Source organism: Arachis stenosperma, chromosome 3 (assembly GCF_014773155.1).
Source record: "Arachis stenosperma cultivar V10309 chromosome 3, arast.V10309.gnm1.PFL2, whole genome shotgun sequence".
NCBI classification, from domain to species: Eukaryota; Viridiplantae; Streptophyta; class Magnoliopsida; order Fabales; family Fabaceae; genus Arachis; species Arachis stenosperma.
Window position 1 is genome coordinate 147,458,968 of NC_080379.1, and position 72,089 is coordinate 147,531,056.

Consider the following 72,089-nt stretch of genomic DNA (forward strand, 5'->3'; position numbering starts at 1 on the left):
AGTTCCTTGCTTACCTTGACAAATTGGATGTATGCAATAACTTTGTGTGCTTTTTATTCTGAAATAACTATGAGTTAAAAAGACAATCTATGTATTAGAGGTTAAGCCTCTGTCAAGTGAGTTCTCTAATTGCTAGAGCAATGCTTCATCATTAAGGGCTGCAATGCACTCTTAGGCTGGGGTTTTGGTGGGACACCAAACTTAGAGCCCTATATTCACCCGTGTATTGTTTTTGGTGTGTAACACCAAACTTAGCTCTTCACACTATAGAGAACCCAACTTGACATTTTTATCAAAAGACCTATGAAAAGAAAATTACCTCAGGTTGGGTTGCCTCCCAACAAAGCGTTTTTTTAGCGTCGCTAGCTCGACGATTCCTTCCTCAGTTGAGGTTGTACTTCTGTTTGGGGGTCTCCCCCATGCTGCCCAGGTAGTGTTTGAGTCTTTGCCCATTCACCGTGAACCTTCTCCTTTCTACTCTATCTATAACTTATAATTTATATTTTATATTACTAATTTGATAAATTAAAATGTGTCACGAAATATTATTTCATTACAATTAAAATAAAATTTTTTCTCCAAACACAAACTCCCTTTCTCCTTTTTCTTTATCTTTCTCTTTTTTTCTCTTTCATTCTCTATATCTCTCTACTTTTTCGTTTTACAAAAAAATTAATAAAATAATATAATATAATATAATTTAAATAAATTCATAAAACTATAAAAAATATATTAAATTTATAATTGAATATAATTAAAAAATAATCTAATAATGTTATTCACATAAAAATATATTATTATAATATGTATACTTTTTAAATTTTTTTATTTAATTTCAAATTTTTATCACTTATCTTTTTAATCTATATTTTCAATTCTCTTCCTTCAAATATTTATTGCATAGAATTTTAAAAAAATACTAATGATGCGATTAATAATTAGAATCAATATTCAATTGTGTTCATACCCTGGGTCGAGCTGTCCGACCCGGGATGTTCGACAGACAAAGCGACCGACCTCTTCAGATTAGGACAACCCGACCTCTTTCTTAAGAGCTCGGCCAAGTCACCAGAAAAGATAAGATGACCTCACTTGAAGATAAGATAAGATAAGATAACTAACTTATCTTATCCACAGAAGGTCACATCTCACCATTATAAATACACTGGAGCACCCAGGTATAACTCATACTCTGATTCTACTCAATACCTGCTTAATACCCTTGCTAACTTAAGCATTGGAGACCCTTGCAGGTACCCCCCACCCTCCGGGGACGAAGGATCAGCACCATCACCGTGTCCAATGAGTCGGACACGGCGGCTCCAGCCACCATCATCAAGTCAGACACAACAACTCCGACCAGCGCAGAAGATCTCGTCCGAGATTGACCTACAGTTTCAGGTAACCCTCGGAACATTGGCGCCGTTGCCGGGGAACCTGGAAGTCATCCCATCACCATGGCGGACGACCATGACAACGACCATGATTCAGGTCTGGAAGATAGAACACCGCACAAGAACGCGGATGTCACGCTATAAGATACCTCGAAAACCAACAAAGACAAAGACTCACCAAATTCCAGGGCAATAGAAGCGCTCCTAGATCGCCTAAAACAACTTGAAAAAGAAACCCAACAACAACGAGAAATTGAAAAAGATCTTCAAAGAGAGGTACGGCGATGTCGAGATTTGGAAGAAAAACTACAGCAATTAGAAGCCGACTTTAAATTAAAAGCCCCCCGGGCCAATCCTGAAGAAAATTCACGCAAAGAGCAAGACCCGTTCACCAGGAAAATTATGAAAACCAAAATTTCAAAAGACTTCAAACTCCCAGATATGATCTTATACGATGGCACCACGGACCCCCAACCACCACCTCAGTAACTTCAGAAGCAGAATGTACCTTACCGACGCCCCAGATGCTGTTTCCTGTAAAGCCTTTCCAACAACTCTCACAAAGACAGCAATCCGATGGTTCGACAACCTACCCCCAAAGTCCATCTCAAACTTTGATGACCTAGCTAAAAAATTCCTAGCCAGATTCTCCATTCAAAAAGATAAGGCCAAGCACGCCCCCAGCTTACTAGGGATCAAACAAGGAGATCGGGAGAGCCTCTGAAACTACATGGAAAGATTCAACAAAACGTGCATGGACATACAAAGTTTACCAACAGAAGCCGCCATCATGGGACTCATCAACGGCCTACAAGAAGGACCTTTTAGCCAATCTATATCAAAAAAGTACCCGACCTCCTTGGACGAAGTACATGAACGAGCAGAAAAATATATCAACATGGAAGAAAACACTCGGTTAGGAGAGACCTCAAAATCAGGGACCTCCTATCGAGATAAAGACAAGGAATCCAAGAGGAAAGAAGATCGACAAAGGGAGAAAATCAAAAAATACCACAAGTACACTCTTCTTAGGGCACCCCTGGTCGAGATATACAAAGAAGTCTGCCATACAGAAAAAATCCCCCCAATACGACCACTCAAAGGCAAAAAGGGAGGAGGAAACCGGAAGGAATATTAGGAATATCATCGAGTCCGTGGACACTCCACAAACGAATGCTTCGACTTAAAAAATATCATAGAAAAGTTGGTGAGAGAGGGAAAATTAGATCGATTTCTGGCCACCCGAGATGATGATCAAAGAAAGTGACGAAGGGATGAAGATACCGAGCAAACTGAACGATCACCTCGGACACCAGAGAGACATGTCCACATGATACATGGTGGATTTGCAGGAGGTGGGATCTCCAAATCATCTCGCAAAAGATATCTCAAAGAAGTATATCATGTCGAAGGAAAGGAGGAAGCACTCAACATCCCGGCAATAACGTTCACTAAAGAGGACGCCTCCGGCATCATCTCAGGACACGACGACCCCATGGTCATCACCATCATATTGGCAAACGCCAATCTACACCGCACCTTAATAGACCAAGGGAGTTCCGCCGACATCTTATTCAAAACAGCCTTCGATAAACTCGGCTTAGAAGAAAAAGAACTTAAAGCATATCCAAACAGTCTGTTCGGACTAGGAGATACCCCGGTTCAACCACTGGGATACATACCACTACATACAACCTTCGGAAAAGGGAACCAATCCAGAACCCTCAGAATAGATTACATCGTGGTCGATGTAAGTTCAGCTTACAATGCTCTCATAGGTCGGACAACACTCAACCAACTTGGCACGATAGTCTCGACCCTACATCTATGTATGAAATTCCCCACTACGAAAGGAATAGCCACGATAAAAGCAGATCAAAAGATGGCACGTCGCTGTTATAACGAAAGCCTAAACCTCAGAGGCAGGGGAGAAGAGTTCCACACAATCGAGCTGGGTGGAGCCCAACGACGAGAAGAGCTTCGTCCACAACCAGAAGGTGCGATAGAAAAGATTCAGATCAGGAATACTTCGGAAAAAACAACTAGTATCGGCATAATCCTAAGAGAAGATTCAAAAGAGTTACTAATACAATTCTTACGAGATAAGGTTGATCTCTTCGCGTGGAAAGTCACAGACATGCCAGGAATAGACCCTAAGCTAATGAGCCACAAGTTGGCGGTTTATCCAGGATCTCGGCCGGTACAGCAGAGACGAAGAAAACTTGGGCCAGAGCGATCCCAGGCTATGGAAGAACAAGTACAAGCACTACTGGAAGCAGGATTCATTAAGAGAAGTCAAATACCCACTATGGCTAGCCAACGTCGTCTTGGTGAAAAAATCAAACGGGAAGTGGCGAATGTGCACCGATTACACCGATCTCAACAAAGTTTGTCCAAAAGATCCGTATCCACTCCCAAGTATTGACGCTCTGGTAGATGCTTCCTCCGGATATAGATCTCTCTCGTTTATGGACACTTACTCGGGGTACAACCAAATCCACATGTACCCAGGAGCTACTTATCAAAGACTAATGAATAAAGTCTAATCGGATCACATCGGAAAGGTCATGGAAGTCTACGTGGACGACATGCTAATAAAAACACAAAGCGATGAGACATTATTGTCCGATCTGGCCCAAGTGTTCGACACCATAAGAAAGCATGACATGCGACTCAATCCTGAGAAATGCACCTTTGCAGTAGAGGCGGGCAAATTCTTAGGTTTCATGCTCACACAAAGAGGAATTGAAGCAAATCCAGACAAGTGTCAGGCCATACTCAACATGAAGAGCCCAACCTGTGTCAAAGAAGTACAGCAACTCAATGGGAGATTGGCCGCCCTATCCCGATTCCTAGCAGGAGCTGCGATAAGATCTCTCCCCTTCTATGCTATTTTAAGAAAGGGAAAATAGTTCGAATAGACAACAGAATGTGAACAAGCCTTCCAAGACTTTAAAAAGTTCTTAGGACGGCCACCTATCCTATCTCGACCACGAGAAGGAGAACTACTCATATTATATCTCGCAGTAGGAAGCCGGGCAATAGCCTCAGCACTAGTCAGAGAAGACGAGAATAGACAACAACCCGTATACTTCATCAGCAAAGCACTACAGGGATCCGAGTTGAACTACCGGAAAATAGAAAAATTCGCCTATACTCTCATTCTAACATCCCGACGACTCTGCTCTTACTTCCAGGCTCACACCATTAAGGTTCGAACTAACCAGCCCCTAAAAGAAATATTGCAGAAAATAGATTTAGCAGGCAGAATTTTACAATGGGCAGTTGAGCTGTCAGAATTCGACCTCCAATATGAAGCTCGAACAGCCATCAAATCACAGTATCTGGCCGACTTTATCGCAAAATTCACAGATGTCCAGGTTACCCTCACAGAATGGAATCTCTATGTGGACGGTTCTTCAAATAAAACTGGAAGAGGCGCAGGCATAATAATAGAAAGCAACCAAGGAACCCAAGTCGAGCTCTCCCTCAGGTTCGGGTTCCCGGCCTCAAATAACCAGGCGGAATACGAAGCATTGTTAGCTGAGTTGAAGCTGGCTGAAGAGGTGGGAGCTCAAAAACTCAACATTTACAGCGATTCACAAGTGGTCACATCACAAATAACAGGGAGCTACCAAGATAAATATCCCATCATGAAAAAGTATTTGGATAAGACCAAGGAACAGCTCGGACAAATCGGGGAATATAAGATCTACCACATCCCCCGCGAACAAAATGCCCGAGCTAACGCACTCTCGAAACTTGCCAGCACCAAACCAGGCAGCAACAATAGATGCCTCATCGAGGAAATATTACAGAACCCGTCAATCTCAGAAGAAGAAAAAGTCCTGGCCATAGAAAACCAGGATCAAGGATGGATGACCCCCATAATCAACTACCTCAAAACAGGAACACTCCCCACAGAAGAAAAGGAGGCAAAGAGGTTGAAAAGGGAGGAACAGTACTACACCATCATAAACAACATCCTATACAAAAGAGGGATCTCAGCACCATTATTAAAATGCGTGCCGACCTCCCACACAAAGGAAGTGTTAGAAGAAGGTCACGACGGCATTTGTGGCAATCATCTCGGAGCGCGGGCCCTCGCCAAAAAAGTACTCCGGGCAGGGTTCTATTGGCCAACATTACAGAAAGAAGCCACAGAATTTGTAAAGACATGTCCACCATGTCAGAAACATGCCAACTTCCACATCGCCCCACCAGAAGAACTCATCAGCATAACTTCGCCCTGGCCGTTTTCAAAATGGAGACTCGATCTTCTCGGCCCATTTCCCCAGGGATCAGGACAAGTTAAATTTCTAATAGTAGGGGTAGATTACTTTACAAAGTGGATCGAGGCAGAACCCCTAGCCAACGCTATCGCCCAAAGAAGTCAGAAATTCCTATATAGGAACATCGTTACAAGGTTCGGGGTCCCATACTCTATCACCACAGACAATGGCACCCAATTCACAGATGCAGGCTTCAAAAAACTAGTGGCCGACTTGAATATAAAACACCAGTTCACCTTCGTCGAACATCCTCAAGCCAATGGACAAGCCGAAGCGGCCAACAAAGTCATACTGGCCAGGCTGAAACGGAGACTGCAAGAAGCAAAGGGGGCTTGGGCCGAGGAACTTTCACAAGTCCTATGGGCGTATCGAACAACCCCCCATTCTACTATGAACGAATCACCATTTTCGATTAGCATATGGAGTGGAGGCAATGATTCCAATAGAAGTCGAGGAAGGGTCTTCCCGAGTAGTCCACTACAATGAACAAACCAATTCTCAACTTCAAAGAGAAGAGCTCGACCTACTTCCAGAAATCCAAGAAAGAGCTCGGATCAGAGAAGAAGCTCTAAAGCGCCGAATGGCTTCCAATATAATCAAAGGGTAGTACCGAGAAGTTTTGCAGAGAACGATCTTGTCCTAATCCGAAATGATATTGGAACAACTCGACCAGGAGAAGAAAAGCTGGCAGCAAACTGGAAAGGACCCTACCGAGTTATAGAAGTACTTGGGAAAGGCTACTACAAACTGACCGAACTCGATGGACGAGAGCTTCCCAGATCATGGCACGCCTGCAACCTAAGAAGGTACTACAGTTAGAAAAGGTAAAGGAACTCATTATTGGATGCACTCTTTTTCCTGAAAAGGTTTTTTAATGAGGCACCAGGCTGAGACCTAGACACTATCCGACTTGAAAGGGATGAAAAAATTCCCACATATATATATTTCGCACTCTTCTTTCAATAAAACTTATTTAGATATTCTACAAGATTTCAAGACGCATTAATCTGAAGTATTCATCGTCCGATTATAAAGCAACAGATCGGCAGAAAGTGAAAAACAATTTCACTGCACGATCACGAAAGATAACCGTCCGATAAAGGTGAAAACACGATTCACCTCAAAGACGATCTAAAGATGCCAAACACTTTCTACAAATCGGCAAAGATGAACACAGAATAATGTAAGAAGTTATCGAAAGCAATCCAAAAAAGAACCTGACGAGGTCTTACGGATAGCTAAAATAATAACTTAAAGACTGGCCGACGTACAGAAGTCGAACCAAGTCAACCCAAGTTATAAGTAAACCCTGGAAAGAGGTCTGGCCAACCCTATTAAAGAGGATTACTTTAAATTAAGAAGAGATCGACCTAACGAAGTCGATTTCCTACAAAACAAAGTTATAAAAGTAATCCCTGAAAGAGACCTGACAAAGGTCCAAGAAAGAGGATTACAAAAATAACTTAAGAAGAGATCGACCTAACGAAGTCGATTTCCTACAAAATGAAGTTATAAAAGTAATCCCTGAAAGAGACCTGACAAAGGTCCAAGAAAGAGGATTACAAAAATAACTTAAGAAGAGATCAACCCAACGAAGTCGATTTCCTACAAAATGAAGTTATAAAAGTAATTCCTGAAAGAGACCTGACAAAGGTCCAAGAAAGAGGATTACAAAAATAACTTAAGAAGAGATCGACCTAACGAGTCGATTTCCTACAAAATGAAGTTATAAAAGTAATCCCTGAAAGAGACCTAACAAAGGTCCAAGAAAGAGGATCACAAAAATAACTTAGAAAGAGATCGACCTAACGAAGTCAATCTCCTACAAGTTATAAAAGTAATCCTAATAAAGTTCCTAGAAAAGGGATTACAAAAATAACTTAGAAGGGGACCAACGCAAAAGAATCGGTTACGGAGCGCCAAAAGTACGTATGAAAGCGAGAAAACCAAGAAATAGGTCGGACCCACATAGACACAAACTCAAAGGATCCAAGCCATAAACAAAGCAATCCCAAGAAGTCGAGCTACAAGGTTCCAGCATTCTCAGAAAGCAGAAGAGAAAACAAGTCAAAAACCTTCATATAATCCACAAAGTTATAAAAGCCTCGGCGGCCATCAACACCTGCTAAAGATAGCGAGCTACTTTTTGTTTTTCAAAATAAAGTTGCTAAAACAAGCAACTAGAAACCGTCAGCAAAACAAACAAAGTTTTAAAAAGCCCACAAGCTGGGCCAACTACATAAATATCTAGAAAGAGATCAGCAAGCATCAGGAGCCTTCTTGGCATCATCAGGACAAGGAGAAGGAGGACGAGTCTGAATAGGCACGGCATCTATAGTTCCATCTTCCCGGTTCAGAACCTGGCAATCCGAATCAGGTGCAACCGGAGGAACAGAAGAGGTCGACACTTTGGTAGAGGACACAGGAGGAGGATCAGCGTCATCATCACCATCGTCATCAGGGAAAATTTTGCCATCCCTGACAACATTGTCCAGGCTGAAAGGGGTGAGATCGGCCTCGGGAGCAATGACCCGAACTTGCTCCTTCAAGTTCTCGTAAGCAGCAGTCACGCTGCTAATGAGATGACCTTGGAGCGCAGAATAATCTTCCCGGGCATTGTTCAACTCCTCCCTCAGGCGCATCACCTCCCGATAAGTCGTAATGTAACTCTCCTTATGCATCAAGGCTGTGTCCTCCGCCAACCTCAAAGAAGCCGCCAGTGAAAGGGAACTCACCTTCTCGTTCTCTAGATCCTTCTCCAACTTGGTCACCTTTAATTCAAGCTCCTCTTTCAGCCCCTTCATCCGGTCAAACTCCTGCTTTGCCTCCTCTATAAATGCTTTGGTAGCATGGAGAGGAAGATTTTGAGCAGTCCGATATATAGCAGCCGCCATATTTCGGACCATAATTCCAAATGATGAAGGATGGACACATCATCCATTGAGAGGGTACCATAGGGACCGATTTGCTGATCCACAAATTCAATGGCATTAAAATCGGGAACGTTGAGGTCAAAAGGCTCAGCTGTTTTTTATTTTTTATTGGGAGGAGCAACAGAAGGAGCAGCAGAAGTAGGGTGAGGATCCACCAGATGAACTCGGGGAGTGGGGATCACCTTCTTCACCCCAGGGAACTCGGCACAGACGGCTTCGCGTGCACTTGGGAGGATCCTTCCCCAGCCGCCTTGGCCGAGATGTTTCTAGCAGCAGTCGCCCTCTGCGCCCTTTTAAAAGTTTTCATGGCTTCATTATTCTTCATTGCCTCTGCAAATAAAACGGAAATTAAGCCATAAGTCGGAAAGGACAGTCACGAGCAATATAAACAGATAAAAAAGGAAACACAAAATACCCAACTCAGTTTGAAGAAGAGAGGGATTGGTTAGAAATTTCTTTGTGTCGAGATGGGGAGGTTGCCCCCAGTGTTCTTCCAAGACACAGCTCGGACCTTGAAAAAGTAGTTTTTAAAATCACGGAATGACTCGTCAAACATGGAAAAAACCTTCTTTTCCTGGGTAGAGCGAAAGGAGACCCAAGCTGCCTTCTTTTTTACCACTTCGGGCTTAGTCAAGACAAACAGATAGAAAAAGAGAGATTGGGAAGTAGGGATACCAAAACCATTGCACAACAATTGAAAAATCTTTATGAAACCTCAGGAATTAGGGTGAAGTTGAGAGGGGGCGACATTGCAGGACCATAACAAGTCGGCCTCAAATTTAGTAAAAGGAAGAGTGATACCCAGCGGACCAAAGAAAAAGTCATAAACATAGAAGAAAGGGCGATCATCAACAACCCGAGTAGAGAAGCAGACTCTCTCTTCGGAGGAGGGAGGGACAAGTTCATAGTTCTTCTCATCACCTGGATTACTACAGACCCTATGAAACTGCCTAAGCTGCGCGCAAAACTCGGAATCAACCAAGGAGACACACATACGGACCATTGAGTCCACCCAATCAGCCATGCCCTCAGGAACCCGGGAAGGCATCTCTACAACGTTATTGCGAGAAGACATGAGGCCAACTAAATCCTACAATAAGAAAAGAATAGTGGATTACTAAAAAAGCATCTCGGACAAGGGGCAAAAAAAACGACGAACGAACAAAAAAGGAAAGCCCCAAGATTCAAACCAAAATCCTAGGGCATCCTTTGGAGGCAGTAACAAAGCAAGGATTCAAGAAATTTCTACAGCTTACGCCCCGGCACTCATCAGAAAGAAAATAAAGTCTTAAAAGAAACAAAGGAAATAAAAACAAAAACACAAAGTCACCACCTTCCTACAGTCTATCAGCAAAAAGCACTGTCAAACATCAAAAATGCCAAGCAGAAAATCACCAAAGACGCAAACTTTTTCAAGATCAAGCAAAAATCATCATCAAAGGCGCAACCAGAAGCGGCGACAGCATGCAAAAGCCCTAAGAAAAGATTCAAGCAACGAGAAAAGCAAAAGACTCACACCAAAAAATGAAGAAATTCCAGAACACGCAAACAATCAGGCATGGTAAAAACAGAAAGATCCCAACTTTCTCTGAGCAAAATTCAAACTTTTCTACCGACATATAAAAGGAGCAGAGGAAGAAAAATCGAACCTGGAGAAATAGAAGAAAAACCTCGAAGCGAAAAACCGCAAAGATAGAAGGAGAAAATCTGGAAATCACCCCTCTTCCATAGAGTGCAATGACAGAACAGACGTTGCAGGAAGAAGTTACGAAAGAAACAGAAAATGAGAGAGTAAAGGGAGAAGTTACGAAGAAGAGCGAAAGAAGAGAAACCGTTTTTGATTGAGAAAATTCAAAATAAAAGCCAGGAGAAAACGGGGAAATTAATACCAATTAATGAAGGTATTAAACCCTTTCACGTTCCCAAAAGCATAGCGTTGATATAAAAGCGCGCGCCTTTAGAGAAAAACGTTCTACATTCAAAAGATTCTACAAAAAGAAATCGACAAAATGCTTGAGTTCGGCTTCGTCATGAAAGGACCGAAGTCAAAAAACTCGATCTCAACAGAAAGACCGAGCTCAAGCAGGGGTACTGTTCATACCCTGGGTCGAGCTGTCTGACCCGGGACGTTCGACAGACAAAACGACCGACCTCTTCAGGTCAGGACAACCCAACCTCTTTCTTAAGAGCTCGGCCAAGTCACTAGGAAAGCCCAAAGAAGGGCCCAAATAGAGGAACACGCCCCAAATCCTAAGGCGGCCCAAGTCTACAGAGAGAAGGGTGGTTCCCTTGAAGATAAGATGACCTCACTTGAAGATAAGATAAGATAAGATAACTAACTTATCTTATCCACAGAAGGTCACATCTCACCATTATAAATACACTGGAGCACCCAGGTATAACTCATACTCTGATTCTACTCAATACCTGCTTAATACCCTTGCTAACTTAAGTATCGGAGTCCCTTGCAGGTACCCCCCACCCTCCGGGGACGAAGGATCAGCACCATCACCGTGTCCAACGAGTCGGACACGGCGGCTCCAGCCACCATCATCAAGTCGAACACAACAACTCCGACCAGCGCAGAAGATCTCGTCCGAGATCAACCTACAGTTTCAGGTAACCCTCGAAACAAATTGTTTCAAAAAAAATTCTTAAGTTAATTTTATAACTATCAATATAATTTTTTATAATAATATCTAATTATATTTTTATATATATAGAGAGAAAATATATTATTTTTAAATAACAAGTATAAAATTTAATTATTTTTATTTGTACAACAAATATAATACTTAATCATATGTAAAAGTATACACATTAAATTCTTTCAAGTTTTAGATGATGAATGTTAAAATTAATTATTAGTAAAAAAATAATTTTTTTCACATGAAAATATAGTAACTAAAAAGTTTATTATTTGATTTTTTTATCTATAGAGATAGTATCTTCTTAGCTGATAAGAACTTTTTTCCATATGATATTTTTATAAAAGTAGTTTGATATTATAATTTTTAATTTTTTGTCATAATCTATAATGTCAAGACAAAATCGACGTAATTTCAAAAAATTTATATTCCCGTAATACTATTACGGGTAAAAATACTAGTATATTATTAAAATTACAACCAAAATATATATACCACATATTACTTTCTCATTACAATTAAAATTCAATATTTCTCTCTAAAATTAATGAGTTCTTCCTGCGACCCCCCCTTTCTCTCTCTATATATATCATTTCTTGCTTCACCCATTTTAAATCTCCTATATATCATTATCAATAACTAATTATTTACAAATTATAAATTTAATAATTAAATTATGAAATATAACATTATCTAATTATAATTATAATTAAAATCGGGATATTGAAAATAAAATTGAAATACAATTATATTATTTTACTAATTTAACAACTAAAATATGTCATATGACGTTCTCGTTAAAATTGAGATAAAATATTTGTTTCCAAAACTAATACTTTCTTTCTCCATCCTTTTATCTACTTAATTCTGCTTCTCTATTTCTCTTTACCATTCACACTCTATATATAACTTATAATTTATATTTTATATTATTAATTTGACAAACCAAAATATGTCATGAGATATCCTTTCGTTACAATAAAAATAAAATTTTTCTCCCTAAAAGTAACAACTCTCTCTCTCTCTTTTCCCTTTTTCTTCTTTATCTTTCTCTCTCTTTTTGTTTCTTATTCTCTATCTCTCTCTACATTTTTATTCTACCAAAATAAAATTAATAAAATAATATAATTCAAATAAATTTATAAAATTATAAAAAATATATTAAATTTATAATTAAATATAATTAAAAAATATTCCATAATATTATTCACATAAAAAATATATTATTATTATTATATACACGATTTTTTAATTCTTTATTTAGTTTTAAATTTTTATTATTTTCTTTTTAATTTATATTTTTAGTTCTCTTTTTTCAAATATTTATTATATATAATTTGGAGAAAATAATAATGTATGTTGTGATTAATAATTAGAATCAAGATTTCAAAAAAATATTTTAAAATAATTTCATAACTATTAATATAAACTTTTCTAGACTAATATCTAACTATATTTTTATATATAGAGAGAAAATATTTTTTTAAATAATAAGAATGAAAATAAATTAGTTTTTATTGTGCAACAGAATTAACACCTAATTAAATATAAAAGTATAACTATTAAATTCTTTTAAGTTTTAGATAATGAATGTTAAAATTAATTTTTAATAAACAATTAAACTCTTTCATATGAAAATAATAACTAAAATACTTATTATTTGATTTCGGAGACCCTGATCTTCTTAACTAATATGAACTTTTGTCTTTTACGATTTTTTTTATAAAAGTAGTTTGATTCTATGAATTTTTTCTGTCATAATCTACAATATTAGGATAAAGCCAATATGATTTCAAAAGATTTATATTTTCGTAATTATTTATTATAGGCAAAAGCTCTAGTTAGATTACTAAATTAAAAAAATTGAATTGATAATAAAAAAATAATAACAAAAAATAATAAATTTTGATATTTTTTAGTTTGTTTTATTCATTTTTAAATTAATTTCTGTACGTCGGTATGTTGAATTTCTGACCAAAAAGAAAAAGAATTATGGAACCTCATATATTATTTTAAAAAAAATCATTAATAGTGTCATTTAACTTTATTGAAGAATTCATTTAATTAAATGTAACAAAAAAGAAGAATTCATTTAATTCGACGGGTGAGGATAAATAAAAGAGAGATCGGCACCGGTAGTGATATTTATTGCTGTAGTTGACTGCTCCTTCACTTTGATATTCTACCTTTTCTATTTCAATATTTACCTATTACTTTTGAGAAAGTCTTACATGGATTCGTTCGCACAGATCCCGTAAAAAGTTAGTAGTGTTATATATATGTTCATTTTTTTTTATTAGAAAACGAATCATAATCAATGGTAAAAAAAAATAATATTTGCATACAAAAAAATAATTATTAAATTAATTATATATTTATTTATAAAGATATGTGTTGTTAAATTTATTTTTAATATATATTTTATATTTTAATTTTAACTATTAAATTTTTATATACGCGTAATAGGATTTAATTGTAATACAAACTTTTATATTCGAATATTTGATATAGATATGTTAAATAATGATGTAAGAATTGTAATTGTGAAAAAACTTAAAAAAAATGGAGTAGCATGTAGCATGTGAGATAGGATGAATATGGATTATAAATAGTGGGCGGCATTGTGGCAAGAAAGCTTCGCATCAGAATCGAATGAAAGATGGGCTCATCAAATGCCTTTGGCTGGGCTGCAACAGATACCTCTGGTCATCTCTCTCCCTTCCATTTCTCAAGAAGGTATTTTCTTCTTCTTCTTCTTCTTCTTGTATATGTCTCACTACTTAATTATTACTACTATTATGTTTGCAGGGAAAACGAAGCTGATGACGTCACTCTCAAAATCCTCTTCTGCGGGGTTTGCCATTCCGATCTGCACACAATCAAGAATGACTGGGGTTTCACTACTTACCCCGTTGTCCCTGGGTTCGTTCTTTTCTTCCTCTTTTTCATTTTCCAATATATATATACTCTCAAACTTCCAACTCTTTCTCCACCTATCTACTCCTCCACTCTTTCTCTCTCTTTAATTTTTTCATGCTTAATTCCACCAATCACCAACCGTTCTTTTCTTTCCTGGCTTCAATCTTTTTTAAAGAATGCAGATTATCAATATTATATAAATTATAGATATAAATAAGAGTAAAAAAATGCTTACGAATGCTGCCCCCAAAAAGATCCTCTCTATTTGTCAACTAAAATTCAACAAAAATAAAAAAATTATCTTTTATAAATGATAACTAATTTTTGTATCTTACAAAGTATGTATGCATTTGATTTGTAATTTTATAAGAATATTTAGATAATTATTTAAAAATTATATGAAAAATTACTTTTTTTTTTAATTATCATATTTTAAAGATAAAATGTCTTACCTTTTTAATCCGATTTGTAAAGTATCGGATCAAAATCGATTATGCTTATTATTATTATTGTAGTTTGAAATGTTTTTATTTTAATAATTTAAAAGTACTTTTGAATAATTTGAAGGTGATTTTTTTGTTGGTTTAGGACAGCAACTTTATTAGTGTTGTTGGAGAGAGAGAGAGAGTGGGACACACATAACCGTTGAGTCGTTGCCATCATTAACAATCTCACTCTCCTGTCTCCTCCTTGGTCACCCTCGGGCCTCAGCCAGGGACTCCCTCAGTCGGTTCTTTTTTGGATTCATTTCTTCATCCACATAAATTGCCATAGTATTTATTATTTATTATTTATTATTTAGGGTTAACTGCAAATAATCTCTTCTTTTTTCTTTTTTTGGTATTCTAAACTTGGATTTTATTAAATATGCGAATTGACCCCAAAATTTCTCCTTACTAAAGCATTTTAGTGAAAATAAGTGTGTCGTACCCCTTTAATTTTGGATTATAAGAAAATTTCCTTTTAATTATTGTTATTTTTAAATATGAAATTTTGATGTCATAAGCTTGATACCGTTGTCATAAATCCTGTTTTTGCTCCCATCAAGGGGACCACTCTATCCACATTGCATTGATAGTGATGAAAAACAATTATTATTATAGATAATAGAATATGAGTTGATTTTGTGCAATGTAATTAGTATGATTCACAATGGATTTATATAGTAAGAAGAAGATTTTTTAGATGTGTCTTTATCGTAACTGTACAGGGCTAAAATAATAGCATTAACACAAACCTTTTTAAGCGGCAGAAATCCTTTCAGTAAACAGGAACCTAACTAAACTAAACAAAACAATAGAATCTAACTCCTCAGGGTACAGACAAATAAATAAGACTACAAGCCAAGCAAAACTAAAAGTAAATTGGTTTGTTTATTTATTTTAGGTATGTGATTAGTGCAAACAATTTCTTTATAAGGTGGATTTTATAAGAAATAGTAGTAAACTTGAATAACGAATAATAATAGTTGGAGGCAAACATTTCTATTTGTGAAGTATGGCAATAAGATTTCAGGATGTGAGTTTAAGTTGCATTGTGTTTTGCAGGCATGAAATTGTTGGTATTGTGACAAAAGTTGGAAGTAATGTGACAAAATTAAGGAGGGGGATAGAGTTGGAGTTGGTGTAATAGTGGACTCATGTAAGGAATGTGAGTGTTGCCAGCAGGATCTGGAGAATTACTGTCCTAGAACTGTGTATACCTATAACTCTCCTTATAAAGGGACACGAACCCAGGGTGGCTACTCCGATTTCGTGGTTGTTCACCAGCGCTTTGTGCTTCGATTTCCCGACAACTTACCCCTTGATGCCGGTGCCCCTCTTCTGTGTGCTGGGATTACTGTGTATAGCCCCATGAAGTATTATGGGATGACAGAGCCCGGCAAGCATTTGGGAGTGGCCGGCCTCGGCGGCTTAGGCCACGTTGCCATCAAATTTGGCAAAGCATTTGGTCTCAAAGTTACTGTCATTAGTGGCTCTCCCAACAAGGAAGCTGAGGCCATTCACACTCTAGGGGCTGATTCTTTCCTTCTTTCCTCTGATCCTGAAAAAATGAAGGTGAGATAGCGTGTATCACAAGGAATTAGCCAACCATGTTGTTTTGTTTATTTTTGCACATGATTCATGCAGGCTGCCATGGGAACAATGGATTATATCATCAGCACGATTTCCGCCGTCCATCCGCTGGCTCCCCTGCTTGGTCTGCTGAAGCTGAACGGAAAGCTGGTCAATGTAGGGCTGCCTAGCAAGCCTCTTCAGCTGCCTATCTTCCCCTTGGTTGGAGGTAAGTAATCAAGAAACCAAGAATTCACATTTCTAGTACTATAAACCTGTATGGATTTAGTCATTGGAATAAAGTGTAAGTCATGTGCAGGAAGGAAGCTTATAGGGGGAAGCAACTTTGGAGGGCTGAAGGAGACTCAGGAGATGCTTGATTTCTGTGCAAAGCATAACATAACTGCAAATATTGAGCTGATTAAGATGGATGAGATCAACACTGCTATCGAAAGGCTCAGCAAATCCGATGTTAAATATCGCTTTGTTATTGATGTTGCAAACTCCTTCTCTTCCAGTAACATGTAGAACAACCTTCCTTCAACTCTTTCATATCTCAACTTTAAGCGTCTCAGTATTTTGTGGTCATAGAATAAACCTTAAGTGTGCTGTTTTGTTGACTGTTTCTTATTTAGTTGTATCGTGCTATTGTTTCTTTAGTTGTTTGGACTATTGAAAAATAAACCACAATCTACTTTTGTTGACCACCGGAACCCGACTAGCTTCATGAAGAGTATATACAATGCCATTGTTGAGTTATTCTGGAAGCATTCCATAAGTATTAATTGAGTTCTATTCTTTTCTTTTTGGTTTTCCACTATATATTCTCCAACCCGGTTAACGATTAATTTGTCACGAATTTGATCTCTATTTAAAAGTCTGCCGTTGGATAATAAATTGCTACATACACAACTTGAAATCGAACCATCGACTAACCCAAATTAATTTAAGTGAGTTCTATTCTCAATTCCAATTTGTGAAAAAACTTTCTTATTAATGCAGCTTTGAATTTCCTATTTATCTTTGTTATGAGTTATCTGTATACGACGAAACATTCTCCTATTTGAATGAAACAATAGGGAGTTGATTAGTTGAATACCAAAAGAGGAAAAAGAAATATATGGAATTAAAGTGTACTATACCCTTACCAATAAGACAATGTAATAAAAGAGTTGTGCTATATTCTTTTGGGTAGGGGTAGGGCTGCACATGGATCGGATAATATCCGCATATCTGCGGTAATTATTCGCATCCGATCCGAATTTTGCGGATATTATCCAATCCGCAGAGTCATCGGATCGGATTGGATCCGATCCGTACTATGGTCGGATCGGATTGCAGATTCGGCAGTGATATCTGCAGATTCGATCCGCAAATCCGCATATCCGCACATCACATATAAATAACATAGTTTAAGACAGTAAACCCTAATGTGATATAAATTTTAGTATGTTATTTTATGAATTTTATGATATTTTGTTTTTAATTTTTTATGTTGTACTTCAACTTAGAATAATTAAATTTAAATCTTGTGTTATTATTTTATTTTTGTTATTCAAAAGAACTATTATTGATAATATTCTAGGAGTAAATAGGCTTAAACAGATAAAAAATGAATTTTCTGGATATTTTTTTGTAAAAAGGCCAAACAAAATCTTAAAATAAATTTTTTTAATTATGCGGATATACCCGATATCCGATCCGATCCGGCCTAAAAAATTGCAGATATCGTATCCGATCCGATCCGATAAATGCAGTGCGGATCGGATAGAATTTTAGGCCATATCCGATCCGATCCGATCCGTGTGCAGCCTTAGGTAGGGGCGTAGGGAAGAAGAAAAAGAAAGTCCACAAGCCTGTAATTTATGCCTTTTTCTTTTTGGGCACGGCGGCTGATCGTGGTAGTCATGGTCAATGAACCATCCACTATATCTACACAAATAGTCACATAATTGGAATCATAGCTGTTCACATTTTCAATTGGTTTTTAATTTAGTTTAATGCATCAAAATCAAGTATTTATATCCCTAAAATCACTCCAAAAAATGAAGAAAAATAGAACACCGGCAATAAACATTTTATGTTATCTTACAAGATGGACTTTGCTAAAAGAATAACAATAATTGCACACCCTAAATACAAAATTATAAATAAAAAAATAGAAGAAGCTTGTTTGATTTATTAACTATTGTTTTCATTCTAATACACCGCATACATATACCTATTTTAGAGTTGCCAATACTTTTCAACGAAGAAAGGAGTAAGAATGTCAAAGAAGAAATCATCATTAGCCGCAGCACGTTGGAGTATCTTGCCCTTCATCTGCATACATTATATATATATAGCCTCAGGCATCAACCATTGAATTCCAAACCTTGCAATAAACATTTTGGAAATACAACCTCCAACCTGCAGCAATGGTGCTGCTACCCATCTTGCATGTAACCCTCTTGCAATTAACACTGGCCTCATTTTCAGCAGCCATTGATCCAACACAAGGGTTCACCCAACTCCCAATAAGCAACTCAAATTTCCAGGTCCAAAAGCCTTACGATGTTCCACAAAACCAGCGTTACACCTTCATAGATGGGGTTCATAAATTCTGGGTGTACTCCACCGACAAGCCTTTCGAACCATCCAGCACCACCCTGCCACGAACCGAGATTCGCATTACGGTGAGTTAACACGAAGTCATTAACATTATAATAAGCAGGCTAATTAAGTTGATTAATTAATTTTCAGGGATATGATTATACATCCGGTGTGTGGCAATTTGAAGGGGACTTTTACGTGCCGAGTGGAACAAGCGGTGTGAGCATCATGCAAGTGTTCGGTGGAAGCTCCTCTGCCACAACGTTGCAGCTTAGGGTGTATGATGGTTCTCTTAAGGCTTATAGGGATCCTGTTGTGCAGAACAACATCTATGATAGATGGTTCAGGCTGAATGTGATTCATGATGTTGGTGCCAACAACGTCAAGGTTTACATTGATGGGAATCTCAATTTTGATGGTGATGGTCGTGGACCCGGTACTTTCTACTTCAAGTTTGGGGTTTATACTCAGAATGATCCTTCCAACTATATGGAATCTCGTTGGAGGGATATTAAACTCTTTAGAAAGCAGTAATAGTACTTGCTTTTAATTTGGTGTTTACATTGAATAAGAAACAAGAACTACTTGTTATATATATGTTACCCGCTTTGACTAATAAATAATATATTATATTATGTAAGTTCCGTTGCTCTTATACATAGAAACACGATGATTGATGATTGAGCATTGTTGGTAGCTAAGTCCTAAGTGAAATTTGAACATCAGGGGAAGGGGAAGGGGAAGGGGCGAAGGCAGGAGAAGAAGCAGAAGCATCACAGTAGCCACGTAAATAATGGGCTTCCTGAAGAGTGATGCCCAAGGAAGTGAGCAACGCAGGCCAGCAATTATGCGTGATGAGGGTGATTGCAGAGCAACATTTGTAGCTAATATGAGTGACGCCGCCATTGCTGAAGTAAAGGAGGATTTCATTCGAACAAGATCTCAGCTCCACCAACGACCTCAAGCAATCCGCCTGCTCCACTCCTCCTCCGTCCTTTGATGCCGTTCCGTACACGACAAGACTCAATACCATCAACAAAATTCCCTCTTTCAGACCCATATATGCTGCAAAATTCGGATTCACGTTTTTTCCTTTCTTGAGTGCACATGCAAGATGGCTTCTCTCAGCATCTACTTATATAACTATAGTCAACCCTTCGCATGGATTGTAACTCCCAACTTTCAGGCTTCAGGGGAATACAGAAAAGATCCACTATGCACATTACATAAATACATAATCAATTGCCTTTAATTTTCCACTAATATGCCACTATGCCACCTTTCAATCTTCCATCCAATTTAGAATCAAATAAAGATATTAAAAATAAAATCAGCCAATATCTAAGGCCAGGTTTCGGTCAAGACAAATTCAGTTTCATCATGTCCATAAATATTGATGATACCATTCCCCCAAAAAGATTTTTTTTTTCACTGGGTTTTTGGTGTTTTAGGTGTTGCTCTTTTCTTTTATTAGACTTGTAAAAGCGAAAAAAAAAAAGAGTAACCAGACCATTTTTTCATTTTGCTTTATTAAAGGTATTAAGGATTTAAGTACCAAAAACAAAGGTATTAAGGATTTAAGGCCGACTTGCTTAGGCCATTTGTTTATAAGATGAACGGATATTGGAAATGTGTTATGTAGAAATGGGCTGTAGCCCAAATCTTAAATGGAGTGCTGCTAAGGCGGGGAATGGGTGGCTGGCTAGTGGCGAGTGCCTCCCAGTCGCCAGTGTTATCAAACTCGAATCGACTCAGATGAATCGGCTGGAAATCCAGTCACTCGATCATTTGGCCGGACTGAGCCATTCTTTAAACGGTCTTTTTTTCTTGTTTGGACAGAACTTAACTGTCTAAAGCATTGTTCTAAAATCGGACCGAATTAGCTGATTCGATTGGATTAATCGAAAATCGATAATTTAATCGATTCGGTTGATCTTTAGAATTGTTATGCAAAAAATCAGTTAAAAAATCGGTCGAATTGGCGATTAAACGGTAAACCGGACGAACCGGCCGGATTTTTAAGTCTGGTTCGCTATTCACATTAAGAAAACGGCGTCGTTTAAAACCAGCCCCCTTCCCGCCTTCTCTCAAACCCAACCCTAAAACCCTATCAGAGCAGAGCAACATCCCCTTCTTCATTGCCGAGCTACTCTCCATCAGCCAGAGGCTGCCGTCGCCGCCGGACTAACCTCAACCGAGCCTCCCACTTCTCCCATCGGCGTCACTCACGTGCACAGAACCCACGGGCACGTTCGTCTTTTTGCCGGCGCTCTTCGTTTCCCGTTGCGATCCTTTTCTTGTCGTCGGCTGGTCGGCGAGTTCTTCAGTGACCATTCCTTATCTGGTCGTCGTCTCCCACTCAAGCTCGTCGTCGCGCTCTGTGTCGTCAGTCGCCGGCGGCAGAAGCAGACGGAACCAGCATCTGGTCGCTCGGCTGGTGGTCGTTCTCGTCTTCTTGCTTCGGCTCGCTTGGTCAGCTTCCTTTACCGTCAGTTGGTCTCTGGGCAGGTGAGTTCCAACAAATTGCCCTGTTTTTCGTTGTTGTAAATCATCGCTACACCTTGCTTTAGTGCTGAAAGTTGAATCTGTTGCTGAAAATATCACTGAGCTAAGTTTCTTTTTTGCTGAAAATCATCACTGGTGGTTGAATTTGTTGCTGTGTTGCTGAAATAATGACTTAGCCAAATTTTTTTTTTGCTGTAAATCATATTTGGAGCTAAAGTTTTTGTTGCTGAAAATTATCATAGTTGAATTTATAGTTGGAAATTATCAATGAGCCGAATTTGTTGCTGTAAGTTGAATTTGTTGCTGAACATAATGAACATATCACTGAGCTAATTTTTTTGTTGCTGGAAAACATCAGAGTTGAATTTTTTGCTGATTATGATCACTGAACCTTAAATTTATGGCCGTCTTGCTTAAATAATCATTTAGCTAAATTTTTTGTTGCTGTAAATCGAATTTGGAGCTAAAATTTTTGTTGCTGAAAGTTATATAAATGAATTTTTTGTTGAAAATTATCAACGAGTTGAAATTGTACTAGTGACTAATTTATTAGTTATGTCTTAATATGTTTGTGAGCATATGCATTTTTATTTTTTGTTTTAATTTCATTTTTACAATTTTATATTTTTATTTAATTACGACTGGATCAACGAGATGAATCGGTTGAACTAGTGACCCAATGACCACCGGGTCAATTACCAATTTGTTCTGATAACTATGCTACTATGGCTAGGGGGAGTCAGGATTGTGATTGGTGAAGGAGATTGAACTGAACCGAACGCAAGGTCGTGATAGGGTTTTGGAAAGAATGAGCGTGGAAGATCTTCCTCGGAAGGAGGTGAATGTGCTGAAGGGGCACGAGGGCGCCGTACTTGCCGCGAGGTTCAACGCCGACGGCAACTACTGCCTCAGCTGCGGCAAAGACCGCACCATACGCCTCTGGAATCCCCACCGTGGCATCCACATCAAGACCTACAAATCCCACGGCCGCGAAGTCCGCGATGTCCACGTCACTTCGTACTCTCTCTCTCTCTCTCTCTCTCTCTCTCTCTCCTTAGTAATCAACACAATTGCATGTTAATAATTTGATATAGGGACAACTCCAAGCTATGTTCTTGTGGTGGAGATCGCCAGATTTTTTATTGGGATGTAGCTACAGGCCGTGTAATTCGAAAGTTCCGTGGTCATGACGGTGAGGTATTTGCTATTCGCTATTTAGCTCCCTGCCCCTCTATTGTTTCACTTCAATTCATAGCTATAGACATCACTCTTGTAATGTAGTTTCTTTCATAGGTCAATGCTGTGAAATTCAATGAGTATTCCTCTGTGGTAGTATCAGCTGGCTATGATCAATCCTTGCGTGCTTGGGACTGCAGATCCCACAGCACCGAGCCTATGCAGGTGAATTCATTTTAATAATGCTCATTTCCTTTCCCCGCTCACCAATATTACTAATAAAGTCTATCCTATCAATTGATGTTCAGATTATTGACACATTCTCAGATAGTGTCATGTCTGTTTGCTTAACAAAGACTGAAATCATTGGAGGAAGTGTTGATGGAACTGTTCGAACCTTTGACATTCGTATTGGCAGGCATGTAGCAGCATATTTCAAAATGAAAGAGAAACACTCCCGATACGCACATGTATTGTCATCTGCTTCGTGAAATCTACTAATTTTTTCTTTTGTACACACCAGAGAAACATCCGATAACTTGGGGCAACCTGTTAACTGCATATCCATGTCCAATGATGGTAACTGCATTCTAGCTGGTTGTCTCGACTCTACTCTGCGTCTTTTGGACCGGTACGTGTATAACTTTCAGAGGAAATTTAGCATGGATCTTACTCCCTGCTAAGTTTTTTTCATCCTTTCTTGTGGCAGATCTACAGGGGAGTTATTGCAAGAATATAAAGGACACACTAATAAGGTTAGTTCTGAGATGTTAAAATCTGTTTCTATTACTTTCTTCTATTACAAATTTAGCTACAAGTTAAGATTCACCGTCATTTGTATATTTATATATCTGGCGTACCACATTTCCATTCCGACATTTGTTCATTCTAAAAACACATTTTTTTTTTTTTGTGTTTTAAGCAACTATACCATGCCCTTGCAAGCTTTATGGCTTAGTCCATCTTATCAGGTTTAATAATAATTTCTAATTAGTTATCCTCAGTCTTTTAAATTGGATTGCTGCCTTACCAATACGGATGCTCATGTAACTGCTGGCTCTGAGGATGGCTACATCTATTTTTGGGATCTTGTAGATGCATCAGTCGTGTCAAGATTCAGGGCTCATAACTCGGTGGTAAACTCTTTGACTTCAGCACCCTTTCTACATGGAAGTTCTGTTAGAAACTATGTTGATACTAATTTACTAAGTCCAAAAGGACATTATAGACCTTTCATTGGCTAATGATATTTTTGCAACTATGATTGTGATTTCCTCAAGTTTTTAGTTCCTCCTTAAGCTTGACAAAAGAAAATGAATTCCTCTTAAGTTTTAATCCCAAACTTGATATCGTTTTACAAAATGCTGTTTCAGTTTATGCTTGTTCGTCCATTTAGATTATATGGTTCCACAGGAAGCGGATCATGTTTTCAATTGAGCCCCCCTTCTCTTTCCTACTGGCTACTCTCCTAAGTCCTATCCTTTTGTGTTGGGTTGTTGGGGCCACCAATGTGAAAATTTGTTACACCAACAAACAATAATTTCATGTGACAATTCAGTTTTGATACAGTTTTTGTCACCTGTACACAACATCTTGAACAGTTATCAAAAAAATATCTGCTGCTGATTTTCTTGAAATATGTTGTTACTTTGTTGTCAAATTAATTAAAGCTCTTAATGCTGCATCTTATTATTGTCAGTTTCAATTCTCTCTTCCTTTTTTTTTGTTGTGACAAGAGTCTAGGTATTGCTCTGCCATAACTGATGCCATTTTGGGTTATATAATGTGATAGATACTATAATCTTAGAGATGTAAATATTTGTGCTTAGTTTTGTTTGGATTTACTTCTTATGGAAGGATAAGACTAGTCGACAATGATTCAAGTGACGTGAACTTACTTGCTCAGGTAACAAGCGTAAGTTATCACCCAGAGGAGAATTGCATGGTAACTGCTTCTGTGGATGGCACCATTCGAGTGTGGAAGACATAGGAACAAAATGCAAGCAGGAAGCTTCTCTTGTGTCTACTCGGCCCATACCAATGCCCAAATAGAGCAATAATGACTTGTCCAACACCATATGAAGCCCACAGAAACCGTGTTACTTCAGCCTATATTATATTAGTATATGCATGTTCCTAGAACTGCATGTGCATTTGATTTGGAAGCTAGTTAATACAAGGTGTGAGTCTTAGCTACTGAATCTCTGGTCTCCTGTCAAATGTCAGAAACAGTTTTTGTTTTTTCACCAAAAGAAATAGGGGTATCAGGGAATGGGTTAATCCACTTGTGGCCATGCAGAGAAAATGAGTTGTGTTTCTATTCAATTATTATGCAGTCAAGTTTATTCTGTTATCCTTTTCATTGGGCAAGCATTAATTAAGGATTGTGGTACTTGGATTTTTGCTAGTGAAGTTGTTGGTGAATAAGTGAATGTATACTTTTGTTTTAGTGATATGATTCTTCAGTCTTCAATTCTTTATTATTGATTTCTCATTATTCAATTCCAACTCAAATGGCAAAAGGATGAATTCTAAGTTTTACCTCCATGTAATGTGGTCCTCTAAACTAAAGATGAAACATGAGAAAGTGAGGAATTAGAACTGCTGATATTTTATATTTTCACATTTTAGAGCATCGAAAATCTCTGTCCCTAGTATTAACATATTTAACGACAGAGAACTCAACAAGTAGACCAGATTGAATTTAAAACTTGTAATCACAATGTTGTGCAAAAAAACACAAGGATTTTGATCTTGGCAAATAGAATATATACGAATGTGCATACATGTTGGCGTTGAGCAAACCCCTTGTGCTTTAAAAAAAAAAAAAAAAAAACTCGATTTAGTTGTTGTTGTTGTTGTAGTAGCAATTACGTGTGGGTCTTGCTGTCACAGTTTCGCTGCAAGATTGAGTCTCTTATACATGTGGCCTACAATTATAACAATGATCATAATATCGGTAGTTATTGTCATTATCATCGTCATGATTGCATCTCTCGGACCTATATTTAATCTACTTTTGTATTGAACATTAAAATATTTTTTATTATACATGCCAAATTAATGCGGTTTAAGCATCAATTTATTTGGTTAACTTTAGTTATCTCCAAACTCAATTCGCTAACAACCGTATTTAATCACAATTTGTCCATCCGGCGATGGCAATTGTACCTAACTATGCTATTTATATTCTGATGCCTTTTCATGGTGTTTGTCGGTAGAATTATTGTAGTATCAAAATGTTTGATGCTTAAAATTTGCGTATCTCAAAAATATGTTTGATGACGGATTGATATTTAAGTATCAAAAATTACAAATGTAAGGTATATACTTATTTTTTATTAACGAAAATTGAATAAAACATGCATTTTATTAAATACAGGTATGAACATGCATAAAAAGAATGAATCTTGATTTCAATGCATGTCATGTTCCTCTAGTCAATAAAGAATTATAGATAAAATATTTGTTGATGTATATGTTACACCAATCTACCCTTGTATTATTGATTTTGATCAGGTATTACTATTCATATAGAGTTGTTGGTCTGTCAAATTATATATATATTTCATTTTCATTTTTTAATAAACTAGGGGGGAAAGGAAGACTTGTATCTAGCGATGTCCCATTTTATTAACACAATACCCTTTACTTGCTACGGTGTATAACCTTTGCATACTAATTTAAAGCAAATCCAAAAGAAAAAGATATATTTTATAAAAACAAAAAAAAAAAGGGAGAGAGAGTAGCACGAAGCCACCGACAGTTTTGATAGGCAACAAAGAAGCGAACTAGATATCTGAATTGACCAGTCTTACATGTAGTAATGTATCCACTTTACAAAAATTAAGTAGCTACCACACTTGTGGTTGATACAAAGAAAGGAAAGCATTCAAACCATGTAATTGATGCGAATATCCGTACCCCAAAAAAAAAAGAAAAAAGAAAAAAAGAGTAAAGGTTGCAAGATTTTGCAACGCACGAATTGAAATACTGGTGTGTTATAGTGCTAGGCTGGAGCCACTGATACGAACATGTCCAAATATCTATGGCTTCCGACAATGGTGGTGACCCAATTTGGAAAGTTAAGTGTTTGAGATTTTGGTTGTGGTTAAGTGTTGTGTTAATTGGCATATCATATGGTTGAGACTTGAGTTACTCACTTCTCTCTCACCGCATCGCCAGCTGTTTAATCCTGTGGACCCCACCCTAAATTATGGTTTTGGAACTTGCTAGGTTGTCCTTTGGCCCCACCCCTCACTCACATGCATTTCAACGTGGCATGTTCTTCTTAACACACTCACTACCATCCCCTACTACTTTACTTAGACTAATTAACAACTAATCACATATAATATTATTTTTTGCGTTTAATATTAAAAAAAATTCTCGTTAGAGAATTAATATGATATTTGTACAATGTGTATAATGAACTATTTATTTAGTTCAATATAAGTTAAAAATAAAAATTATTCACGTTTACTCTAATTTCAAAAATACTATTTATTTTGTTATTAATTATCATTATACACATTATACACTAATTACATTAGTTTTCCATACTTTTTTTAAAAATAATTAGTAAATATAAAAAATTCATTTGGTATACTTTTAAATATATATATAAAAAAATATTATATTTTAATTATCAATATAAAATATATATTAAAATATAAAATATATATTAAAATATAAAATATATATTAAAATATAAAATATATATTAAAAATAAATTAAATTATATATATTTATATATAAATATATAATAATTGTTTTAACTTATAAATAATATATTTTTTAAAAAAATATATACAAACATCATTCGTATCTCTTCTGGTTTAACCCAATTTATGGGCCATTATTGTGAGTTGCCCTTCTCCTACCTTTGTACCTCTAATATTAACCAATCACAAATGCACCTTATTTTTCAGGTGGGGATTATAACAATAACAAACTAGTAACGAGTTTTCTTTTCTTTTTCTTTTTCTTATTGTTAAAACATTTGTGATTTACTACTTTTCCTATATAAAAAGAACGACCTATTTCTGGTTTTATTATCTTTATCGTCAAAAAGTGATTAATTATTTAATATCATCATTAAGTTATGCAGTAGTGATCAATGTATTTATCAATAATAATTGTCTCTAGCAGAAAGAATTACTAGTGATTAGTTAGCCTTTTATGATCAACTACAATTTTAAATGATACCGTTTTATACTTAATTATTAATCACATTTCAAACGAGATTGTCTCCGGTGAACGGTGATGAGACTTTGTTAAACTATCAGTTTATTATCAAAATAATGCCATGACTATTTTTTTTCCTTTTTCATGTCATTTAAAAAAATAACAAAATATAATTTACTAACATACTTTATTTTTCTTCTTTACCTTCCGCTTTGGAAAATAATTTTGTAAAGTAAAAATAATTTATATCATATATGAGTGTTACTATTTTAATTTAAAAATAATTTAATTATATTAGATATATATTAAAATCAACTATTAAAAATAATTATTAATATAAAATACATATTAAAAACACAAAATACATATTAAAAATAAATTAAATTATATATATAATGACTGATTTAATGATTGATTTTTAATTTTTTTACATAGCACTTTTGAAAATAATTAAACTCTTATTTCTTTATTTTACTAAATTTTCAATATTTTGTGACTGATCTTTGAACTCTCTTCCGTTTCCGTTTTATTTTATTCTTGTAGTAGAAGGTGGGGGAACTGCAATATGTATGGCCAATAGCTTTTTTTGTTTCCTTTATCAAAATAAATTTTTTCTACTAGTTGCATCAAAGACCATTGCTTAAGTTTAGAATTCACGTTGCAAAAGACAAAGGATAAAGGAAACGTTTCGCTAAGGAATGGAATATATTGACGATCGAATAACAAATTATTTGCGGTGGGACGAATGTACCAATCAAGCCCATTTTAATTTTAATATATATGCCTTTGCATTATTGCTTCTCTTAATTTCATTTAGAATAATATTGTATATCTAGATCTTTTTATCAATTAAGTTAAACAATAAAATTTAAAATAATATTAGTTATAATTAATTTTTATTATGTTACATCAATTTAATTAGATTTAATTAACAAAAAAAATTTGTATGTGTAATATTATTCTTTTATTTGTATTAAGTTAATCAGGTCAAATTTTTAATTTATTCTGAGTATCTATGAGTATCTATATAGGTTGCTTTAAATTAAGGTAAAAATTCAGGTGCAGTCGATTTCACGTGAAGTTGATAGAGCCGTTAGATGATTTAACTGATTTGACTAAATTTTCATTTAACGACTCTCAAATATCAACTTCACGTGAAGTTGACTTCACCTGAGTTTTCACCTTAAATTAATTATTCAATAAATTCATAAGATTGGTTGAGTGAGTTGCCAAAAGATGGACCATATTTCGAAATTGCCCTAATTAAAATTGTTGAGTGCGTGCAGTAGATGAACTCGTGAAATGTCTATGCGATGTAACGCATAAAACTTGACAAAAACCATTCTTTCAATTAAGCTTCTCATTTATTAATTAATTGATGAAAGTATCAATCGTATAAAAGAAAGAAGAACACAGACAATGCATACGGTTTTGCGATTGATTCATGACTTTTTATGTTATTGCCGCATATCAACCAAGAATTTGGGTCAGCTTGTGAGGATTATAATTTCAGCTTGTGCCAAATAAAGAAGTGAGGATGGGACGTTGAGAGCAACTTGTGGTCAAAATTATACCCAGTTCCATAATAAAAGAGATTTTAAAGATGTAAAACAATGTATAAAATCAAATTTAACAATAATGAATTTTATTAAAAAATTATTTAATAAAAATTTATACTAACAATGTAATAAATAGAAAAATGTCACATCAAATTATGTTTTGGTTCAATCTATTTATTTAATAAAATAGATTTTTTATACTAAAATCAACTACTAAATCAATCATTATATATTTATATATATGATATATTTTAATATATATTTTTTAATTAAATAATCAATCACAAAAATAATCAAATTTGTCATGTAGAATAATTAAATAGGTGATAAATGAATAATTAAACTTACTTATAGTGGCATAATAAAAAAATTATAAAATGTCAAGTACTATATATTTTTATACACAATTTTTTTTATGTATACTAGTGTGATTTTTTTTTTGGGTGACTAGTATACTAGTATGATTGTTATTTAATATACTGGATAACAACCGTTAACCCTTTTTTTTTAAATAGCTCTTCATTTCTGTTTTTACTTTTTAGTATTTAATTGTATTTACAATTGAAAATTAGATAAATATTAAGATATAGCTTTACATACAATTGTTTTTATGTGAAATTAATAATTAAAAATTATTAAATAATTTAATTAAATTATTATCTAATAATCTTTAAGTATAAATTTTATATAAAAATAACTGTATATAAATTTTTATTAAATGTTAATGTAAAATAACTTTAATACTATTAGTACAAAAATATGAATTTTTTTTTACTGTCAATAGTTTCGACCATAAAAGTAGTATTTCAACTACAAAAATAGAAATGGGCAAGTTGAAATCGACGAAAGATGGAACAAAAAATGTCAAAGTCAAAAAGTAGTTAGTAGTCTTTTTTGAGCATCAAAACTTACCACTCGACCTTCTAGTTGAAGAAGAGAACATAAGAGCGAAATTTGAGAAACAAACTAAGACTTGATGTCTAAGGAAGACGTGGCTGTCAAAACTTGAGAATAAAGATTCTTCATGGTCAAGGTAAGGTCGTGACTGAGAAAAAAGAGGAAACCGGATCGTGGACAACATACTTTATGATCAGTCAATCTCATGGTTTATAAATAGTAGAAAACTCAGAAGAGTTTAGAATTTTACTGAAAAACACTTAGATCATCACATAAACTCATAGGATTCCCAGCTTCCGTAACGCAACAAAAGAACACGAAGTGCAAGTGCATGTGAGTGTTAGAATTCAATTTTTAACTTATTTTCTTTTGCTTATTTAATTTATTGTCATTTATTTTCTTTATATTTTGTTATTGCTTTATTTTAATCAACATTTTACACTTTCATTATCTTTTCTATTTAATTATTTATTCCTTTGTCGTTTATCATCAATTTACCGCTAGCAATCTAAATATAAATTATTTTGACACTAATTAGGTCATTTCCAGGTCGAGCTCACTCTTTTTTCAGAAGAGTCATATCTGCTCCTCGATACTTGAGATCTTGATACAAGTTCATTTCGATATCACTTGTCAAAGTCAACAAAAAATTGAATGAAATAAATTGGTATGCCCGATGGGATCTTGGGTTAAATTCGTGTCAAGCGGTGTATGCAATTCCGAAATTATAAGCTAATCATGACGGATAGAACTTCAACTTCGATGGACATGTCGAACAATGATAGTGAAAATTTCACTAGAAGTCTTGAAATAGAAGCAATCCCTTCGACCAGTTTTTCAAGTCAACGATCGATAGAGAATATTCCGATGGTCATACCTATCGCATAGCCTCAATATGAACTACCTCCAAATTATTCACCATCTTTGGAAAATTCTAGTGCCATATATGCTGGAGATATGAACATTATAAGAAATAATCCTTTGTACAATCTCACACCTCCTTCGAATTATCCTCTAATGGGTACACATGATCAATACTACCCTTACATGGCAAATTATAATGCCTATTAACCCTTAATAAATAAATTTCTATATCTGGGATCTGTACCCATGTAGCAATCAAATCCTACAATGTCGAATATCATTTCGACGCAGGATATAGGAGCCCCTAGAGTGTCAATAGGAGAAATCTGTACTTCAATATTTTTCAAAATGTCGAGACAAATTTCTATAGGGACATCTTCATCTAATACAATCAAATCTTTGGCTATATTTAGACAACAAATCGAAGATAGTTATCATGATTTAGTGAACATGCCGACACAATAGATGGCTACAGTATTAAATCTAATGTTAGAAAATAATAATGCTCGAATAGAGCAAGTTGCTCGACGCATCGATAATATTGTGTGATCAATTAATTGACCACTAGCCCAACTTTTTGAGGAAGTTCACATTAATAACCCTCCTGTCATTTTGAATAGGGGAGATGACCCAAATAAGGTATTAAATGAAGCTAGAGCAAATAATGCTGCTCAAACTTATGGTCAAAATATAACTCAAGCGGTCGAGTAAATCTTGAAAAAAACTCATAGGGGTGTTTATGGATTGAATCCCATCTGCATATCCGCGGTGTTTATCCGAATCCGATCCTAAAATTGCGAATATGGATCCGATCCGCACACTAATAGAATCGAATTATAAATTTTGTATAGATATCCGCATATCCGTGTATCTGCAAAAATAAAGAAATAAATAAGTAAATATTCTTTTTATGTTTTATTTCAACTAATAGTTATCATATATGTTATATTATTTTAATCTATTATTTAAGAAATGTATGTTTAATATTATTTTAAGCGTAAACATATTTAAAAGAATAGAAAAAATTAAATTTTATTGATATTTTTTAATAAAAATAAGCTTTTAAAAATATTTTTATGTTTTGCAGATGTATCCGATATCCTATATCCGATCCGCAAATGTGTGGACCGGATCGGATTGGATCCAAACTTAAAAACTGCGGATATTAGATCCAATCTGATCCGATGATTTTAGTGCGGATCGGATTGACATTTTGGCCATATCTAATCCGATCCGATCCGCGTTCACCCTAGTAAAGCTGGATTACATGTTGGGGTAACTAATCAACCTTATTTTATATCTCTCTTTCTCGATTATGTCTTGCAAACCAAACCCCCAAGAGGAGTCAAAACTCCTAAATCCCTCACTAAATTTGCAAGGAAAAGTGAATAATCGACTGTAGAGCATGTTGCTCGTTATTCGGTCGAAATAGGTGAGTTGACCAATAATAAATATTTAAAAATGAGATGTTTTTTCTCTTCACTAACAAAGAATATTTTTACTTGATTTTCAAATTTGCAATCAAACTCGATCCTTAATTGGGTTCAACTAGAAAGAAGTTTTCATAATCAGCTCTTTAGGAAAAAATGGAAAGTAACATTGTCAGACTTATTCACGGTGAAAAGAGAGAAAACCGAGTCAATCGACGACTATGTCATCTGATTCAAAAAATATGAAAAATAAATATTTTACACCTAGTATTGAACCTGACATAGTCAAGATGGTTATCAATAGGCTTGGGTTTAACATTCGAAAGAAATTGATAAATCAATAATTTTGCGACTTAGCCCAATTGGCTAATAAAGCACAGCAAATTGAAAAGTTAAATAAAGAAAAAGAGGAACAAGATTCGAATAAAAGAAAACTCTTTTTCAATAAAAAGATTAATTATGTTGATTGTATGAGCGAGGAAGAGTCAAATAGTGAATCTGCTTTTGCTGTAGAATTAAAAGATGGACCTCCTTAAGTGTGTTGATCTCTTAATCCAGAAAAGGATAAGACTCCTTTGTCATGTGGAAAGAATTATTCCTTCGATTTAACAAAAGGTGAACAGATCTTTGTCATGTTGCTAAAAGATAAACAACTTGTACTCCCTGAAGGGAAAAGAATGCCATCTATTTTGAAAATGCGAAACAAAAAAAATTGCAAATTTCATCAAACTTCTGGATATCATACTAACAATTGTGTTTGTTTCAAGGACTTGATACAAAAGGCTATTGATGAAAGTCGGCTTAAGTTTGCTGATAAGCTTGAAATGATGGTGGATTCCGATAATTTTTAGGCCACCTCAAATTTTGATGAAACAGAATAAGTGGCATTCACAGTAAACATGACTTTTGTCAAACCTATAAAAAAAGATGAACTGTTCGAACTAGACATGTTAGAAGTAGAAAGGTCTATTTATCTAAAGACAGGAGAAGATCTACTAGATTTTTTGTTAAGACAAAGAAAGGAAGAAGAAAATGTAGCTATATGCCCATGATATAGTGTCATGTTCGACACTTTGGCTGCTAAAGATTTTGACTTGTATAAAAAGAGTAGAGAACGTGTCTAGTAGGAAGAATTAAGACAAGCTTGACTGAAACAAGGGACTAAAGGTTGAGAGGTTGTGGCTACTCCGGTCAAACAACACATGCGCACGGTGGTAATAATTGGCCAGAAATCCTAAGGGTTGTCAAGTCGAACTAGAGTTCCTCCATCTAATGTATTGAATAACAAGTGAGTACAGAACAATGCCCCAAACTACTCGAGGAACTACAATTTCAACGTTATCAGAGGAGATTTTTGGAAATTGGGCTAGAGCCCAAAAAAGAAGAGGCTCTAGACAAGGAGCAAGTAGAAGGGGTAATGGTTGAGGCAGGTATCAACGCAGTTTACCAGAAAGAGCTCCCTTCATTCCAAGAGCTGTGACCCGAACACAAATATGTCGATACACATGGGGCCATATCCAGAGTTGACCAAAGAAAGTAAATAATCTCAAAAGAAGGAACATGAAAGAGACAAGGTGTCTGAGGAATCGAAAAAGATATTGCCTGTCAAGTCGATCCCAAATGGAAAGAAGAGGAAGAGGTGCTGACAAAAACCTTTGATTCTGGTTTCAAGGATGATCTAGATGTGATGTTTGGAAAAACTGGTTTTGGATATGTTGCTACAATCTCGGTCCTTCCTTTCGATTTTTAGGGTAATCCTGACGGACTTTGGAACTGTCTTAAAGGAGATTGCGATGATATAATTTTAGGAGATGAGTGCCTATTTGTAAAAATGGCATGATTAAGGAAGGAATATTTGAAAGACACGATGAGATCATTAAAGGTCATCTTCGACCGTTGCACATTAAGGCCAAAGTCGAAGGATTGGTGATTAATCGCATTTTGGTTGATGGTAGAGCATCAATTAATTTATTGCCTGAAAGTATGCTTCAATTATTTCAGAAAACAGTCGAAGATCTGATTAAAACAAATCTGGCTACAATTGGATTCAATGGTAAGTCAACAACTGTCCTGAAAATGATTCCACTCAGGGTTAAAGTTAGAAGTGTCGAATGACCCACAGTATTTATAGTGGTACCAACTAAGGTAACTTTTAACATGCTTTTTTGGATAGTGGAAGATAGTTGCTTTTTTGGATCTGAATTGACTTTGGACAAAAAAACAAATGTATTAAGCCAGAAGAGCAAAAAAGTGATGTGTTCGTTGTCAGTAACAGGGTCGTCTTCAAAACCCATATTGTTTTGAATAAAATCTGACACAGAAGTCGAGTCAAAATTAATGTTGAAAACATCCTCGGGATATAGAGTTGTCCAGTGGACATCTTCTCCAGCAAGAGATGCACCAGCCAAAATGATAATCTCGAGTAGAGTCAGCCCATCATCCCATAAAGAAAGTGAAAATTATTTGTGGCTGGACACTAAATGTATAAACTAGCACCGAGCATAGGAGTAGTATTGGAAAGGTTGTAGGTGGATAGTCGAAGAGCAGATACTATACCTAGAGACTTACAAAGGGACTTATAAGTGGGAGAAAGCCTCGAGATCTAAGTCGAAAATGATGAACTCGATTCTTTTGGGGGTGCGGTCTTAAAGACTCAACTTGCAAAAGTTTAATCTCTGTCGGTCCCTATAGTTTTACTGAATTTTCAATTAGGTCTCTGTAATTTTTTTCTTTTCAATTGAGTCCCTATACCATATCAGATTTTGTATTAAGTCCCTACCATGACAAAAATGATAGAATTAACAAAATATTCTGTTAAACAAATCGAATATGCCTAACACTTTACTGAATATTCTATATAGTTTAACAGAATATTCCGTTAATTTCAACATTTTTATCACAATAGGGACTTACTTACAAAATCTGATATAGTATAGGGACCTAATTGAAAATTTGGTGAAATTATAGGGACCGACAGAGTAATTAAATCGCTTGCAAAATACGTGACTTTGACATTCTTACAAAAGATCAAATGAAGGTGTTCGGGGGAGATGGAAAGAAAGAAGAAATTGAATCAACTTGTTCTAAGGTAGAGATGGGACCTAAAAATGAATATGTGATATTGGAAACTTGAAATAAAAGTAGTACCTGGCTACGCCATAAGGCGGTAGTTTTGACATCAGGGTTGGGAGCTCTTAAAGTCCCATCATCGTTATAAAATTGTGACATGTTGGCCACTAGAAGTGGAGGACCCATAACGTGAACGCCTTTATGACCTTCTTGGGACGAAAAAGCAGGAGTGGTAAAAGCACCACCTGGAGTAGTAGTAGCAGCTCCGACAACAGAAATAAAAGTAGACGCCATAGTTGTCCCTGTAGTGGAAGTGGTAACAGAGACATTAGTGGTAGTGATTGTAGCTATAGTGATGGATAAAGATAAGGCAACCGTAATGGCTGGAGTGCTACTGGAATGAAGATCGGATTGAGTAGTCATGGAAATGAGATTTTCAGAAGGTGAAGGGTTTGCAAAGAAAGCAAGAGTATTGAAAAAGACGAATTTTTAGAAAATTTTGATGAAAGTATTGAATAATGACGAGGACTTGGGATTATAAAAGGAGTTTAAATAAATGAAAAGCTCATTAGAGCCCATTAGAAATGTTAACATTCCCAGAAACGTGCAAACTGTTTCATTTTTCTTATAACTATTTTTCAAATTTTTAGCATGTGAGGAGCACGTGAGTTAATAAACATTAATGTAATACGTGTTAGAAGAGCAAAATTGAGACTTTTGTGAAGTCGAAGAAGTTTTTCGATGTTTTGAAATAGGAGTTGTTGTCAATGGTAATGCATATGAATGAGATATGAGTAACATTCAAACCACGCATATAAAAAAGGAGTATATCAACAAATATTATTGTTAACAAAAATAAAGAAAGTCGAAAATACTAAACAAAGTAAGGACAACTAGAGCAAGCTCCTTAACATAAGTTTCAGATCCCGTTGCATTAGTCCAGAGTTGAAGATTCTTGTGCTGCTTCCTGAGTATTGGTGGCTTGAGTGACGGCTCCAATTAAAGTATCTCGATTCGAAAGCTTGGAAGCATGAGCCTTCTCTATCATTTCTAGTCGAAGAGAAAGCGCAGCATTCACGGATGTAACTTTGTTTCTTCTTGATTATAGATTAGCTAACTCTATCTCTAATATTGCAATCTTCGACACTATTTGTTGTTCTTTTTCCCTACCATCTGATAAAACCTCAGTGACTTGAAACTTAGTCGTTCATATTTTGCTAGCTGAGTGTCATAATCGGCTAAGGTCTCAAGTGATGTGTTTAGTTCTTGATCAACATCACGAATTCTAAAAAAATGGGAGGAGACGTCCTCAATAAATAAATCAAAGGCAGAATGCATATCAGAAAAAATATGCTGACTGAGAAAGGCAAGTACATCAGTAAGTTGAACCATTAGAACAACATTGTTAATATCTTCAATCGAATGATTTAGGCAGTCCATAATGACATTGATGTTATCAACGACTTAAGGATCTGGATTCATGGCCACAAGGGGAGTAGATTTCTTTATAACTTCTTCTTCTTTGATCAACGCTGCCTGAGCTAATTTTTCAGTTATTTTCAACCCTGGGTTAGAAGATACTACCACAATCCCTTCAGAAGAATAGACTTGTCGAGCCTCGGACAAGAGATTTTCCAGGTTAAAGTCGATATCATCAAAATGCAAATCTCCAATTCTTTGAGAAGGATCATGGTCAATGAATTTCTGTGTCGATGATATGGAAGTATTTTCTTTGGTGACGAATTTCTGTATCAAAAATCCAAAGAAGAAAAAACATAAGGTCAAGAGGTAGTCAAGAGGAACTTAACATAAAGTCTAAGTAAAAATGGTACCAATGAAATGAGAAATTGAAGTATAAGCTACTGAATTCTGAGTCGGAACAGGGGCAGATGGAATGCCAGTTGAGGTAGGTTGAGTAGATTGAAGGAATTCTGTTTCAGCACAAATTGGCTGATCTATTTTTTTTTATCAGAAGGGTCATCGATATCAAGGACTCGAGAAAAAGCCTTTTTCTGAGACTACTTCGATTGCGTTATATTTAAAAAATTGCAAGTGAGATGAAATTATAAAGTTATGATAGACATCATCAAATATATACCTTTGAGGTTGTAGGTTGAATCTTTTTAGGCTTTGGTGTTTCAGTTGTCGTTACAACATCAATAGACCCACGCTTCTTTGAAGTAAGAGTTGCACCAATCAACCTTCCTTTGCTTTGACTTCTATCCTGTGGGGTTGATGTAAATCCTGATAAAATCGGTAAATAATTAGTCAATAAATCAAATTTTAAATAGGAAAATTAAAAATGCAAAACTAATATCAAAATAGGATGGAGCTCGTCAAAACGAGAATTTTGATACCAATTTCAAAAAATTTGGCCCAAAGTTGGATCGGATGGGCCAAATCGGTTGAACTGGGATCCAAACTGGGTACGTGGGTCCAACCGAACCCATAATTTAAAAGAAGCATCAGCTTCTTCTTCCTCATTCCATGCACCACGAAGCAAAACAGATTGGGGAGGAAGGAGGACTCCCAAACCCTCATAAACCTTTGATCCACCATAACTTTCCCGTCCGAGCTCCGATCGCTGCACCGTTCGCGGTCACGCATCCAGCACGTCGAGCTCTATATTTTTTATCAGATCAATTTCATCGGTAAGCTCCATTTTTGTTTTAGAATCTCTACCCACTTTCTTATGGTGAAATTGAACCCTTGTGATATAATCTTGCCCAATTTGGTATTTTAGGTTCGATTTAGCTTTTGGAGCATATTGGGCTTGAGTCACTATGCATATGGGTACGGTATGAGTAACCTAAACCCATCAATTTTGATTTTAGTATGAAGGAGCTAAAGTGGGAACATATATATGAAATTAGGTGTGGATTAAGTAGATATATATGCATTGGAATTAAATTGGGAACATTCAGAAGCTTGTGGGTGATTGGAGCCAAGACTTGGATTGGTTTCTTAAGCTTGTGAGGGGCTGTGATTGTGATTGTGTGGCTGCCTTGGTCCAAGTGCAGTGATCGGACAAGGTATAATTTAAGTTTCGCACGTTTAATATATAAAGTTGTGTGAAAACTTAGGCTAGAGTATTATAGGATAGGTTGAAAAGCTTTTTTATGTTAGATGGTTAGTGTTTATGATGTTGATGAATAAATTGATATGATATGGTGTTGAGTAATTAATAATGGGAATTAAATGTATGTATGTGTATATGCTTGTATGATGGTGATGAATATGGCAAGGAAATAGTGTGGTTGAGATAGTAAATGGTATAATTTGGACTTGTTGGTATTGACTAATAAATTAGTGTTGTAATGAGGATTGAAGGATTGTATGAAAATGATAAGAATTAGATGTGTAGTACTATGCGGTTAGTGGCTAAATCGGTAAAGTGGAAGGAATATGATGTTATCGAGCTAGGTTGTTAGAATTGTTGTGTTTTGGTTAATGGTTGATTTTGTTGATGGTTGTGGTATGTTAAATTGGGTGGAGATGAGGTTTGAAAGGAAAATGTGGTTTTGGCAAAAATGAGGTTTGGGGATGATTTGATAAAAGTGAATTTTGGTGAACTTTGGAAGTCCATAACTTGCTCCTCAAATTTTGGATGGAACTGTGGTTTGTTTCAAATGAAAGATGGTTTTACAAGATTTTGAATGATATCAATTTTGTGAAAAACGAAATTTTGTAGAGAAAGTTGTGGACGACGGAAGTTTGGTGTATAAAACTGTGTTGCAGGGTACCAAAAACTAGTTTGTAGCAGCTTTCTGGGCATTCTGCCAAATTTGAGTGTCGAAAGAAAATACTGAGTACTTAATAGAAGATTTTTTTTACTTACCTCTAGGTTTTTTTATGCTGCCTGTGCAGGAGAAAAGACCATATTTGAGAGAGCTTGATCAACAGAAGTGCAATGAGTAAGAAAGTAATTTGACCACCATTTTTGAAAGTCAGGAGTCGATAAAAAATAATATGTGATATTAAGATGTTAGTATTGAGTCGACATCCTTTGGTGGTTCATTTCCAACATTCTGTTGAATTTTTATGTTTCTAACACTTCATAATGAATCTTTTGAGTTTTAGGATCGAGAGACAAAAGAGAAGGTAAGGATTGGGCTAAACCAAATTGTCGAGCCACATACTGGGACGAATAAATAACTAATTTCTTTTTGAGAGCCCAGGTTGATTCATGCGATAAGTCAACAGGAATGATTTGAGGAGTTAAGATCCTAACCCACATATTATCAATTGATGTCTGATTTTCTGGTTGAAAACTGGTAAAAAGAATTTAGACATGAAATAGAACTGGGTCGAAATGAGAATATAATCAGTGAAAAATATGAGATATTATTGTCCTTATTGATGTCGAACAAGGTTCTAACAAAGTGTCAAAAGGCACCAATAGAGGACATGGTTTTTGGTTTTGTCCAGAAAATTTGAGAAAGACGAATGCCATCAATAGGAGTGTTGGAAATTTTTGATTCAGAAATTGTGAGTCAAGACTCTAGAATAGCTTTGAGCCACATATTTACAATCCAAAGGCGGTTAAAAGGGTTGATTGAAGGATCTCCTTGACAGATTTCACCAACAAACAAAGAAAGAGTTGACTCAGAATTAAGGCAGAAAGGTCAATGACTTTTTTTTATGATGGAACATAATGGCCAGGGACAAGTAATTGTTCTTTTGAATTTGAACTAACTTAGAGCAGAAAATGAAAGAGTTGAGTCAAAGTAAGAAAAAGGCTACATATTCACTATCAGAAATAGGGTCTTCGTCATAGCCCATGTTGTTTTGAATAAAGCTCGATATGGAATTCAAATCAAAGTTGATATCGAAATCATCTTTAGGACAATTAGTCGACATGACATAAATTCACCATCGACTGGTAAACCGATCATGGCCAAAATGTCCATCAAGGTCGGACCCATCATTCCATAAGAAAATGAAAGTTATTAATAACTGGGTACCAGAAGTACAGGCTGCCCCTAATAAAAGAGGAATGTAAGAAATATCAAAGGTAGCTAATTCTAAGACATGTACAATATTTAAGGATTCCCAAATCGACTTATATACAGGTGCTAGTCGAGACATCCAGATTGAAAAAGAGGACTCAGATCCTTAGGGGGATCAGTTCTGAGCACTCGACTAGCAAAATATGAAGCCTTGATATTCTTACAAAAAAATAATAGTAGATATTCTGGTGGTGATAGAAAGAAAGAAGAAATAAAATTAATCTGTTTTTGGGTTAACAAAGGACCCAAAAAAGAATACAACTCTCCATTAACTGAGAATGGCAAAAATACCTGGCGATGCGAGAGACTATAGGTTTCTATATTTGAATTTGGGACTCTCAAAACTCCATCTTCATCATGAAACTGCGTTGTTTCAGCTACTAATGGAAGAAGAGGAAGGGCTTTATCTTCTTTTCTGTGAGAATGAGAAGTGGTAGTCATGGATGTTGAAGAAAATGTGGTGATGATGATTGATGTGAAGGTTAAATGGAAGAATTGGGAGACTGTGAAGAACACATTGCCTAGAGAGAGAGAAGATTAAGATTTTTAAAGAAGCAAATTTTTTGAAAAATTAGGAATGATTGGATTCAAGAAATAATGATAGAATATTTTGTTTTATTCAAGAAAAGGCTCATTAAGACCCAAGACGTTATGTATTCTCAGAAAAGTGCACGTGATTTTAAAAGAAGCGTAACTGTTTTTCAAAATTTCAAAGAATCCGAAAAGGTTACATGTGCCTAGCACGAGGAATATTAAAACTTGTATCTTTTGAATAAAGTTACAAGTTTTAAAGGAACAATTTGTTGGTACAAAAAAAAAAAATTTTTTTCGACGGTTAGTGATTTTGACCATAAAAATAGTATTTTGACTACAAAAGCAAAAATGGGTAAGTCGAAGTCGACGAAAGACAAGACAAAGAATGTCGAAGTCGAAAGGTAGTTAGTGGCCTTTCTTGAGCATCGAAGCTTACCACTCGACCTTCAAGCTGAAGAAGAGAACATGGGAGCGAAATTTGAGGAGTAATTTAGGATTTGAAGACCAAGAGAGACGTGAGTGTCAAAACTTGAGGATAAAAATTTTTCATGATCAAGGCAAAGTCGTAGCTGAGAAAAAGAAGGAAATTGAATCGTGGACAACATGCTCCATGATCAGTCAATCTCATGGTCTATAAATAACTGAAACTCATAAGAGTTCAGGATTTTACTGAAAAACATTAGCTTATCACATAAACTCATAAAATTTTCAGTTTTTGCGATGCAACGGAAGAATATGAAATGCAAGTGTATGAGTGTGAGAAATCAATTTTTAATTTATTTTCTTTTGCTTATTTGATTCATTATCATTTATTTTCTTTACATTTTGTTATTATTTTGTTTTAATCAACATTTTATATTTTTATCCTCTTTTCTATTTAATTATCTAATTATTCTTTTTTGTTTATCATTAGTTTACTACTAGCAATCTAAATATAAATTGTTTTTATACTAATTAAATAATTTCTGCATCGAGTTCGTTGGTTTTTTTATGTGTTTTCTAATATTTAAAATTTTGATACAAGCTCATTTCGACACTACTTATCAAAATCGACCCCAAAAAAAAGTGAAATAGATACATTTTAATAAAATATTTTTCAGTTGGATTTCTTATAACTGGCTCTAATGAACCGTAGAACAATGGTTGAATATAAATAAATAAAAGTTGTTTAGTCTCTAGAAGTGACAGAATTATCTTGATGCCGGATACCCATGTGTAGTTGTTAGCTTAGTTAGTTAATTACTTTGAGACGGGAATATGAGATTAGAAAATAACCCCTCCGTCTAAATTTGGTATTTGTTCCATTAAAGGACAAATATGGAACTGCATATATACGATGTATATTCAAATATTAAAATAAATTTTGTTACGGTAGAAATTAAGGTGCAATTAATTTTACGTAAAATTGATAGTTAAGAGTTGTTAGATGAAAATTTTAGTCAAATTAATTAAATTATTTAACGATTCTCAACTATCAATTTCACGTAAAATTGACTACACCTGAACTTTTATCTTTTGCTATACTGAGTTTTAAAAATATTGGTTAAATATATCATAAAAAAATATTTTAATATTATTTATTGTAAAAATAAAATTTTTATGTTTTCATCATATTAAATATATTAAAATATTTTTTTTATAGTATACTTAACTAATATTGTTAAGATAAAAATAATAAAATCCTATTAAAATATCCTTTTTATTTAATTTAATAAATTAATTAAAGTCATGAAAGTTGATAATACTTGTTTATCGCGCAACTACAAGAGGTAATCATACGCAAATCACGATCAAGTTGTTTTTTGGTGACGTGGACAACCTTTTATAACTTGCGAAAACGATTCTTTTTTTTTTCAGGTTAAAATATCACCACCGACAGTCGATCCTGGAACATGTGGGCTGTGGCATTGCATAAAAGTCATAACTATAACTATTATTATTCTAAATTCTAATACACACACAAACCGATTTAAATTGATCGAATAGTTTAATATGTCGTATCAAAAAATACGATAGAAATATATATATAACAAAATAGGAACAAATACAAAGCATCACATTAATAAAAAAACAAAATAGGATGAAATGTAGCATCACATTTAATTATTTTAGGCTTAAGTAGACTAGAGCTAACTTAGCAAGAAGTAGTAAACTACTATGTGAATTATTACTTTAGTTGGCTATATATTTTTTTTAGTCTAAGTACAAATATGTGTAAGCAGATGAGCTAGACATGTTGTTCAGCTTCTCTAAATCAATTATAATCATATAATTTGCACTTTTTATTATGGGGGCATAGCATAATAATACGTGTGATGTCTAAGAAAATAATATTTATTTTGTATTTGTCACTATAATTTATTCCAATAACAACCGAGCATACTAAATTACTAACAATAAAATTGTTTAAAAGAACGAAAAAATAGATCACTTTTATAAGAAAGTTTCCAAATTAATCTACAAACTGAAAATTGCACGAAGAGTTATTAAAAGAAAAACGTACTAATAAGGGTAATATCAAGATTATTGTTTGGCTTGTTAAAATTAAATCTAATTTATTCAAAATAAGGTCTAATATGATAGGATTAAATTCAGTTTGGCCTGATAAATTTATTATTATCCATTTATTTATTTACTTTTGTATAAAATAATTTATTGTCTATATATAAGAATACTTATATTATCATTAGATATTATTTTTTATCATTAATAAATCTCTATTTTATATTTTCACCTTTATTGTGTTATTTTCTTTCGTTGTTCACATCAACATCATAATAAAACTCAACAAAAAAAATCATCCCATGAAAAATTAGATTATATTATATGTACATAAAAAATAAATTATTAAATTAATCAAAATATATATTAAAATATAAAATTATACATTAAAAATAAATAAAATAATATATATTGATTGATTTAGTAATTAATTTTTTTCCGTTTATAATTTTTTAAGCGGCATGTATACGGTTAAATGGATACAATAAGCCATGCTGGTTAAATTTTAATCACACACACGAATGGAGTTTCCTCTACATTACTTGACTCCTTTAATTTAACCACATTATTATTATTATTATAGATAGATAAATGAAATTAAAAAGTATAAGTAGGTGGTTTCGGTTTCAATAAACCCAATTAATGGTGTGTCCTTTAGTCTACAATTAGCGGTACCAAAAAATGAACGGATGTGATTTTTGGGGTCAAAAAAAGAAAAGGACAATGTCATTCGGTTAAACATAACCAATAGCTAAATCCAAATGTTAATACACTTTGATAATAAAGCTTGTGGACCCCTAATCCCATCCAACGTACACTTTACACATCTAACTACTTGGACCCTTCTTCCACACACTAACACTCTATCAAATTATACATCTCATATATTTACATATATACTATGGTCCACAAATTCAATATACCTAAAGCTTATGCCTTACGGTTACGAAATACTCAATTGGTTGATCCCCTCCTTCTCCTTTTTTCATTTTCTCTTCTCTTTTGACTTTTACAGTAAACTTAATTTTATTGTAACATATTAATTAAATGGGAAAAAGGTTAAATTGAATTTATTGACCGATATAGTAGTTGAATTTGATAATATGTATGTAGTTCATAATTGTGAAATTTAGTCCCTATATGCATGTATGTATGCATATTAATGTTATTCCGGAAGGTTGGCTGGTAATAATTATTCAAAAGACACCAGGCCAGTTATATAAAGATAGTAAAAATAATTTTTTCAAAGTTATTTATTTGATCGTAATTAAAAATTTTACTTTAAAAAATATAAATTTAATAAAATTATAAATTATGCATAAAATTAAAGATCTAAAAAAATATTATATTAATAATTCTAACTAATATTAATTTAAACGACACTAAATTTTCTAAAATAATATAAAATAATTTTTTTCAAAATCTTAATTTCACGATAAATTTTATTTAGAGAATTCAAAAATAAATAAGAATTACTAGACTAAAAATAAAATAATTAATAATTAAAATTGGTAGATTAAAATATAAATCTTTAAAATTAGAAAAAAATTATTAAAAGAATTATAAATAAAAATTCAACTTGTAAAAAATTATTTAATTCACAAGATGAAAAAATATCAAAATATAATGAAATAAAAGAAGAAAAATAATATTATAAAATTTATAAAAAATAATAAAAATAAAACAATCCTCTAATAAATTTTTTAAAAAAATTTAATTTTTAAACAAATTAAAAATTAGCATAGAGTCAAATTAACGATTTTAAAAATATAATAACACTTTTTAATAAAAATAATACTTTTTATTTTATATTATATGTCAAAAATTTAATACATAGTCAAAATCAAATATCTTTATTTAAAAATATTTTAAACATTTTTGTCTGTGTCTTATTCAAAATTATAGGTCTTCGTATTATATTACTGCTGACTTTTACTTAGTAAAAAAAAGTTATATAAACAATACTACCTAATTTAATAGGTTGATGAATATACTAAAGTCGCCTAAAATTTGTAAACTTTTGAACAAAACAATATTGATGTTTTTTCATAAATTTCAGTTGTTTGTCAAATATTTGCATTGCACTTATAGTATAAATTAAAATTGGTTCGGGTTAATACTGGAATATTACACATTCTTTCATGTCAAGTAGTGGCATTAAAATAAGGTTTTCACACCCGCCCTAACCGCAAATATTCACTTGTCTGATGCAATATGTTAAATATAGAATTAAAAGGTAACATGTTCTTCTTGTCGCAATGGTATGCTAATAAGCTTAATAAAGTATTGGAATGCATGTTTCATTTTATTTCTCCACTGTCCATCATTCTATGATTCGTTGTACTGAAAATTATTTTATTTAGTTTAGGTCAATGATTTTTATATCTGCCTGTCACGCTCATCATCTCTCAAAACATATATACCAAATTACGAATACTAGTTCTAGTTAGTCAATTTAAGTTTATCGATCAGATTAATAAATAAAGAGTTTGTAGATGAAACAAGATCCATACCTTATGCAAAAAAATAAAGTGATAAATTAGTCAATAATCAAGCTTGCATTGGGTTATTTTTTAAAAATGTATTGTGGATCTTATATTAATTAATTACATTTAATAAAAAGTTAATGATTAATTAGGTCATAGTCATTAGTCAAATCAAATTTTGTTAGGTAATTAAATTTATTATTCATATAAACAAGAAACCAAACCGTGACGGCATTAATTGAAAAACCTACGACATAATATATGTAATTATCTTTTTCTTTGTTAATACATTTAATTTAATACATAATTTTCTTAAAATTATTTTTTAATAAAAAGTTTCAGCTTCTTCCTGCTGGGGCATTAGTTTATCGAATTCCACTATCTTCCTCCCTAATTTCTGAAGGCAACACTGAAATTGAAGTGAGTTTATGTAACTAAACCTAGTATTATTGGAGAAATGACCAAATCGGTCCCAATTGCATTGCGTATGCATCATCATCTCTGACAGATTTGCTTTTGATGCCAATTTTCAATTTATTTATGTGATTTGGTTCCAGTTTCTTCTTAGTATTCTTTCCACAATTAATTATTTAACTAAGGTGAATTTTATGCTGTCTATAATTTGATGCTTAAGTTTTGTTTAATTTATTTTTTATGAAAATTTTTTAATATTTAATAATTATTTATTTTTATATTTTTAAAATTAAATATTAATTTTTAATTTTTTTGATAAGTTAATCAAACAATTTTAAGCACTATAGCAATCACTTTTAACTAATTATTCATCACAAAATGTCAGAGTAAGGAAAAAACAATTAGCTCTTACCTATCCAAATTCAGTGTGGATGGAAGAAACACCTCTCCACATCTGTAATTTGGCCCTGTTTGACATCATGGATTCTATTCATGAATGATAACTACCAATTTTACTTATAAAAAAAAAAGGAAAAAACAACGTAACAAAAAAATAATATAAAAAAATACTATTCATATGATAAAATATTTCAAAAAATATATAGTAGAATATGTCATAAATTCCCAAGAAATTGTGATTCAGCAGTAAATATTATTTTCGTTGTAAGCTTGCTGCATGTCTGAATATAGGGAGAGGGGAAATAATTAGGCAAAAACAAAAGGAAGTTATATAAAAACATCAAAGAAAAGAGGATCCAGGCAAAGAGAATAGCATTATAGCAGGGAGTCAGGGACATAGTTGCCATTACACACTAAAGTTACAATAGTCAACGCACTGTACACATCACACAGTCCAGCAAAGTCTTTACAATATACAGCTATCGCGTATATACTACTTGCTGTTTATTCCATTCCCAATTCCTACTTCCACAATATATATTAATGTTTAATTTTGTAAAATTTTTTGAAAAGGAGTTTGTATTTTTTAGGAGTATAATTTTTTTATTTTGTGAGTAAATTAAAAGGATTTTGTATTTATATTTTTTATTTTAAAAAAATAAGAGTATTTTTAAAAAAAATATTAAAAGACTAACAAAATTTATTATTTTTAGTCAATAATTAATTATTAAATATAAATATTATTTTTATAAAAATTTTTTAATATTTTTTTACCAAACCAAACCTAATAAATATCCAGAATCTTGCCATTTTAATCTGGCTATGATTTGACAAATATTGCAATTGTTTAATATTTTATTCTATTAATTATTATTATTATTGATTTGTGAGTGTAAACTCAAAAATAAGTGAGAGTAAATGATGTTCAGTTCCACACCCCTGAATTAACAAAAAAGCAAAATTATAATAAAATTAGGATAAACAATCAGTAATTTTTATATAAAATTAACAGTTAATTGTTAAATAATAATTTAGTTAAATTTATTAAATAATTTAATAATTTTTTAATATTAATTTTACATTTAGAGAATGTGAATTTTTACAGAGTGAGAAAGGCTTTTACTATTAAGTTTTCCCATTTCAATTGACAGAGGCCACTAAACAGTTTGCCTTTTGCCGACGAAATGCGAAAAAAGATTAAAAGCAGAAATTATAAAAATGAGATGATAAGAATAAAGAAAGAAAAGTATCCACTCATTTGCGTTTCATAAATTATTATTCATTCACCAAACTCCGGTGGGGGCACACCGCATACCCTGCGCCACCACCCACCCTTATACTAACCCTCTTATTTATAAATTATAATTATAATTATTTAATTAATTAATTATCATATTTTTGGTCTTTTTAATAATGAGTGAGTGAGTGTCTCTCTCTATCTGTATGTAAATGTAAATGAATTGAATTGAATTGTCCTTCTCTCTTACGCGTCTTTATTTCCACACACACAACACTTTTTTCTCTTTCTCTATCTATCTCTCTCTGTTCTTGTTGTGTTGTGTGTGTGCGTTGTATTCTACTCTCTCTCTCTTCACTTTCTCTCTCTAAAAATACGTTGCCATAGATTTGGAGCAGCCGTCGGTGCTCAATTTTTCATTCTTATACTCTCTTCTTGTTATCAGTTATCAATTGCAGAACGAAAAGAAAAAGAGTGGGATATTTTGGATCGGTTATTGATTTTTCATGTGACGGTTGTTGGTAATGGTGATGGTGGTGGTTGGAGGCAATGCGAAAGTGGATCTCGTGACAGACTTGCTTTGATTCCAGAAACCAGAAGGTACTGAGAGGAGACGACTAAGCAGAACAAAGCAAGCAGTGTTTGTTTGTTTGAGTGAGGCTGAGGCAAGATGCACACTGGAGGAAGACTTGTTGCTGGTTCTCATAACAGGAACGAGTTCGTCCTCATCAATGCCGATGAGAATGCACGGGTATGTCTTCTTCTTTTCTTTTCGGGGTTTTTCCATCTCTACTACAATAGGGTTTATGAAACCATTTCTTTCCTCCAATCTTTTCTTCTTTCATCTTTTCATGTTTACTCCGCTGCAGAAACTACCCCTCTTTGTTCTTCTTGGTTTCTTCATTGTCGGTGGTTGACTTGTTCATACTACAGCTGTCGCTTGGTCCTACTTTTTCAATTTTTCTTTTTTTCCCCCTGTATTAATCTTTTAGATTGGAGATTCTGCTCTATAAAAATTGGATTTGGATATTTGTTGTGTTGGGGATATGCTTCAGATTTGATTGATTGAGTTTCTATATGACCATTCTTGGAGTAATCATCGACAATGCTTACAGATTCTTGTGATATTAGTTAGAACAATAGTTTGACTTGTGAGGGTTAGGAGCAGATTGCCAATCATTTTGTCACATGTGAGGAGATTTGATGTGATGCGTATCATATACTAATACCAATTGGGTTTGATTAGCCTTGAAGAAATCGATAATTGAGTTTGTAAATAGATTTTGTCTCTTTTACTTTGCCATCATTTTCTTCATTGTTTGCGCACTTGGATTCGATTTGATTCATTACCTTTTTGCAATGCAAGATTTTATTTGTTCAGGATCTTTCTTAAGTTTTGTCCAGAGTTGTAAATCAGGTGCCGATAACTGAAGATTTTGTGTTTGGATTTTGGTTTTGTCTTCTCAGATTAAGTCTGTCCGGGAACTGAGTGGGCAGATATGTCAGATTTGTGGGGATGAGATAGAGGTCACAGTGGATGGGGAGCCCTTTGTTGCTTGCAATGAGTGTGCTTTCCCTGTTTGTCGGCCTTGCTATGAGTATGAAAGAAGAGAGGGGAATCAGGCATGTCCCCAGTGTAAGACCAGATACAAGCGTATCAAAGGTGAGATTGCCTTTCTTCTGTATTCCTCATGTTGAATCTTGTAACTTGCCTCTGCTGCCGACATTATCCTAAACTCTTATCAATGAATGTACAGGTAGCCCCCGTGTTGAGGGCGATGAAGATGAGGATGATATTGATGACTTGGACAATGAGTTTGATTATGGGGATCCTGATGCTTTCGGCCCCCTGCCAAATTCAGATTCATTGTTTTCTGGGCGCCTTAACACCGGGCGTGGTTCTAATTCTAATATATCTGGCATCCCAACAAATTTGGAAAATGGCTCTCCTCCTGTCAATTCCGAAATCCCACTCTTGACTTATGGGGAGGAGGTATATCCTCAAAATTGACCGCTTGACATGTTTGATTTTCCTATGATGAGTTTGTTACTTCTCACAGGCAAACCACAATCCCTAATACTGTTTTATTCTCTGCAGGATCCTGAGATATCTTCTGATAGACACGCTCTGATTGTTCCCCCATATATGAATGGGAGCAGAGTCCATCCCATGCCCTATACTGATCCATCTATTCCACGTAAGTCTTGTGAAGTTGTTTAGACATATTTCATGTTATCTGTATCTGTTGACTCAACCCGATTCTTGTTTTCTAACAGTGCAACCGAGACCAATGGTGCCAAAGAAGGATATTGCAGTATATGGGTATGGAAGTGTGTCTTGGAAAGACAGGTTGGAAGATTGGAAGAAAAGGCAGAATGAAAAGCTTCAGGTGGTGAAGCATGAGGGGGGCAACAATGATGGAAATTATGGCGATGAGTTTGATGATCCCGATTTGCCCATGTAAGTCTCTCACTCAGAATTCTGTTTTGTTCCCCTCTATGTTTTGAGATTTCACACTATGGTTGGAGTGAAACCTGAGTGCCTATCTATATGACATTGAGGCCAAACTTTTTGTGTCTGGTAGACATTTAGGACTTAAACATCATTCTATTTGTATATGGGTATCTTATTTGTTAGTTGAAATGTGTTGCGTTGTGCTTATGTTTAGCGAGTTGCAAGTTTAACATCAACAAAATAAATCTTTTTTTTTTTAATCTCCTTTCTGCTATATATTCTTGTTTGGTTATTAAACGTTTCTTCCTCCTTGTACTATTTCAGGATGGATGAAGGACGACAACCACTTTCTAGGAAGCTACCTATCCCTTCAAGCAAGATAAATCCATACAGAATGATCATAGTGCTCCGTCTTGTAATCCTTGGGCTTTTCTTCCACTATAGAATCCTCCACCCAGTTAATGATGCATTTGGTTTGTGGTTGACATCAGTCATCTGTGAAATATGGTTTGCTGTATCATGGATAATGGATCAATTTCCAAAATGGTACCCAATACGTCGGGAAACATACCTTGATCGTCTTTCTCTTAGGTAGTTGAACCTGCCACATCGTACATTTTTATTGCTCGATTTGCATTTGTTCCAACCCAATTATATGTTGACTTATTACATTGCTGTAGGTATGAAAAGGAAGGGAAGCCATCAGAGTTATCCAGTGTCGATGTCTTTGTCAGTACAGTTGATCCCATGAAAGAACCACCGCTGATTACAGCAAACACTGTGTTATCTATTCTGGCCGTTGACTATCCGGTTGACAAAGTTGCATGCTATGTATCAGATGATGGTGCAGCCATGCTTACTTTTGAAGCACTTTCTGAGACATCTGAATTTGCTCGGAGATGGGTTCCGTTTTGTAAGAAATATAATATTGAGCCCCGGGCCCCAGAATGGTATTTTGGGCAGAAGATTGACTATCTGAAAAACAAAGTGCATCCAGCATTTGTCAGGGAAAGGAGAGCAATGAAGGTTCCATCTTAATCCTCTTGCTCTTATTATTATTATTGTTATTATTATTATTATTATTCACTCACTTAGGAAGCCAACATTTGACAATATGGGCTCTTTGGTGTACAGAGGGATTACGAAGAATTTAAGGTGAGAATTAACAGTTTGGTCGCAACCGCACAAAAGGTTCCTGAGGATGGATGGACCATGCAGGATGGGACTCCTTGGCCTGGAAATAATGTGAGGGATCATCCTGGCATGATTCAGGTAAAGATGAAGTGTCTAGTTGTTGACTTTCTGTTACTTGTTAATACCCTGCTTGCATGTGGATATCTTTCCATGATATTCCAATGATGTAGAGTATAATGAAAGCATTCATACTTTGCACACATGGTCTACTCTTCCTTTTGCTATCATCATTCTTTGACTACTGGATTTGATTTCAGTAGTCTCAATGTCTCATCTAACTAATCTCTGGTAACCTCCTTTGTATTTTACAGGTCTTCCTTGGCCAGGATGGTGTTCGTGATATTGAAGGAAATGAGTTACCCCGATTGGTCTATGTTTCTAGAGAAAAAAGGCCAGGCTTTGACCACCACAAAAAGGCTGGGGCTATGAATGCTCTGGTATGTTTCAAGTAACTTTTAGTTTAGTTCAGGTTCAATGGTGATCTATCATCCATGGCCTTATATACTGTGAATTTGTAATAATAGGTACGAGCATCAGCAATTATCTCAAATGCGCCTTATCTTCTGAATGTTGATTGTGATCACTACATTAACAATAGCAAGGCTCTTAGGGAAGCCATGTGTTTTATGATGGACCCTCAAGCTGGGAAGAAGATTTGCTATGTACAATTTCCCCAAAGATTTGATGGTATTGATCGTCATGATAGATACTCAAACAGGAATGTTGTATTTTTTGATGTAAGTATCAGTTTTCTGTTTTCACTTGTTTAGATATCTTTCTTTCTTCCATTTTGACAAATAGTAATGTATTGGTACCCTAATTGTAAACAGATCAACATGAAAGGGTTGGATGGAATACAAGGTCCAATCTATGTCGGAACTGGGTGTGTTTTCAGAAGGGTAGCACTATATGGATATGACGCACCTGCTAAGAAGAAGCCCCCAAGCAAAACCTGTAACTGTTGGCCAAAATGGTGCTGCTGCCTGTGTTGTTTTGGTTCTAGAAAGAAAAAGAATGGAAGTACCAAGGAGAAAAAGAAGAAGGTGAAGCACAGCGAAGCATCAAAACAGATACACGCACTTGAAAATATTGAGGCAGGGAACGAAGGTAACAATTTTCATCATGTCCTTATTGAATCGAAATGTATTCTTTAAGAAAAGTTCTGGACAATATCTCTAAGTAGATTCTGTTTCAGGATCCAACAATTTGAAGCCATCCAACATGTCCCAAATGAAGTTGGAGAAGAGGTTTGGGCAGTCTCCAGTGTTTGTAGCTGCCACACTCTTGGAAAATGGTGGAGTTCCACATGGCATTAGTCCTGCATCACTTTTGAAAGAAGCTATCCAAGTTATCAGCTGTGGTTATGAAGACAAAACCGAATGGGGAAAAGAAGTAAGTTCTTAAGATTATTCTTGTATATACTCTTTGAAAAGCTAGCTTTTCAGTTCTTATATTTCTTCTTTGGAGCTCACAATTTATTTGGCTTATCACCAGGTTGGATGGATATATGGTTCTGTGACAGAGGATATCTTGACTGGATTCAAAATGCACTGTCATGGTTGGCGGTCTGTGTATTGTATCCCCAAGCTTCCTGCATTCAAGGGGTCAGCTCCTATCAATCTTTCAGATCGTCTACATCAAGTTCTTCGGTGGGCTCTTGGGTCTGTTGAGATATTTTTCAGCAGACATTGTCCAATCTGGTATGGCTATGGTGGTGGTTTAAAGTGGTTGGAACGATTCTCATACATCAATTCCGTTGTATATCCCTGGACATCCCTCCCATTGCTGGTCTACTGTACTCTACCAGCCATATGCCTTCTAACTGGAAAATTCATTGTGCCAGAGGTATGGTTCTGTCCAATATCTGTGTGTATGGAGAATCTTGTTTATAAACTGATGGTATAAAACTACTTTAAAGGTTATACTAAAAAAAAGTGAAGAAAAAGGAAATTAACCAATCATAATAAAACTAAAAATGAAGTCACAGCTATTAACACTAATTTTCTACCTCATGCAGATTAGCAACTATGCCAGTCTTGTGTTCATGGGCCTCTTCATATCGATTGCAGCAACTGGTATCCTTGAGATGCAGTGGGGTGGTGTTACCATAGACGACTGGTGGAGGAATGAACAGTTTTGGGTGATTGGAGGTGTTTCATCACATCTTTTTGCCCTGTTCCAAGGTTTGCTGAAGGTTTTGGCTGGTGTCAACACAAATTTCACTGTCACCTCAAAAGCAGCCGATGATGGAGAATTCTCGGAGCTCTATCTCTTCAAGTGGACATCACTGTTGATCCCTCCAACTACGTTATTGATCATAAACATCGTTGGTGTCATTGTTGGTGTCTCAGACGCCATTAACAATGGTTATGACTCATGGGGACCTCTGTTTGGTAGGTTATTCTTTGCCTTGTGGGTGATCATCCATCTGTATCCATTCCTCAAGGGTTTACTTGGTAAACAAGACAGGATGCCCACCATTATATTGGTGTGGTCGATCCTGCTGGCCTCCATCTTGACTCTCATGTGGGTCCGAATCAACCCGTTCGTGTCAAGAGATGGCCCTGTCTTGGAAATTTGTGGATTAAGATGTGATGAGTCTTGAATAAGAGAGCTGAAGGTGTTTCTCAGCTATACTGTATGTTGAAGAAGCAGGGCGTGGTGTTGGATACGCACGCATCAAAAGGGTTTCACGAATTTTTGGGTGGGAAGTTGTATTTTTCGGTTGTGTAGATAAAGAGGAAGGAGATAAAGTCGGGGGGAGAAGGGGTGGCCGATACATTGTTACCTGTAATAGGGGTTTTTCATTTATTCTTTGATTATATTCTGTGCGTTTTAGTGTTATTCTCTTTCCCGTTTGATGTATTCTTATAAGAAAGAGCATTGAATGATAAATTATTCCCTCTTAAAAATGAGGGAACTCAAGAATCAGTTGTCATATTTGAAGTATCGTTCTTGTTTAAAAACTTTGGGGACATGGACTATCTTCCTCATTTGTAATACCATCAGCTATGGATATTCTTGTTCCTCAGGTGTTCTTCATGTTTATTTAATTTCTCTATACTTCTGGATAAGACTCAATACAGGTAAATAATGCATTGTGGATTTGCTGCTATAAGTTCCTTATTTTTGCATATTTGTATAGTCTTGAGATTTTTAACTTAAAACAGGTTTGTTTTCATTAGAAATTTGACGGCAGTGTTAGTTGCTTCTAATATTCACTTTCAAGAACTCTTGTGGCCACACCTGTGGTCTTAGTCAGTACAACAATTAAGATTGCAAATGAATGTTGGATAAAATAACTCATTGTACAAATGCATATTACTGTGACGCATGAAATCTGTGTACAGTGGGTTGCATTCTGTCTTTTTGCTTTGCTTTTGTACTCTAGCCAGTGTCTGAAATCTGTGTCATAAAAGCACCACCAAGAAACATATATGCTTATCGAATTCTGAATCAAGTTGCAGAACTCGTGACAGGAAAGGGCAATAAAAAAACGTCAGTCCTTACATATGTAGCACCACCAGAATAAGACAAACGGAGAATAACACGAAAATACAAAGTTGTTTCATTCAAACAATAGATGTCGTAAGTACAAGCACCGCGTTAAGAAAATTAGTTGACATGATTCACATAAATTACATCTTTAACTTAGTATTGAAATTTGGATGACACGATCCACATACATCTTAATGCTTAGTTCAACAAATTTTTTCCATCAATTTTTTCTCTAATATGGGAGAGAAATTAGCACAGTTCCAACTCATTAGCGGTTTTCTTTTACTGAAAGAAATGAACGAAACAAAACAGTGGCCTTAAGAAGCTACTACATCCCCAAGAATAGCTTCCTCAAGCTCAACTCTTTAGCATTTTAATCAAGCAAATGAATAAATTATCAAAATTGCTCCTAATTTTATACGATGGCGACAGAAAAATAATCTAAAGTTTCGTATTAGCAAATTGCTTATGTATATGATCTATACTTTTGTAGAAATATTTGAATAATTATTTAAAAAGTACATTAAAATAATAGTATTTTTTTAAAAATAAAATAAAAAAATAAATAATTTTTCAAACAAGATATTTTAGCTTTATTTTTTAAAATACAATTTTTTTTGTAATAAGGGCAAGTTCGTCGTACTCCCAAACTCTATATAAATTATATAGAGTTCGCCGCATCTCCCGAACTATATGATAGGTTTACAAAATAAAAGCATGTCTGCTGGAGAGGAGATCAGAAAAACACAATATCCTTATTTATTTTCTTTTTCTTACTGTTGACATTTTTTCTACGATGTCAAGGAATCCATTGTTATCCATTCATTACAATGGTGAAATAGTGTATGACGAAGAAAGTTCTATCGTTTTTAGATCGGGGCAACCGATAATTATCTATATGACACCGGAAGTCTTAACAGTTTTGAAAATTTTGATATTGTACTCCGTCGGGCAGCAAGAGATAAAAAGGGTGAAGAAAATTTACTACAAATAACCGATCAAAGTAGATGGTAGTTTGTTCTATTAAAGGTATATTACAGTTGTATTGTCTCTGTTATTATTATATTTATGAGACTACCGTTGTGAGAAATATTTTTATTGTCTTGAATTAGGTACCGTTTGTGCGACGACGAGGACGTTCGGCTTATAAGGTCGTGGCACAACCGATGGACAAATGTTCATCTGTTAGAATTATTCGTGTATCTCGTTGAGGTGAGTGGCCGATGATCATCTACAGATACTGTCGATGATAGTCTGTTGAGTGGAGCTGTTAGACAACCTATCAGAAGGACTATGGTAGATCTAAATATGTACTTGAGGGTAGTCAGGAGGGGTCTAATGTTGAAGTTCGTAATGTTGACTTAATGGACGACGGTGTTGAAAGTCATGATGGTTCTGCTATCAGAGATCCGATGATGGAGGAGTATGAAGTTAACCCCGATGACGGTGAGGATGCTGATGAAGAACCACATGAAATTCCTGATGATGGTGACGAGGAAGAAGAGATGAACTACTATGGTGACACACAGATTGCTCTGACACAGCTTACAATTTTTCGACCATATGACCGGTCGGATCATTTCATGAGGTTGAATCTCGAAGCAATGACTTCAGATTGGTCGTTTACCTAGGAAGGCCCTGAAGAGGATCCAAGCAACGAGTTTGAGGTTGGACAACAATTTAAGAACAAGGAAGAAGGCATGTTGGCTGTTAAGCAGTATAGCATCAGGAGGGCTGTGGATTACAAAATAGTAGAGAGTGACCAGTTGAGATACAATGCACAATGTATCCAGTTCGGACCCGGTTGTAATTGAAGCATACTCATATCATATCGTCGAAAGCAAGAAAAGTGAGAGGTTAGGAGATACACTGGGTCTCATGCTTGCATGCAAATTTCGATGGGACAAGACCATGGTAAGTTGGATTCGAAGGTGATTGCGCAACACATTTTCTTGATGGTCAAAGCTGATCCAACAATCAGCATCAGGGTTCTCCAAGGAGGTGTGGAGAATCACTTTGGCAGTACAGCCATGCCAGCACAGCCGACCCCACGATAACCGACCACATGCCTCGAGGTCCTCTAGTAGGGATAGCCACCTGATGTGCACCCGAGAGTCAGATGCATCTGGGAATAGGAGACCCCCTATCAAATGCATGATGTACCCCTCATGTACCTCATCAGGCGCTCCTCTGTGGCATCCTGCTCCAGCTCTCCACAAACCTTGTTGTGGAACCAAGTGAGCTTCAAGTCCACTTTGTCTGAGACTGTCTGTCATCTGAGCCAGGAACAACACCCATAATCTGCTCACATAACTCTTTAGTGGTGTGTTCCTGATGGTGTTGCTCCCACCTACCAATGCATCCACTCACAGGATCACCGTCGATCCTGAGTCCCAGCTGATAGGCCATGTCCTGCAGGGTGATAGTCATCTCCCTGCACGGTAGATGAAATATGTGGGACTCAGGCCTCCACCTCTCTATCAAAGCCGAGGCAAGCGGCCAATCATGCTCGAACTTGACCATATAGGCCACATACTCAAATCTGGCTCATCTGAGATATGGCCTAATCTGCTCCGGTGGCTGAAAATCACTATTTTATGGTATATTTTGGATTGAATTGAGTGAATTTTGTCAATTATTCTCCCACTTGTTCATGTAAATTGCTTGTTTTTAAGTTTCCTTCCTAATTTTGTGCTATGATTGAAAACATGCTTCTTAGGCCTTAAAATCACTAATTTTTAATCCTTTTTTATTACCATTCGATGCCGTGATCCGTGTGTTAAGTGATTTCAGAGTTTATAGGGCAGGAATGACTTAGAGGATGGAAAGGAAGCATGTAAAAGTGGAAGGAACATAAGAAATTGAAGTTTTGAGAAGCTGGTGTCCACGCGCACGCATGGTTGATGTGTACACGTGACCAAGCCATAACTAAACTATGCGCACGCGTGGCTGACGCCCACGCGTGGCCAGTGCAGAGTTTAAGCGACGTGTACGCGTCGCTGACGGATACGCGTGACGAGCATCACGTGCCTCAATAAAGAGAATTCGCTGGAGAATATTTATGGGCTGCTTTTGACTCAGTTTCAGGCCCGAAAATAAAGACAAGAGGCTACAGAGTGAAGCTGGAAGGGGAATGGGAATCATTCATTCACTTTTACACATTTTTAGGTTTTAGATGTAGAATTTTAAAGAGAGAGACTCTCTTCTCTCTCTAGGTTTTAGGGTTTTTTTTAGTTTTATTTCTTCTCAAATTCAGATTTTCATCTTACTTTAATGTAGTTTCTTTTTTATCTTTTATTGTTCTAGTATCTTCGTTTATCTTCTCTTGTTGATTTGTTTATTTTTCCCAATTTAGTTTATGAACTCTTTTTTGTTAGATTTAATTCCCTTTTAATGCAATTTGAAGTATTTCATGTTTATGGCTTTGTTCTTTAATTATTGGTTATTGATTCCTTGCATTTGTTAGTCTTATATTTTACTATTTCTTATTAATTTTCTATACTTTTATTTTGTGTCTTCCTAGTGTTTGATAAAATGCTTGGTTGGATTTTAAAATAGATTTTTGTGTTTTTGGCTTGGGTTGATGATTTGGAGACTCTTGAATTGTCAAAGTTTCTTGTTGATTGGTAATTGAAGATTGCCGATTAGCTTGAACTTCACTAAATCTAGTCTCTCGCTATGAGTTGACTAGAACTTGTGAACTCAAATTGATTGTATGCACTTGACTTTCCTTCATTGGTTAGAGGTTAACTAAGTGAAGACAATTTATATTTACCATCACAATTGATGGTGATAATGAGGATATGACTTCTAATTCTCTTTTCTTGCTAAGAGCTTTCTTAGTTATTAGTTTATTTTCTTGCCATTTTACTTTCTTGTTTCTTATTACGAAACCCCAAAAATATACTTTCTCATAACCAATAATAAACTACACTTCCCTGCAATTCCTTTGAGAGATGATCCGAGGTTTAAATATTTCGGCTAATTTTATTGAGTTTGATTAAATGACAAACAAATTAAACATTGACCGAGGATAATTTGTTGGTATAGAACTATACTTGCAACATGATATTTTTGTGAAAATCTTTACCGACAATTTTTCTCCGTCAGCTGCCGTGTCATCAAATTCTGCCTGGTGCGCAAGATCCGAGGCGCCTACCAAACGGAAACAAAAAAAATCAGAACGGTGAACACATAAAATAACAAGTTTACTGCTTATTAATTACAATAAGATAAAAAATAGTTAAAAAAAGTGTACCACTCGATCAAGCTTGTCAGCAATGTACTCAGCGTGATCCAACCTGTAACTGATGCTCCATCTAACACAGAATCTAGTAAAACGAAATCACACACACCGAACTCAGTTCCTTTTACGTTAACTAAATTAATAAAAAAATATTTAAATCCAAAACAGTTTAAAATCTTAGTAAATAACTAACTGAACCCTAAATTTTACTAATCAAGTTTCTTTCTAGTCTAACTTAACCTAATTAATTATTCAACTAATTACCTTTTGATTCACAACTTAAACTAATTATTCTCACTAAACTAACTAACAATTTACTTTGTTATACTAATTAACATGTTATAGATAATAAACAACAACTATCCTTAAGAACAATAACATAAAAAATTTAACTAACATAAAAACAAATAACAATAAATCTAATTAACATGTAAACAGTAAATCTATAACTCTAACTAACATGCAACCTATAACTAATTATTTTATCTAACATGTAAACAATAATTCTAACTAAGCTAAAAAAATTAACTCTAACTAACCTATTATTTATTGACTTGGAACTAAGAATGTCGTCCGCAATGAACTTCACCAGCGTCAAACCGACAGAAAGAAAAGACGACCAAAGTGAATTTGGAAGAGAGATTGAAAAAAAAAAAGGACAAAGACAAATGCTTTCACTGGGTTTATTATTTTTTATTTTATTTAAAAAATTCTAACAAAATAAGACTAAAATTTATTTTTTATAATTTCTTATTTTTAAAATTATTTTTTGTCATTAATAAAAAAAATTGAAAAAAATTAAGTTAATGTAAAATCACTAAATTTTAATAATAAAAATATATTTTTTAATTATATTTACAAAATTTATATCAAAATTTATATTTAAAATATTTTTTAAAAATATATATTTAACGTCATAAAAATTTAAAAGTATTTTTGTCTGCACATAAAAAAATTAAAAATAATTTTAGTAGTAAACAAAATGTTGGCACAAAATATGATGGCATTTACATTAATGAGTATTTATACCCTTTTAACAGTTCAACGCAGACGCAATCAATAAGCTTTTAATAAAACTTAAGGGCAAAGAAGAAAATATCACACACCCTTATTCCCATTTTTGCTGACGTAGTCACGTCAAGTTACACGCTCAATTGGCTGAAGCATGAAGCTTGTGAATTTTATAACCAGTAAGCTTCACACGTTCGTATGTTTCACCTTCTCTTGCTTCATCTCAAGTCAAGTCAAAAATGTTTTCAAATTCACTGAGTGCTGAAAATTGTGAATTTTTTTGTTGAAAGGTCAAATTTAGGAAACTTTGTCATATTTCTTCTATTTCTTTTTTCTTTATTTCCCTGAAATTTTGATACATGGATTAATATATCTAAATACTAGTCACCAAAATATATATATATATATATATATATATATATATATACAATTTATGTATGATAAAGATTGTATAAAGAAATTGATTCAATAATATATAAAATCTTTTACGGTGACAATTAAAGAAGAATTTTGTTAAATAGACAATAATTTTTGTAAACAATGTGAATAAAAGATTATATAGAATTAACTTAATAAAGTTAAAAAAAATATTTTATTCTCAGATTACCTCTTCAACCTTAATATTAGGATAACCATCTATATACACCTAGTGAAATAAATATCTAGTTATTGTTAATTGTGCATGAGTATATTGAAAATAATGAACATAATCATCTGCATACCTATTGAATTGAACATTTGATATATCTTTTATTCTCATTGTTTAGTATTGATCAGCTCACCTATCAGCTTGAACAAGGGTTAGAGTTCAAATCTCACTTTGTACATGTGCTAAATTAATTGCTAACGATAGACTATTAAATGAAACTCAAATTTGTGATAGATTAATTATTAATATGTAGAATTAAGAAATGTGATAGACAACAAAAAAAAATTAAAGAAAACCGAAATAACAAAAAAAAAAGAGTTAGCTTTTTAGGACTCTGTGAAAGATGAGAGAAATCGTGACGCGATAATGTACATAGCTTGCTTTTCTTCCAAGTTGTTCTAACTTGCATAAGTTAACCTATAGCATTTTAATTCCAAAAAAAAAAAAAAAAGAAGCAGCAGCTCGCACACGAACACTTGTGTGTGAGACTGGGAAAATAGTCAAAATACAGAAAAGAAAACAGGTGAGCTATTGAGAGAAATTAAATATTAATTTCAAATAAGAAAAAAAATTATTATTATTGTGGTTATTCATTCCCCACTTAGTGAAATAGTTTCTTTTATAATATTTGATTAATTAATTAATTAATTAATTAATTAGCAGGAATTAAGAAGAACCATTTAGCATCCTAAACAACTAGGTACAACAAAGCTTGATGCCCACTTGGGTCAGTAGTGGACTTAATAATTTAAAAAATATTATAGAGACAACAGATCAAATTTGGAATGGAGAATGCAGTGTTGTGGTACGAATAAATAATGAGGCTTTCCCTATCAGTGTGTGCTCCTATTTCTTCAGAAGGCAACAAACTTAATCATACGTGGCTGATTTCTTCCATGACTTGGGTCAACTTACTATACCATGTCAACTTTATGTTCAATTCCTTAGGGGAATCAAGAAAAACAAAAATAAACAAAGTGTAAAGTCCCGAACCTATAATTGGTGCATTCTCATGAAAAAGCCTAAAAGCAAGATTTCCACCTCAGTGAACCGTTAGATTGGATTCCATTTAGTCAAAGATAAGAAACGATGTCAATCCAACGGTCACCAATCCGTGTTTTAAGTAACATGGCCCAATAATAAAAAAATGGATCCTCTTTTTTTTTTTCAATTAAAGGCGTAAGAATAATTTTTAATTATTTAATATTTTTTTTAATTTTATTTACACAATATACATTGAGAAATCACACCAAACACTCAAATAAAAAAAAATTAAAAAGGTTTAATTCCTCAATAACAAAAGAAGAAACACGTACGGAATATACTAGTGAAATGATATAATATATATGGACCCACGAGGCACCACCATAATTTAAAGTAAATAGGAAAATATTATTATAAATAAGAAAATTCAAGCCATGTTCATAGAAGTAACCTCGCAGTTTCTGACTTTCTTCTTTCTTCACATCGAACGAACTCACACAACACGTACCTCAAAACGCGCTCTACGCTAAAACATCATCATCGTCACTATCATTTAGGTTTGTCTTAACTTCCAATAATTCCATTGTTGCCATTTCCATTTTGAAACAAAGAAAAAGAAAAGCCATAGATAGGCTACAATGGCCGCAGAAACACCTTCTTCTTCGTCATCATCATCTTCTTCTTCTGTATGTAAACACAATAACAATAATAACAAGGTTCAGCATGGCTTGATTAGTGAGTCGGAAATGGAAGCGGCGAAGCAGCTAATGCAACTGAGCGACGAAGAAAAGAGCAACAACAACAATGCGAATAATATAAGCAAGAGCGAGATGAGGAAAAAGAAGAGAAGAAGGTTGTTGGTAGAAGAAGAAGAAGAAGAGGTTGATCAAAGTCGAAAGAATGATATTATAATGGCTAAGATACAAGAGATTTTCGGGAAGGAGATTATTGTTCCAGCTGCAGAAGCAAAGAAGCAGAGAAGAAGATATCGTTCTCTTGCGAATATATATATGGCCACGGCCCCCCATTGTAACTTTCAGCAAACCATGAATGTTAAGAAGAGCCCTAATTAGGCCATACAATATGTGCTTTTTTCTTATTGCTAACACTTTTCTATTCTATCTTCTGTCTTCACCTACATACTCACTACTGCAATCAATCTCATCATTTTCAGAACCCTAAAAATTAAAATAGGATTCATCATATGCATGCTTTTTCGCGGAGGCAGCTGTGCATAACTAATTAACTAATTGAATCATCATCGACAGGACAATTACTATGTTTTCTTTTTCTACATACAATTCCGCAAACCAGCAAATTCGAGAAGCAGATAATATCTTTTCTGGTGACTTAAAGAAGCAGATAATAATTTGAAAGCGATGCAGAAATATACGTATATTAAGTTTCCAAGTTATGTATTAATTCATAGCGTAAGGAAGAAGAAGAATATCAATAAACTGCATCATCAACTATAATTATTATTCATTATCCACAGCAAATGCATGTTGACCAGTGACCACTTACAGATTTCTCATTCGTACATGTATCATTCAATATATTGATATGTTCCGATCCTTGTTTTGAACCCTAAATCAGTAGCTATAGATGGATATTGCAACTAAACAGATATTCTTCAATTTGCTTTAATTTGGTCGGAGCTCAAAGGGAAGGTTCATTGCAAGTCTTTTCAGGCTTGAAAATCTAAACTGATTCAGAGTAATATTTTGTGCAAACGAAAGAATACTTAAACTAAGGGTATAATTACAAATTAAAGCTTCTAGCTTCGCTTGCCATTTTATTAATCACTTATAATTTCGTATGTCAGTATTAGTTTATACTTTATACTTAATAGGATCAAAATAACATAGAGCTTTATTTGGATGGTGAAAACTGAACACAAATTTGACACTTTCAATGACGACCAAGGGTTTAGAATTGGACTTACCATTTTTTAGGGAAAAAAAAAAAAGGGAGGGTGGACCCTAATTGGGATGCTACAAATTTTGTCACTTTTCACTGTGATGAGACAACTAAAAAAACAGCTTATTAGGCTTATATTCAAGTTGTATCAGGGTTCAAATTTTAGGAATAGAATAGAGAATTCTTTTAATTAAATTGTGTTGATTAGTAGTTAGCTCACTAATCCCTTTAAGTAAGTTTTGAGGATTTGAATCTTACAAACCTTAAATGAAGCTTTAAGCCATAACAAATTAATGTTTGTCTATGACAAAATAAAAGGAATATAGGATTCTTTTTAGTGTGTAGTGTAAGACAAAAAAAAAAAAAAAACAAATTAACTTATTACTAATGGATTTTCACTAATGAAAATAATCTGTTGGTTGATGAAATTTTAGATGAATTTTTTTGTCAATAATAAAGGAGATGAATTTTCACAAAATTTACCAATAGACATGAAAATTCGCCAGTAATTCAAACAATAACGTTGCCCTTTTTGTGAGAATTTATTACTGACGAAAAAGCCATCAGTAACGTTGAAATTAATGTTCACTGCTGGAAAGAGAAAATACACACAATAACACAAACACAATTCTCTTGGTCTCCATGAGTGATGACTATAACTAGAAGAGAAATAATGCATGAGTCAAGGGAGAGAGTAGTATAGGTTCTGAAATGAGAAGTAGCATAGCATGTTCACAGAAGTGAAGTGATAGAAGCAACTAACTTTGAATGAAAGGACCAACACAACTCACAACGCTAAACACATTTATCTAACTAATGATATAAATGCTGCTACCTGCTCGACCCACAAGGCCCATTAATGCACCAAACGTGATAAAGGTGAGGCCTTGGATTACTAGTGTTAAAACTCATTGCTATTACTGTACTATGTTAGTAACGTCATTCTCACATCTCCTTTTGTTTCAAAATAAATATATATAGTCGTGCATTAACAATTAAGCTATGGATTTACGTATCTAATCGATGAGTTAATGAGAGCTTTGTTATGGGAATACAGCCAACTCTCATCGTATCGTTTTGTGTTGCACGTATTCTCTATTAGCAAATTTCTAGTTGTTGTATGTGACTGCTAGCTTTTGTTTACAGACACAAAATACTGAATCAATGTATCTTGTTAAAAAATATTGAGAGAATTGTCTAGTGGATAGTTAGTTAGAGAATTATAAATAGGTGTGAGGAATATAGATTTGTAAGTTTAGCATGTTTTTTATTTTATATTTTTAATAGAATTCATTGTTTTTATATTTCTCAAGAAATCTTCTTTATTCAAGAATCTTCTCCTGCTTAATTTCTTCTTTCACTATAAAACTGTTGTCTAGAATTTTCAATTTTTTTTATGGTATCCAGAACCTATAATCTTGCTCATCTTTATCATGGAGATTATCTTCTATGACTCTTTCAAAAAGACCTTCTCACTTATCTCAGATAAACTCACTCAAGACAACTATAGCACATAGAGACACACGACAATGTTAATTATTCAGAGCCTCTCGATGGAAGATCATCTATACAGCTCTAAGATTCCGCTGTAGTTCGTGATTGATGAAGCGACCAAAACAATTTTTGAATCGGCAAAGTACAAGACATGAAAATTACAAGATTTAACTCTCACTACTTGCCTTGTAGAATCGATGACTACCAGCATCAAGAACAAGGTAATTAATCTCTCATAATTTTATGAAGTTTGGGAAAGAATTGAAAAAACTTTGAAGATGCTTCTGCTTCACAGAGTTTGAAATCCCAACTCAAATCAGGTAAGAAAAATAAAACTTTCTGAACAAGATTCGGAATGTGGTTGATGCCTTTTTGCTCTCGACTATGAGGTACCTGACTTAGATCACATACAAGTAATAATCGATGGTCTTAACAAAGACTACACTGTATACATTGGTTCGGTAATGTCAAGGCTTGAAACTTTTAAGGTTGCAAAGACTGAATCTTATCTATTGCGTTTGATGATATGTTGGACAGGTTCAAGAAACTCGATGTAGGTATGTCTGTAGTTCATTATGCTCAATCTTACTCCTCATTATTTGAATATCAAAGAAGTGACAGTTTTTTGTGAGTGTTCTTGGTATACATAAGAATGAAGAACGACACTTTATGCAGAGAATATGCAGAGTGTTTTGGAAACGGAATGTATCTCTTTATTTGATATGTAATCACCTATTACAATATAGCATACTTCTATATATACATATTCCAGGAATGCATCAGCATAACTAATGGATAGAAATCTAAATTCTTCTTAACAGAATTATAACAAATTCAAATAGATTCTAACTAATTCTAGTTAACTTATCACACACATCACTAATCTCTTCCCTTAACACCCCCTCTCAAGCTTAGTTGGGATTTGATTCCTAACCTAAGCTTGGACTTAAAGCGATCAAAAAGTTTAGACGACAATGGTTTAGTCAACAAGTCTACTACCTGATCTTGTGCCGGCAGATTAACAACAAATACTTGTTTCTGGTTGACAAGCTCCCGAAGAAAATGCAAGTCAGTTTCAAAATGTTTACATCTACTATGCATAACTGGATTCGCTGCCAACATACAGGTACCTTGATTATCGCAGTAGATAGTAGGTGTAATCATTTGTGGTACTTGTAGTTCCTTCAAGAGATTTTGAATTGCCATAATCTCCGTTTGAGCCAATGCAACTGCACGATACTCTGCTTCCATGCTTGATCTACTCACGTTAGACTGTTTTTCACACTTTCAGACTATCAAATTACTCTCTAAGAACACAAAATACCCACTCACAGATCTTCTATCATCCAAATCTGTCGCCCAATCTGCATCAGCAAAAGAAATAATTCAATAGTCAGTGCATTTGCTAAATATCATTCCTTAATTAATACTACCTTGAAGATATCTCAATATTCGCTTGACTGCTTTCTATTGTTCAATCGTAGGTCTGCTCATGAACTAGGAACGCTTGTTCACTGCAAAGGCAATGTCTGGCCTTGTTATAGTCAGATATTGAAAGAGCACCTACTATGGACCTATACTTTTTTGGATCTTCAAACACCTCTGAATCATTCTTGTGTAACGACCTTAATGAGGATACTATAGGAGTGGGCATAGGTTTAGATTGATGCATCCCTGCCCTTTGCAGCAAGTCATTCATGTATTTTGTTTGCGTAAGTAGGAGTTTGTTATTGTCCAAAAATTCAGCTTCCAGGCCCAAAAAGTAATTAAATTTGCCTAAATCCTTCAAAAAAAAATTTGTTATTCAATGCAGCAAATAAATCATCAATTTCAATAGGATTGGAATCTGTTATAACAATATCACTAACATAGATAATCATATATATAACTGACGCAAATGACTTTCTAATAAACAACGCAACATCGGAAGTAGATGTATAAAATCCAAACTGCTTCAATGTTTGGGATAGATAGGGATGGAAAAAATCCCCGGCTGGGCAGGTATCTGTGGGATTTACCCGCCGGGGAGCAAGTTTGGGGGGGAATTTTTTTCCTGTGGGGGGCGGGAACGGGTACCCGTATAATAAACAGGGCGGGGGCAGGGGGAGAGGTCCCCGCTCCGTGGGTATCCGTTTATTACCCGTGATTATAAAATTACAAAAATACCCTCATATATATATATATATATATATATATATATAAGTTTCTTGAAACCCTATCCCTTAAACCAAAATCTCTGTGCCTTTCTCTCACCCACTTCACTCTCTCACACAAACCTCTCTCTTACAGTCGTCTCACTCAATCTCTGATCTCCAACACCTCCCACCTCCTCATTCTTCCTTCGAACTGCGTCGCCGGCGTCCTCACTCTCAGTCCCTCACCTTCTTCTGTCTCTGCCGCCGCTCACCTTCCTCCGTAGCTGCCTTCGCTCACCTTCTTCCATCACTAACGCCGCTCACTCTTGCTCTCACTACTTTACTCATTGCTTGCTGCTAGCTTTACCACCGCCTCTACCTCTGCTTCGCAACGAAGCCTCAGATCTGCGATGTTGATTACAAGCTTCCTCCAGCAACACCTCTGCTCCACGATACCCTGACGCCTCTCCCACCACGACTCTAGGTCGCCTCTGCTCAACGACGATGATGACGACTATACTTTGTCTCTGTGGCCGGCCACCTTAAAATAAGTTGAATGTTTCTGTTAATTGATTAAATTAGTTTTAACGTATGTTTTGATTTTTGATTAATGAAATTGCTATGAAATTGGGACATTGGAGTTAGGGTTTAAATTCTGTTTATGTGAACTGGTTTTAGATTTAGGATTTTGATTCTGTTAATGTGAAATTGGGTTTATGTTTAGGGTTTGGATTTTGTTGATTGATAAATTTGGACTAGAGTTAGATTCTATTGCTGTAAAATTGAAATTAGGGTTTGGATTCTTAACTTTTTACTGTAAAATTGGATCATAATACTGAGATTTTTGTGAAATTGTTGTTATTTATTGAATTTTTTCTTATTTTTTTCCTCAATTTCCCCAAACCCCGTGGATATCCTAATATCCGGCAGGGACGGAGTCCCCGTTCCCCATCACAGGGACGGGGCGGGGACGAGGATGGTTTCTGGAGGCGGGGGGCGGGGGGCATGTCCCCGCCCCCATGGGGACCCGTTGTCATCCCTAGGGATAGAGTCTTATACCAAGCCCTTGGTGCTTGTTTGAGACCATAGATTGCCTTATGTAATTTGCAAACCTGGCTAGAGTTCTGAACAGCATAGCCAACAGGTTGTTTCATGTATACTCGATCTTCTAAATGTCCATTAAAAAATGCATTATCAAAATCAAATTGTCTCATCACCCAATCTTGTGTCAAGGTTATAGTGATGATAATTCTAATAGTTGTAGGCCTCACTACAGGGCTGTATACCTCTTCATAGTCAATTCCTTCTATTTGGTGAAATCCCTTAGCTACAAGTCCTGCTTTGTATCTAAGGATTTCACCATTTTGATTCTTTATAATTGCAAAAACCCACCTACACCCCACTATAGTGGCATTTTGTGATGGTTCAGTCAGAGTCCATGTTTTGCATTTCCGAAGAGCTTTCATTTCTCTGTTCATAACCTCTTTCTAATGTTTACATTTTAAGGCTTGGTGTACTGTAGAAGGAACTTCATTAATCAGATCAATTGCTTTAGTTGTTGTAGTCAGAAATATTTGGTGTTTGGTGATTTCAGATTTAGATCTAGTCACCATATGATGAATGTTATTGGTCTCAACTGTTGGGGGAGAAGTTTTTGCTATAGAGGGTAAATGGATTTCAAATCCAGATATGGGAATTGGTGATGAATGGGTAAAAGATTAGGTGTGGTGGCTGAGTGTTGGTTATCAAGGAATGTACTTGTTGAAGGAGATGATGGTATAAGATTGGTGGCACCAGGACCAGATTGTATATCATTTGATGGTGAGATAATTGTGTTTGAATTTGAGAATGTAGAGTTAGTAAGGGTATTTTCTTTCCTAAAATTAGGTATGCTATTAGAAAGTGCTATGGTTGGACTTGTGTGTTGGCTATAGATGGTTGAATTAGTGCTAATTTCTGCAGAATGAGATTTGTTAGTTGAGGAATTACGAAATAGTGTATAATAAGGAAAGACACACTCATCAAAGATAACATTTCTTGCCAAATACAGTTTTCCATCTTTGGAAAGACATTTATAACCACTATGGTTTGCATCATATCCTAAAAACAAGCAAAGTTGGGATTTATAGTCAAATTTTCTGTTGTTGTATGGCCTTAGCAAAGGATAGCAGACATAACTATATATTCTAAACTCTGAATAATCTGGTTTCTTATGAAATAAAACCTCAAAAGGACTTTTGGACTTGAGAACAGGAGTCGGTAGTCTATTAATCACATGAACGGCAGTGGTAAAGGCAGAATCCCAATGTATTAAAGGCATAGAAGCTGTAGCTAAAAGAGATAGACCAATTTCAGTTATGTGTCTGTGTTTTCTCTCAATACTTCCTTGTTGTTGGTGTGTATATGGACATGACATTCTATAAAAAATACCATGAGCTGATAAGTAGGAACTAAAAGACTTTGATAAGAACTCTTGCTCATGATCACTTTGTAGGGATTTAATTTTACATCCTGTTTGATTTTTTATGTAAGTTTTGTACTTTTGAAATGCTTCTAAGGTTTGACTTTTGTTAACTAAAAGCTAAAGACAAGTAAACTTGCTATATGCATATAAAAAATTGATGTAGTACCTAAAGCCATTAAATGAGGTAAATGGTGCTGGACCCCAAATATCTATATAAACTAATTTTAAAGGAGTGGTGTAAACATGTTTAGAATTATGAAATGGCAATTGATGCATCTTTGCCATGGTACAAAATTCACACACTCTATGTTGTTCATTTTGACTACAGAGGCTTAAACCACATTGATTCATAACTTGAGATACAATTCTTAAGGCACTATGACCAAGTCTCTTGTGCCATAATTCAGTATCACTGAATTTGTTTGTCTGTGTCTTAAAGGCTACAGGAGGAAAATCTAACAATTTTTTGTCATTAGTCTTATTAAAAGTATGGAGTTCAGATATGCTAGAATTAGGAGGAGAATAATTAGAATTAATACAAGAATATGAATTAGGCACATGTTTTATTGAGTTATGATTTATTATAGCAAAATTGCTATCACGTACACAATCAGTAGTAGTAGAAGGAATACATGACGGATTATTGTTATATGCTACAGTAGGTGGCTGACTATTATTATTCTTTGAAAAAACAAAATTACACTTGTTATGTAAAGAAGACATATTAGCAGTAGAGTAATGTCTTATTGAAGGAGTAGATTCCTCCTTTAGCTTTGCCTTGTAGGAGAAGTTTCCTGGTAACCTGATCACGAATCAGACAGAAGTTAGGCCAAAATTCAAAATAAACATTGTTATCCTCAGCAAACTGTGAGACACTTAATAGATTTTGGGTAATGGTAGGAACATGAAGTAATTTGGTTAATTTAAAGCAGATAATTTAAGATTTATCATAAAGAATAGTAGAACCAGAATTTAAGATAGACACTCCCTGACCATTACCAACGAATAACTGCTCAGGGCCTTGAATTGATTCAGTGGTATTCAAGAAATTAGCTTGCTCAGCTGTAATATGATGAAAAGCACCCGAATCTGCATAACAAGCTCCATCATTTGTTGGTGTTGATGTAGATATGTAGGCCTTTGATTAATGAAATGAGGTTGCTGGAGGTGGTGGAAAAGAGTTTGCATATGGAATTGGTAGTTGAGATGAGGTGGAGGAGGAAGGATTTTGTAAACTCCGGTTAAATTAGTAGATAATTAGTCAATAAATTAGTTTTTAATAAGAAGGATTAGAAATATGAAAATTATATCAAATTAGGATAGAGCTCATCGAAACGAGAACTTTGACACCAATTTCGAAAAAAATGGTCTAAAATTGAATCGAACGGGCCGAACCGGTTGAACCGGACCCGAATCGGACTTCGGTCCAACCGGACCAGCCCTATTAAATGAACCCATGCCTTCCTTCTCCCTCATTTCAGCAGAAACGCAGCTGAAGCTCCAGGGAGAAGAGAAACGTTCCCGAACCCTACGACAAATTTCAACCCGTCGTAACTTCTCCGTCCGAGCTCCGATCGCCGCACCGTTTGCGGCCACGCGTCCACCGTGTTGAGCTCTACATTTATACCAGAACAATTTTACTGGTAACTTGTTTAATCACTCTCAACCCTCTTTTTCCCCAATTTTCAAAGTTTCAATGGGAAGGTTGAATTGCTTTGATTTCTGATGTTTTAGGATCCAATTAGCTTGAGAAAAATATTCACTCTTGCTTATGTGAAGCTTGGGTAAGGTGAGAATACGATAATTGTATTTAAATTTCATTAAATTTGAGCTTTGAGTATTAAATTGGGTATATATGTGTTATAAATGTGTATTAAGTTGTGAATAAATAATTGGAGCTTGAAATTGTGAATATTGGAACTTGGAGGAAGCTGATTAA

At 34.8% G+C, this 72,089-nt stretch overlaps 4 protein-coding genes across 5 annotated transcripts; all 4 read left to right on the plus strand.

The window, feature by feature from the left end:
• Positions 1-13,754: 13,754 nt before the first annotated feature.
• On the plus strand, positions 13,755-17,001 carry LOC130967943 (probable mannitol dehydrogenase 1). Its single transcript, XM_057893001.1, is given in 6 exon segments — positions 13,755-14,003; positions 14,076-14,189; positions 15,734-15,774; positions 15,777-16,243; positions 16,316-16,469; positions 16,560-17,001. Coding segments are annotated over 6 exon segments (1,062 nt in total). The 5' UTR covers positions 13,755-13,926; the 3' UTR covers positions 16,769-17,001.
• Positions 17,002-18,565: 1,564 nt separating this feature from the next.
• LOC130969777 (citrate-binding protein-like) lies at positions 18,566-20,241 on the plus strand. The gene is made up of 2 exons (XM_057895663.1): positions 18,566-18,915; positions 18,983-20,241. Exons 1-2 carry the CDS (start codon positions 18,658-18,660, stop codon positions 19,364-19,366), a joined length of 642 nt encoding a protein of 213 aa, XP_057751646.1. The 5' UTR covers positions 18,566-18,657; the 3' UTR covers positions 19,367-20,241.
• A 1,738-nt stretch (positions 20,242-21,979) lies between these two features.
• On the plus strand, positions 21,980-24,980 carry LOC130966985 (uncharacterized). The gene is made up of 8 exons (XM_057891805.1): positions 21,980-22,354; positions 22,432-22,534; positions 22,631-22,738; positions 22,822-22,931; positions 23,037-23,144; positions 23,223-23,268; positions 23,518-23,649; positions 24,420-24,980. Exons 1-8 carry the CDS (start codon positions 22,146-22,148, stop codon positions 24,501-24,503), a joined length of 900 nt encoding a protein of 299 aa, XP_057747788.1. The 5' UTR covers positions 21,980-22,145; the 3' UTR covers positions 24,504-24,980.
• A 23,344-nt stretch (positions 24,981-48,324) lies between these two features.
• LOC130970443 (cellulose synthase A catalytic subunit 6 [UDP-forming]-like) lies at positions 48,325-54,797 on the plus strand. 2 transcript variants are annotated; one of them, XM_057896525.1, is made up of 14 exons: positions 48,325-48,851; positions 49,568-49,763; positions 49,858-50,093; positions 50,199-50,298; positions 50,378-50,561; positions 50,880-51,146; positions 51,236-51,581; positions 51,690-51,827; positions 52,061-52,186; positions 52,274-52,486; positions 52,580-52,856; positions 52,933-53,141; positions 53,244-53,594; positions 53,767-54,797. In XM_057896525.1, the coding sequence occupies exons 1-14, from the start codon at positions 48,771-48,773 to the stop codon at positions 54,352-54,354; spliced, it is 3,312 nt and encodes a 1,103-aa protein (XP_057752508.1). In that variant the 5' UTR covers positions 48,325-48,770; the 3' UTR covers positions 54,355-54,797. The 2 variants fall into 2 exon arrangements, with proteins under 2 accessions (XP_057752508.1, XP_057752509.1); XM_057896526.1 differs by having other exon boundaries at positions 48,326-48,851; positions 52,945-53,141.
• The last annotated feature ends 17,292 nt before the right edge of the window (positions 54,798-72,089 follow it).

What these genes read in the sequence shown, in the direction of transcription:
- LOC130969777 (XM_057895663.1), top strand. Translation starts at nt 18,658, where the DNA reads ATGGTGCTGCTACCCATCTTGCATGTAACCCTCTTGCAATTAACACTG. An exon ending in GAACCGAGATTCGCATTACG is followed by an intron (nt 18,916 to 18,982) that starts GTGAGTTAACAC and finishes ATTAATTTTCAG; the next exon opens with GGATATGATTATACATCCGG.
- LOC130966985 (XM_057891805.1), top strand. Translation starts at nt 22,146, where the DNA reads ATGAGCGTGGAAGATCTTCCTCGGAAGGAGGTGAATGTGCTGAAGGGG. An exon ending in TCCGTGGTCATGACGGTGAG is followed by an intron (nt 22,535 to 22,630) that starts GTATTTGCTATT and finishes TTTCTTTCATAG; the next exon opens with GTCAATGCTGTGAAATTCAA. An exon ending in ACTCTGCGTCTTTTGGACCG is followed by an intron (nt 23,145 to 23,222) that starts GTACGTGTATAA and finishes TTCTTGTGGCAG; the next exon opens with ATCTACAGGGGAGTTATTGC.
- LOC130970443 (XM_057896525.1), top strand. Translation starts at nt 48,771, where the DNA reads ATGCACACTGGAGGAAGACTTGTTGCTGGTTCTCATAACAGGAACGAG. An exon ending in CAGATACAAGCGTATCAAAG is followed by an intron (nt 49,764 to 49,857) that starts GTGAGATTGCCT and finishes ATGAATGTACAG; the next exon opens with GTAGCCCCCGTGTTGAGGGC. An exon ending in TACTGATCCATCTATTCCAC is followed by an intron (nt 50,299 to 50,377) that starts GTAAGTCTTGTG and finishes GTTTTCTAACAG; the next exon opens with TGCAACCGAGACCAATGGTG.